This window comes from Hyla sarda, chromosome 6 (assembly GCF_029499605.1).
Source record: "Hyla sarda isolate aHylSar1 chromosome 6, aHylSar1.hap1, whole genome shotgun sequence".
Taxonomy (NCBI): Eukaryota; Metazoa; Chordata; class Amphibia; order Anura; family Hylidae; genus Hyla; species Hyla sarda.
In genome coordinates this window covers 24,257,766-24,329,854 of record NC_079194.1, presented here as the reverse complement: position 1 = coordinate 24,329,854, position 72,089 = coordinate 24,257,766, and the positions used below count along the sequence as shown (strand labels likewise).

The following is a 72,089-nucleotide window of genomic DNA, read 5'->3' as shown; positions in this document are numbered from 1 at the left end:
CGCGGAAGACATAGCCATCTGGCCGTATTCGGAATCTCTAGACAGAATTTTTCCATCTGGAGATTCTGCAGTGTAAACCTAGCCTTGGGGTCTATTCACACGGAGTCATGTCTGCTTGAGGAATTCCCCCTCAAATTAAAGCCCATAGACTTCTATGGGATTCCGCACTCCCATTGAACCTTCTGAAATTCCGCTTGCAGAATTTCAGAAGTGTGAATGGGAGTGAGGAATCCCATAGAAGTCTATGGGCTTTAATTTGAGGCGGAATTCCACAAGCGGAAATTTTGCCGTGTGAATAGACCCTTACCATGCGGATGTCCAAGTGGTCCATAACCCAAAAGGTTGTTATAGCTCTCAGCAGGCAGGATAATACAAAGGGGAAAGCATTTAAGCAACATTTCCACCCAGACATGGGTCTATGCCAAGCAAAAAGTGTGTGCCTCCTGCTCATTGTGTAGTTTCCATTGCTCCTCGTGGCAAAGAGCACATGTAAATTAGGCTGACTGGCAGGGACTCCTGCATTTTCGACAGAAGTCCCTGCTCTTCTACAGTAAGCAGTGATGAGCTATGCATTGCGGCTTACTGTTCTTACAAGGAGATAAGTGGTGATGCTATGCTTCCCCACTTTATTCTTTACACTGAGCAGGAGGCAATATAATGTATGCCTCCTGATTTATTCTAGTTTTTATGGCAGCCAGCAAGGATCCTATGTAAGGTGCAATGATTATTGTGCGTGTAATGTCTGCTCTGGTTAGTGGTGTCTTCAAGGTGGGGCCAGAGAGTGCCACGCCCCCTCACCCCTACCACGAGCTGTGCCGCCTCTGGTCAGTTTGTGCATGCTGCACTCTGGTCAGTTAAGTGTTAATATTGCTAGCCAAAAGCAGCATAGGTGGGGTAATTTCTAACTTCTCCAGCCTTTGTGGCTTGCTGTTGATTTGAATTCCCTCTGCACTTTGTCATGCCATGGCTTTTCGTCCTGTTCAGCTTTTAGCTCTATTCTGATATTCCTGTTATTTTGTGTACTCGGTCAGGTTTAGTCTATCCCCTCTGTATCTTGTTTATTTTCTCTGTTGATGTGTGTTCACACCTGCTTCTGTGAGTCTTGAATCTTAACCCCTGTTCAGACCTGTTTGTGCTTAGTGCGTTCTTGTGTCCCTCCATGAATTGGAGTTTGGCTTTGTAGTTTATCCGGGTTCCTCCTAGTGTTAGATCCATTTCATGAGCTTCGCCTTGTCCCTAACATAGGAGTCAGTTTGCTTTGTTTCTAGGTTGTATTAGATTCGTGCATCCTGTTCTAGGTTCTTGTTGAGACCAGTTGGTCTTAGAACGTTTGTTCTTGTCATTCTAGTATTTGCATATCCTTGAGTTATACAGTGCTTGTCTTCAGTCTAACCTTGTTCATCCCCTGCATCCCTGGATATTTCTCACTGTATATAATTTCTAGTTTACTTGTCTTGTTCTTATTATCATATCTGCTATTTATCTTGTTTATTGTTCTTAGGCTGTTGTCTGTACATTATATTCCTGTTATCAGGTTTCTTTGATATCTGTTTTGTGCTACTTTGTATTCCTGCTGTAATTCTGTATTCTTGTTTATTGACTGTGTCTCTGATCAGTACAGTACTTGTTTAATGTTTTGACTATGACGCCTCTGCACCTTAGTTAGTGAAGGGACTGGCATCCAGTTGTGAGCCGCCATTAGGACGGTTAAGCACAGAAAGAGGTTCAAAGTCAGCATAGGGCTCACTCTTTCCTGCCCTACGTGACGATTCATGACGCAATATCATGATAGAATCAACAGCCCAACACTTGTACTGGTACCACTTCTCGCTTTGGATTTTCCTGTATCTCAAGTGGACCTGATGCAATGACCTCCTCGGCTAGTCCAGGATGCTGCAGTGGTTATGGCGTTCTTCTGTTTTGGAATCAAGCGTCTGCGTCCAGGTGGCATCATAGATGCATTTTTTTGTAAAAAAAAAAATTATCATATTATGTTTTTGCATGCATGTGTTTTTAGAGGGTCCATTAGCCCCTTTTTAAAGAGTGTGGGGTACTGTAATATGTGCTTTGGTCAGTTTGTTCATGCTATATTCTGTCCAGCTTAGTATTAAAGGGGTACTCCAGTGGAAAATAAAAAAATTTCAAATTATGGTGCCAGAAAGTTAAACAGATTTGTAAATTACTTGCGTCCCCACGAGTGTAAGGAGTCAAGTGGTGATGCACCCATGGGCCTATGCTGCTATTGGCTATCAACATTAAAGGGGTACTCCAGTGCAAAAAAAAATTCTAATTTAGTTAAACAGATTTGTAAATTACTTCTATTTAAAAATCTTAATCCTTCCAGTACTTATCAGCTGCAGTATGCTTCAGAGGAAGTTCTTTTCTTTTTTTGAATTTATTTTCTGTCTGACCACAGTGCTCTCTGCTGACACCTCTGTCCATGTCAGGAACTGTGCGGAGCAGAATAGGTTTGCTATGGAGATTTTCTCCTGCTCTGGGCAGTTCCTGAAATAGACTGTTACGCCGAGCGCTCCGGGTCCCCGCTCCTCCCCGGAGCGCTCGCCACACTCTCCTCACTGCAGCGCTCCGGTCGGATCCACTGACCCGGGGCGCTGCGATACCGCCTCCAGCCGGGATGCGATTCGCGATGCGGGTAGCGCCCGCTCGCGATGCGCACCCCGGCTCCCGTACCTGACTCGCTCCCCGTCAGTCCTGTCCCGGCGCGCGCGGCCCCGCTCCCTAGGGCGCGCGCGCGCCGGGTCTTTGCGATTTAAAGGGCCACTGCGCCGCTGATTGGCGCAGTGGTTCCAATTAGTGTTATCCCCTGCACTTCCTTGCCGGATCTTGTTGCCATCGTGCCAGTGAAAGCGTTTCCTTGTGTGTTCCTAGCCTGTGTTCCAGACCTCCTGCCGTTGCCCCTGACTACGATCCTTGCTGCCTGCCCCGACCTTCTGCTACGTCCGACCTTGCTTCTGTCTACTCCCTTGTACCGCGCCTATCTTCAGCAGCCAGAGAGGTTGAGCCGTTGCTAGTGGATACGACCTGGTCACTACCGCCGCAGCAAGACCATCCCGCTTTGCGGCGGGCTCTGGTGAAAACCAGTAGTGACTTAGAACCGATCCACTAGCACGGTCCACGCCAATCCCTCTCTGGCACAGAGGATCCACTACCTGCCAGCCGGCATCGTGACAGTAGATCCGGCCATGGATCCCGCTGAAGTTCCTCTGCCAGTTGTCGCTGACCTCACCACGGTGGTCGCCCAGCAGTCACAACAGATAGCGCAACAAGGCCAACAGCTGTCTCAACTGACCGTGATGCTACAGCAGTTACTACCACAGCTTCAGCAATCATCTCCTCCGCCAGCTCCTGCACCTCCTCCGCAGCGAGTGGCCGCTTCTGGACTACGACTATCCTTGCCGGATAAATTTGATGGGGACTCTAAGTTTTGCCGAGGCTTTCTTTCCCAATGTTCATTGCACTTGGAGATGATGTCGGACCAGTTTCCCACTGAAAGGTCTAAGGTGGCTTTCGTAGTCAGCCTTCTGTCTGGAAAAGCCCTGTCTTGGGCCACACCGCTCTGGGACCGCAATGACCCCGTCACTGCCTCTGTACACTCCTTCTTCTCGGAAATCCGAAGTGTCTTTGAGGAACCTGCCCGAGCCTCTTCTGCTGAGACTGCCCTGTTGAACCTGGTCCAGGGTAATTCTTCTGTTGGCGAGTATGCCGTACAATTCCGTACTCTTGCTTCAGAATTATCCTGGAATAATGAGGCACTCTGCGCGACCTTTAAAAAAGGCCTATCCAGCAACATTAAAGATGTTCTGGCCGCACGAGAAATCCCTGCTAATCTACATGAACTCATTCACCTAGCCACTCGCATTGACATGCGTTTTTCCGAAAGGTGTCAGGAGCTCCGCCAGGATATGGACTCTGTTCGCACGAGGCGTTTCTTCTCCCCGGCTCCTCTCTCCTCTGGTCCCCTGCAATCTGTTCCTGTGCCTCCCGCCGTGGAGGCTATGCAGGTCGACCGGTCTCGCCTGACACCTCAAGAGAGGACACGACGCCGCATGGAGAACCTCTGCCTCTACTGTGCTAGTACCGAACACTTCCTGAAGGATTGTCCTATCCGTCCTCCCCGCCTGGAAAGACGTACGCTGACTCCGCACAAAGGTGAGACAGTCCTTGATCTCTACTCTGCTTCTCCACGTCTTACTGTGCCTGTGCGGATGTCTGCCTCTGCCTTCTCCTTCTCTGCTGTGGCCTTCTTGGACTCCGGATCTGCAGGAAATTTTATTTTGGCCTCTCTCGTCAACAGGTTCAACATCCCGGTGACCAGTCTCGCCAGACCCCTCTACATCAATTGTGTAAACAATGAAAGATTGGACTGTACCATACGTTTCCGCACGGAGCCCCTTCTAATGTGCATCGGATCTCATCACGAGAGGATTGAACTTTTGGTCCTCCCCAATTGCACTTCTGAGATTCTCCTTGGACTTCCCTGGCTTCAACTTCATTCCCCAACCCTGGATTGGTCCACTGGGGAGATCAAGAGTTGGGGGCCCTCTTGTTCCAAGGACTGCCTAAAACCGGTTCCCAGTAACCCTTGCCGTGACTCTGTGGTTCCTCCTGTAACCGGTCTCCCTAAGGCCTATATGGACTTTGCGGATGTTTTTTGCAAAAAACAAGCTGAGACTCTACCTCCTCACAGGCCTTATGATTGTCCTATCGACCTCCTCCCGGGCACTACCCCACCCCGGGGCAGAATCTATCCTCTGTCCGTCCCAGAGACTCTTGCCATGTCTGAATATGTCCAGGAAAATTTAAAAAAGGGCTTTATCCGAAAATCCTCCTCTCCTGCCGGAGCCGGATTTTTCTTTGTGTCCAAAAAAGATGGCTCCCTACGTCCTTGCATTGACTACCGCGGTCTTAATAAAATCACGGTTAAGAACCGCTACCCCCTACCCCTCATCTCTGAACTCTTTGATCGCCTCCAAGGTGCCCATATCTTTACCAAACTGGACTTAAGAGGTGCTTATAATCTCATCCGCATCAGAGAGGGGGATGAATGGAAAACGGCATTTAACACCAGAGGACACTTTGAGTATCTGGTCATGCCCTTTGGCCTGTGCAACGCCCCTGCCGTCTTCCAAGACTTTGTTAATGAAATTTTTCGTGATCTCCTATACTCCTGTGTTGTTGTATATCTGGACGATATCCTGATTTTTTCTGCCAATCTAGAAGAACACCGCCAGCATGTCCGTATGGTTCTTCAGAGACTTCGTGACAATCAACTCTATGCCAAAATAGAGAAATGTCTGTTTGAATGCCAATCTCTTCCTTTCCTAGGATACTTGGTCTCTGGCCAGGGACTACAAATGGATCCAGACAAACTCTCTGCCGTCTTAGATTGGCCACGCCCCTCCGGACTCCGTGCCATCCAACGTTTTTTGGGGTTCGCCAATTATTACAGGCAATTTATTCCACATTTTTCTACCATTGTGGCTCCTATCGTGGCTTTAACCAAAAAAAATGCCGATCCCAAGTCTTGGCCTCCTCAAGCGGAAGACGCCTTTAAACGGCTCAAGTCTGCCTTTTCTTCGGCTCCCGTGCTCTCCAGACCTGACCCATCTAGACCCTTCCTATTGGAGGTTGATGCCTCCTCAGTGGGAGCTGGAGCTGTCCTTCTACAAAAAAATTCTTCCGGGCATGCTGTTACTTGTGGTTTTTTTTCTAGGACCTTCTCTCCGGCGGAGAGGAACTACTCCATCGGGGATCGAGAGCTTCTAGCCATTAAATTAGCACTTGAGGAATGGAGGCATCTGCTGGAGGGATCAAGATTTCCAGTTATTATTTACACCGATCACAAAAACCTCTCCTACCTCCAGTCTGCCCAACGGCTGAATCCTCGCCAGGCCAGGTGGTCTCTGTTCTTTGCCCGATTTAATTTTGAAATTCACTTTCGGCCTGCCGATAAGAACATTAGGGACGATGCTCTCTCTCGTTCCTCAGATGCTTCTGAAGTTGAACTCTCTCCTCAACACATCATTCCTCCTGACTGCCTGATTTCCACTTCTCCAGCCTCCATCAGGCAAACTCCTCCAGGAAAGACCTTTGTTTCTCCACGCCAACGCCTCGGAATCCTCAAATGGGGTCACTCCTCCCATCTCGCAGGTCATGCGGGCATCAAGAAATCTGTGCAACTCATCTCTCGCTTCTATTGGTGGCCGACTCTAGAGACAGATGTGGTGGACTTTGTGCGAGCCTGCACTATCTGTGCCCGGGATAAGACTCCTCGCCAGAAGCCCGCTGGTTTTCTTCATCCTCTGCCTGTCCCCGAACAGCCTTGGTCTCTGATTGGTATGGATTTTATTACTGACTTACCCCCATCCCGTGGCAACACTGTTATTTGGGTGGTCGTTGATCGATTCTCCAAAATGGCACATTTCATCCCTCTTCCTGGTCTTCCTTCAGCGCCTCAGTTGGCTAAACAATTTTTTGTACACATTTTTCGTCTTCACGGGTTGCCTACGCAGATCGTCTCGGATAGAGGCGTCCAATTCGTGTCTAAATTCTGGAGGGCTCTCTGTAAACAACTCAAGATTAAATTAAATTTTTCTTCTGCATATCATCCTCAATCCAATGGACAAGTAGAAAGAATTAACCAGGTCTTGGGTGATTATTTACGACATTTTGTTTCCTCCCGCCAGGATGACTGGGCAGATCTTCTACCATGGGCCGAATTCTCGTATAACTTCAGAGTCTCTGAATCCTCCTCCAAATCCCCATTTTTCGTGGTGTACGGCCGTCACCCTCTTCCCCCCCTCCCTACCCCCTTGCCCTCTGGTCTGCCCGCTGTGGATGAAATTTCTCGTGATCTTTCCATCATATGGAGAGAGACCCAAAATTCTCTCTTAAAGGCTTCTTCACGCATGAAGAGATTCGCGGATAAGAAAAGAAGAGCTCCTCCCATTTTTTCCCCTGGAGACAAGGTATGGCTCTCCGCTAAATATGTCCGCTTCCGTGTCCCTAGCTATAAGTTGGGACCACGCTATCTTGGTCCTTTCAAAATTTTGTGCCAGATTAATCCTATCTCTTACAAACTTCTTCTTCCTCCTTCTCTTCGTATTCCTAATGCCTTTCACGTTTCTCTCCTTAAACCACTTATCATTAACCGTTTTTCTCCCAAATCTGTTCCTCCCACTCCTGTTTCCGGCTCCTCAGACATCTTCTCCGTCAAAGAGATTTTGGCATCCAAAAAGGTCAGAGGGAAAACCTTTTTTTAGTGGATTGGGAGGGTTGTGGTCCAGAAGAGAGATCCTGGGAACCTGAGGACAATATCCTAGACAAAAGTCTGCTCCTCAGGTTCTCAGGCTCTAAGAAGAGGGGGAGACCCAAGGGGGGGGGTACTGTTACGCCGAGCGCTCCGGGTCCCCGCTCCTCCCCGGAGCGCTCGCCACACTCTCCTCACTGCAGCGCTCCGGTCGGATCCACTGACCCGGGGCGCTGCGATACCGCCTCCAGCCGGGATGCGATTCGCGATGCGGGTAGCGCCCGCTCGCGATGCGCACCCCGGCTCCCGTACCTGACTCGCTCCCCGTCAGTCCTGTCCCGGCGCGCGCGGCCCCGCTCCCTAGGGCGCGCGCGCGCCGGGTCTTTGCGATTTAAAGGGCCACTGCGCCGCTGATTGGCGCAGTGGTTCCAATTAGTGTTATCCCCTGCACTTCCTTGCCGGATCTTGTTGCCATCGTGCCAGTGAAAGCGTTTCCTTGTGTGTTCCTAGCCTGTGTTCCAGACCTCCTGCCGTTGCCCCTGACTACGATCCTTGCTGCCTGCCCCGACCTTCTGCTACGTCCGACCTTGCTTCTGTCTACTCCCTTGTACCGCGCCTATCTTCAGCAGCCAGAGAGGTTGAGCCGTTGCTAGTGGATACGACCTGGTCACTACCGCCGCAGCAAGACCATCCCGCTTTGCGGCGGGCTCTGGTGAAAACCAGTAGTGACTTAGAACCGATCCACTAGCACGGTCCACGCCAATCCCTCTCTGGCACAGAGGATCCACTACCTGCCAGCCGGCATCGTGACATAGACAGAGGTGTCAGCAGAGAGCACTGTGGTCAGACAGAAAAGAAATTAAAAAAGAAAAGAACTTCCAGCAGCTAATAAGTACTGGAAGGATTAAGATTTTTTAATAGAAGTAATTTATAAATCTGTCTAACTTAATTAGAAATTTTTTTTTTGCACTGGAGTACCCCTTTAATGTTTATAGCCAATATCAGCATAGGCCCATGGGTGCATCACCACTTGACTCCTTACACTAGTGGGGCTGGACACTCTGCATCTGGCCCAGAGGGTGGAGGGCCAAATCGAAACATCCCGAAATGATTTTTCTTTGTTTTTACTTACCGTATATCATAATATCGCATTGTTAATTTTTTTTTTTTAATGCTCATGGCACTTTAGTAGCATTATTGTGTAAATTGTTATATTCTCACATTCTGAATGTTTTTTTATTTTATTTATTTTATATCAAATTCATACATTTAATTTGTGCTGAATACTGTAATTAGTAATGGAGTATAGTTGATAAATTGTAAATTCTTTTGAAATCTTTGTGCTTATTTTAGTATTTTTCTATTAAAGGATTTTTTTTTTCCTTATTAGGATCTTTTGCCAATAAATGTCATTCTTTTCATATGACTATTCATACTTATTCGTCTACATCTTACACTTGACCCCTCTCTCTTTACGGGACCATTGTTCTAATGGAACCCTGGTGTGTATCTGATTTTGTTTAGTATTATTATATTTCTGTGTGTGCGCATCTATTTTACCGTACGTGTTGGTTTGTTGTGACATCTACAGCATTCACATATTTGGAGAACCCCTGGGTTTTCTATATTAACCCCTACCAGTATGCTTCCTGTTGCGGTAATGGTGTGATGACATTCGTGCTTCCATTGTAACACATGGAAATGAAGAAAACTTCAGTCCGGGTCATTAAACCCCTTAGATGCCACAGTCAATAGCGATCACGACATCTAATGGCAAAATTATTGTTTTTTGTCCATTGGTAATTCCTACCACACTGTTCAAAGTGTAAATTTTAGACTGTCTTTCTTGTTGTTTGTTTATGTTATGTTTTTGATTTTTGCATTCCCCCCAAAAAATAAAAAAAAAAGTTAATAAATTATTAATAGGACTTAGGGTATGTTCACACTGAGGAATTGGAGAGGAATTTCCACAAGTAATTCTGCTCGCTTATTCCTCTCCAATTCATTCAGCAGCGCCATACCCCATAGTATTTAGTTGACTTTCCTCTCCTCAGTTCACACTGAGGAAATTCCGCTAGCGGAATTCTGTCACAGAATTTCGTTCCGCATGACGAATGAACATGTTCTTTCTTCATGCGGAAATCGCGTCCTAACCCCATTGAAGTGAATGTAAAAATTTTTGCCAGTCTGCCACGCTTCCGCACGGAATTCCCACGGATTTCCCATGGAATTCCCACAGAATTCCTGCATTTTACTGTGTGTCCTATCCTCTTTCATTTCCACGCGGAATTCCGAGCGTTTTTGAGCGGATTTTTTAAAGGGTACCTCTCATCAAATAAACTTTTGATATATTTTAGATGAATGAATGTTGAATAACTTTCCAATAGCATGTTAATGAAAAATATGCTTCTTTCTATTGTATTTTTCCCAATCAGTCCTGTCAGCAAGCATTTCTGACTCGTGCTGGAGTCCTAAACACTCAGAGCTGCCAGCCTGCTTTGTTCACAGCCAAACAGGCTGTGAACAAAGCAGGCTGGCAGCTCTGAGTGTTCTCCTTTGTGAACAAAGCAGACTGGCAGCTCGTAGTGTTTAGGACTCCAGCATGAGTCTGAAATGCTTGCTGCCAGGTCTGGTAGGGAGACCCCTAGTGGTCATTTCTTCAAAGTGGAAAATTAAATAGAAAGAAGCATATTTTTTAATAACATGCAATTGTAAAGTTATTCTGCATACATTAATCTATAATATATCAAAAGTTTTTTTTGATGAGAGGTACCCTTTAACCTCTTCAGGACATAGGGCGTATGGATACGCCCTGCATCCCGAGTCCTTAAGGACCGAGGGCGTATCCATACGCCCGTGGGAATTCCGGCCCCCACCGCTAGCCGGTTGGGGACCGGAGCCGGATGCCTGCTGAAATCGTTCAGCAGGCATCCCGGCATATCGCCCAGGGGGGTCATTATGCCCCCCCATGTCGGCGATCGCCGCAGATCGCTGGACAATTCAGTCCAGCGATCTGCGGCGATTCCGGGTCAATCGGGTCTCCAGTGACCCGATGACCCGGAATTACTAGCTGTTCGGGGCCGTCTCTGACGGCCCCGAACAGCCAGAGCCTGCAGGGGTGAGGTGGCACTGGTGCCACCTCACGATCGCCCTGATTCGTCAGCCGGATTACCGGCCGACCAATCAGGGCGCCTGCTGCGGGTGTCACTCCCGCACCCACTCCGCCCCTCTTCCGGAGGACGTGAGCGGGTGCGGGACGTGCACCCCGGGTGCTGGGGGCCCCGATCCCCGGCGTTAATGTTGGGATCGGGGCCCCAGGAGCAGCGGCGGCGGCGGGACTGACCTCATGCGTCTGGATCATTGGAGGTGAGTGACAGCCTCCTGCTGTTGCTTAGCAACAGCTCCCAGCATGCAAAAAGGGCATGCTGGGAGCTGTAGTTATGCAACAGCAGGAGGCAGACCACCACAACTCCCAGCATTCCCTTATGGGCATGCTGGGACTTATGGTTTTGCAACAGCTGGAGGCACATTCTTTCTATGGAAAAGTGTACCTTCAGCTGTTGTATAACTACAACTCCCAGCTTGCACAAATAGCTAAAGTGCATGCTGGGAGTTGTAGTGGTGCATCTGCTGTTTGCATAACTACAACTCCCAGCATGCTCGTTGGCTGTCGGTGACTGCTGAGAGTTGTAGTTTTGCAACAGCTGAAGGCACACTGGTTGTGAAACTCAGAGTTTTTTTTAACCTAACTCAGTGTTTCACGACCGGTGTGCCTCCAGCTGTTGCAAACTACAACTCTCAGCAGTCACCGTACACCATGCACCGTACATGCTGGGAGTTGTAATTTTGCAACAGCTGGAGGCACACTGGTTGTGAACACTGAGTTAGGTCACAAACTCAGTGATACATAACCAGTGTGCCTACAGTTGTTGCAAAACTACAACTTTCAGCAGTCACCGACAGCCAATGGGCATGCTGGGAGTTGTAGTTATGCAACAGCTGGATGTCCCCCCCAATGTGAATGTACAGGGTACACTCACATGGGCGGAGGATTACAGTAAGTATCTGGCTGCAAGTTTGAGCTGCCGCAAACTTTCTGCTGCAGCTCAAATTGCCAGCAGGAAACTACTGTGAACCCCCGCCCATGCGACTGTACCCTAAAAACACTACACTACACTAACACAAAAAATAAAATAAAAAGTAAAAAACACTACATATACACATACCCCTACACAGCCCCCCTCCCCTCCCCAATAAAAATTAAAAACGTCTGGTACGCCACTGTTTCCAGAACGGAGCCTCCCGCTGTTGCAAAACAACTCCCAGTATTGTCGGACAGCCGTTGACTGTCCAGGCATGCTGGGAGTTTTGCAACAGCTGGAGGCACCCTGTTTGGGAATCACTGGCGTAGAATTCCCCTATGTCCACCCCTATGCAAGTCCCTAATTTAGGCCTCAAATGCGCATGGCGCTCTCACTTTGGAGCCCTGTCGTATTTCAAGGCAACAGTTTAGGGCCACATATGGGGTATCGCCGTACTCGGGAGAAATTGTGTTACAAATTTTGGGGGGTATTTTCTGCTTTTACCCTTTTTAAAAATGTAAAATTTTTGCGAAAACAAGCATTTTAGGTAAAATTTTTACATATGCAAAAGTCGTGAAACACCTGTGGGGTATAAAGGTTCACTTAACCCCTTGTTACGTTCCCCGAGGGGTCTAGTTTCCAAAATGATATGCCATGTGTTTTTTTTTTTGCTATCCTGGCACCATAGGGGCTTCCTAAATGCGGCATGCCCCCAGAGCAAAATTTGCTTTCAAAAAGCCAAATGTGACTTCTTCTCTTCCGAGACCTGTAGTGCGCCAGCAGAGCACTTTTCACCCCCATATGGGGTGTTTTCTGAATCGGGAGAAATTGGGCTTCAAATTTTTAGGGGTATTTTCTGCTATTACCCTTTTTAAAAATAAAAAATTTTTGGGAAAACAAGCATTTTAGGTAAAACATTTTTTATTTTTTTTACATTTGCAAAAGTCGTGAAACACCTGTGGGGTATTAAGGCTCACTTTATCCCATGTTACATTCCCCGAGGGGTCTAGTTTCCAAAATGGTATGCCATGTGTTTTTTTTTTTTTTTTTGCTGTTCTGGCACCATAAGGGCTTCCTAAAGGTAACATGCCCCCCAAAAACCATTTCAGAAAAACTTACTCTCCAAAATCCCCTTGTCGCTCCTTCCCTTCTGAGCCCTCTACTGCGCCCGCCGAACACTTTACATAGACATATAAAGTATGTGCTTACTCGAGAGAAATTGGGCTACAAATACAAGTAAAAATGTTGTCCTTTTACCCCTTGTAAAAATTCAAAAATTGGGTCTACAAGAACATGTAAGTGTAAAAAATGAAGATTGTGAATTTTCTCCTTCACTTTGCTGCTATTCGTGTGAAACACCTAAAGGGTTAAAACGCTGACTGAATGTTATTTTGAATACTTTGGGGGGTGTAGTTTTTATAATGGGGTCTTTTATGGGGTATTTCTAATATGAAGACCCTTCAAATCCACTTCAAACCTGAACTGGTCCATGAAAAATAACGAGTTTGAAAATTTTGTGAAAAATTTCAAAATTGCTGCTGACCGTTGAAGCCCTCTGGTGTCTTCCAAAAGTAAAAACTCATAAATTTTATGATGCAAACATAAAGTAGACATATTGTATATGTGAACCCAAAAAAAAAATTATTTTGAATATCCATTTTCCTTACAAGCAGAGAGTTTCAAAGTTAGAAAAATGCTAAATTTTCATTTTTTTCATCAAATTTTGGGATTTTTCACCAAGAAAGGATGCAAGTTACCATAAAATTTTACCACTAAGTTAAAGTAGAATATGTCACGAAAAAACAATCTCGGAATCAGAATGATAACTAAAAGCATTCCAGAGTTATTAATGTTTAAAGTGACAGTGGTCAGAATTGCAAAAAACGCTCCGGTCCTTAAGGTGAAAAAGGGCTCGGTCCTTAAGGGGTTAAGCACCATTCCGCTCACACTTTAACCAGTGCGTACATACCCTTATGGAAGAATAAAACATTACCTCTCTTAGGATGCAACAATCAAAAACTGCTTGGTCATTAGTGTCCGTAATACACTGGTCACTAAGTAGTTAAGCCATTGTTTCCCAATCGGGGTGCCGCCTGCTGTTGCAAAACTACAACTCCCACCATGCCCGGACAGCCGTTGGCTGTCCGGGCATGCTGGGAGTTTTAGTTTTGTAACCGCAGGAGGAACCCTGATTGGGAAACACAGGGTTAAGCAGTGGCATATTACCCAATCTCCCTTCTTCTTTCTTACAGCCGCATACAACAATAGTATCACATATCCAGCTAAACAATGCTCCATAAATACACAATGGTTAAGGTGCGGTCTGTTATTATGGGATTCACATTGACAACAACAAGGTTGTTATTTTGGCTATTGTAACATCTACTGTGACATACTGAAGCAGGACATGGTCCCTTCCCTTTATAGACTGGGTTCCAGGGCAGTATTCACTCATGATAAGGACCCCAAACACCTCTAAGGTCCCTACTGCCTCACTAAAGAAGTTGAGGGTAAAGGTGATGGTTCGGCCAAGCATGTCTCCATACCTAATCCCAATTGAGCCTCTGTGGGGCGTCCTCAAATGGAAGGTGGGGAAGCGCAAGGTCTCCAACATCCACCAGCTCCGTGATGTCCTCATGGAGGAGGGAAGAGGAATCCATGGAGATCTGTGAACTCCATGTCCAAGAAGCTTAATCCCTTAACATCCAAGGATGTAAATTTATGTCCTGGTGCTGTGGTACTTAGCGCACCAAGACGTATATTTACGTCATGTACATGACGACGAGCATCGGAGCGATGCTCGGATCATGCGCGGGTGGTCCCAGCTGCTGATCGAAGCTAGGGACCAGCCGGGAATGGCCGACATCTGCGATCGCGCGGATGTCTGCCACTAATCCCTCAGATGCCGTGATCAATACAGATCACGGCATCTGCGGGAGTGCGGTCATGTTATGGTAAAATGAGTGATGTCATTATGCAGGAAAACTGGTCACGCAAAAAACAAGCCCTCACACAAATAGTATTTTTTTTGGTTGCGCCATACATTTTATGGTAAAGTGAGTGATGTATTTATGCCTCTGTTCATGTCCAATGATCTATAGTGTCCTCTGTTCATGTCCGCTTATAGTGTCCTCTGTGCTGCTCACTGATCTGTGTCCTCTGAACTTAATAAATTATAGAGTTGTATGTTCCTATTATGTTTCTGGCTTGTGACCGACTATTTAGTAGTATGTGTTTTTATTAGGCCCAGCACTTTAGTTCAGGAAGGGTCCGGCGGCCAGTTGTCGATTCACCGGTTAGGGTGGATGGGCAAGTAGGCAGGGAGAGATGGTTTTAGGGTCAGTTTAGGGATCACTCTCCCTGTCCCCCGGGCGGTCCCTGAATATAGTGTCTGTACCTGTGTGTGACAGTGGTCTCGTAATTCCTCTGTGATTTTCACCCCAATATATTTTTTAACAGCATACAAAATTACTCAGGTCTCTGGTATTCCCAAATTACAGTGCGTCGAGAAGTGACATCACTAGTCAAGTGATCAGAGGGAGACAGTCCTGCTTCAATGGATAAAGCGACCGCAGGTTAGGAGAGAGCTCATTTTACAACAGCTGTAGGCACCCTGGTTAGAAAACATTGGTCTTTTGAATGGAATGCAGCACATTTGTGTTTCAGTGGGTGGGGTGGCTGATGTGTGGGAGGGAGGAAAGTGACCTCACACTTACAAGCATGTAACTATGGGAATTGAAGCTTGAGAATGAAATGCAGACATGCAAGAAATACCCAGACAGTAGCCGTCGCCCCCCAGTGACATCATAGCCCCGCCCCCTCATGACGTCACGCAAAACGTAATACGCGTCACGCCCCCTCCAATAGACTTGCATTGAGGGGGCAGGTTGTGACATCATGAGGGGCGGGGCTATGACATCACAAGCTCCTGGCGCCAGCTCTAAGCGTTCGGAAAATTTGGTTACAGCGGAGTACCCTTTAAAGGGGTTATCCACCATAAGGTGATTTTACCTGCCAGACAGTAATGGACATGCTTAGGAAGGATCCGTGTTTTTTTTAAATCAAATAGGTTTTTATTATAAAAGGAAGCATCCGTGTTTGTGAGACCTGGGGGCCTTTATTTAGGGCCATCAGCCCTATGTGATTGTGTTCCCTGGGTGCCAATGGGGTGATACATGGAGCTCCCTCCCTCTGTATAATTGCTTGGATTGACTGTGGCATATAAGGGGTAAACAGCCAGAATCAGAGTTATCTTCAATCCCCATTACTACAACAGAGGGTCGGTATGTTGTACACAGCTATCACCTACTGTAAGCCGTGCAGTGATATTTTGAGAATCACAATCGTTTCATTTTGGCAATCAGCTCACCAGCCATTACGGCATTACAAGATTCTTAAATATCTACTGTGGGAGTTTAGCTCAGCTTAAAATACCAGTCAAATGCAGGGCTTCTCATGCAGTTTATTGTCCAAAATAACATACAGCTGTATTTATAGTGGCACAAAATAAAACAAAACTTGCTTGTCTGGCACTAACTCAACACTTTAACTGGCCCTCAGTATACAAGTTGGCTTACTACTGGCCACTTGACAAAACAAACATTAGAGGTGTTACCGCAGACCGCTAGATTAGATTTCAGCTAGTTTTAACACTCAGTGATCAGCTGTAGTCAGCACCTGTGCTGATCTGGGCTTGTCTGAAAAGGAAGTGGAATGAAAGGCTCCACTGCCAATCCTGCCTTTCATTCCATAAAAATCCCATAAAACTCTTTTCTTGTATTCTTTTTTACTCAGTGAAAAAAAAAGTATTTAATCCCTTATCATGGGCATCTCTTTGGTCTTGGCCATGGTGGAAAGTTTGATTGATTAATTGCTTCTGTGGACAGGTCTCTTTTATACAGAAGCTGAGATTAGGAGCACTTCCTTTAAGCTAGTGCTCCTAATCTCAGCTCATTACCTGTATAAAAGACACCTGGGAGCCATTAAACACTATGCCATGAAGGAATAAAATCCTGCAGAGCCCACAAGGTGCCCCTTCTCAGGAAATCACATGTACAGGCCTGTCTGAAGATTGAAAATGTACATCTAAATAATTAAAGGGGAACTAGGTAAACGAGTTGTGGTCAGATGAGACCAAAATCAACCTCTTTGTTATCAACTTAACTTGTTGTGTTTAGAGGAAGAGGAATTGTGCCTATGACCTCAAGAACACCAACCTCAACATTTTTCTGTTATGGGGACGGACAGGGGAACTTTACTTGATCAAAGGGATGATAGATGGGGTCATGTACTGTAAAATCTTGGGTCAGAACCTTCTTCCTTTCGCCAGGGCATTGAAAATAGGTCATCGATGGGTATTCCAGAATGACAATGACCCAAAATACACAGCGAAGACAACAAAGAAGTAGCTCACGAAGAAGCACATTAAGGTCCTGGAGTAGCCTAGTCAGTCTCCATAGAAAATCTGTGGAGGGTGCTGAAGGTTCAGTTGCCAAATATCAGCCTTGAAACTTTAAAGGGGTACTCCGGTGAGAAACAAAAGTTTTCTGATCAACTGGTGCCAAAAAGTTATACAGATTTGTAAATTACTTCTATAAAAAAAAATGTATTCCTTCCCGTACCTATCAGCTGCTGTATGCTCCAGAGGAAGTTGTGTAGTTCTTACTAGTCTAACCACAGTGCTCTCTGCTGCCACCTCTGTCCGTATCAGGAACTGTCCAGAGTAGAAGCAAATCCCCATAGCAATCCTCTCCTGCTCTGGACAGTTCCTGACATGGACAGAGGTGGCAGCAGAGAGCACTGTGGCCAGACCGAAAAGAACTACACAACTTCCTCTGGGACATACAGCAGCTGATAAGTACTGGAAGGATTAAGATTTCTATATAGAAGTCATTTACAAATCTGTTTAACTTTCTGGCACCAGTTGATTTGAAAACATTTGTTTTCCACTGGAGTACCCCCTTTAATGACTTGGAGAGGATCTGTAAAGAGGAGTGGGACAAAATTCTTTGTGAGATGTCTGCAAACCTGGTGGCCAATAAGGAAACCTCTGACCTCTGTGATCATCAACAAGTATTAAGTCCTGTTTTCCAAAGGGTCAAATACTTATTTTTTGAGTAAAATCCAGATCAATTCATAACTTGTGTGTGTTTTTCTAGATTTTTTGTTGTTATTATGTCTCTCACTGTTTAAATAAACCGACCATTAAATAATAAACTGATCATTTGTCACTGGGCAAATGTACAAAATGAGCAGGGGATCAAATAATTTTTTCCCTTCGCTGTACTTGTATCTTGTATAAATATGAGGGTGACGTATAAAGGAATGAGCTCTACGTCGGTCTTTGTACATTGCTAGTGATAAAAATAGTATCATTAAAGGGGTACTCCACTGGAAAACATTTATTTTTTAAATCAACCGGGGACAGAAAGTTAAACAGATTTGTAAATTTCTTCTATTAAAAAAATCTTAATCCTTCCAGTACTTATTAGCTGCTGCTATGATCCACAGGAAGTTCTTTTCTTTTGGAATTTCCTTTCTGTCTGACCACAGTGTTCTCTGCTGACACCTCTGTCCATTTTAGGAACTGTCCAGAGCAGGATAGGTTTTCTATGGGGATTTGCTCCTACTCTGGACAGTTCCTAAAATGGACAGTGGTGTCAACAGAGAGCATTGTGGTCAGACAGAAAGGAAATTCAAAAAGAAAAGAATTTCCTGTGAATCATAACAGCAGCTGATAAGTACTGGAAGGATTAAGATTTTTTTAATAGAAGTAATTTACAAATATGTTTACCTTTATGGCACCAGTTGATAAAATGTTTTCCAGTGGAGTACCCCTTTAAGCAAGGTGCTTAATAGTTCTATATACATGTTGTAGTATTCTTCTTATATATTTTATTTATTTAGGATGTTTATATCACATCTAAGCACAAGTTTCTTTCTTTTAGACGTATATAATATTGTCAAAAGTGCATCAATTATTCTCAGAATGCCAGACGTCATGGGTCGCATCTCTCAAGATTTATTAAGTCTCAGAATGTCATCAGACCAGAAGAGAAGCCACCATGAGACCACACAATAAGAACGATCCTCCATGGCTCCAAGTCTGCAAATAAAACATCACAAAGAATAATATATAAATAAAGTAGCAAAGAAAGATTACAGGGGTTTTATGGGACATTAATATTTATTGATGGCTCAGTAAATCAGCTCATCGGCAGGGGTGCCAGTAGTCAGAACTCCACCAATGAAAAGTTGAAATTCAACTTGCCCGATCCTGTTCTCCCCAGAGCCAGTAGGCCACCATATCTATTAGATTGTTAGCCAGTCCCATTGAGATGTTTGGCCAACTTAAAGAGCCACTTCCACATTCTCTCACAAACTGCCCCCAGTACCTTATAGATGTGTTGAAGTGCTTTACAACGAGTATTCATCTGTTCCAATCCATGCCACAAGGTGTATTAAAACAACTTTAATGGACACTTATGCCATTTGCAAATAATCTGCATCAAGTTATAGAGAAATAGACGAGGACACTTCCAGTCACTATGGCTGCACCCTTCTCCCTACCAGACCTGCTTGACGTGCAGGAACATTATACAAAGATTGGCACTTAGGGATGCTCAAAAGATCCTGTGTGCTGATGGGAAAAACTTCTAGAAGGTCAACCATCAATGCCACACTCCGCCAATCTGGGCTTTATGGCAGAGTATCCAGAAAGAGGCCTCTCGTTAGAAAAAGACACATGAAACCGCCTGGCAAAGAACATCTAAAGGACTCTCAGAGTGTGTGAAACAAGATTCACTGGTTTAATGAAACCAATGTCATGTCTGGAAGGATACCAGGTACTGCCCATCACCTGCCCAATACAATCCCTACAGTGATAATGGTGGGGGCAGCATCATGTCTGGGGGAAACCAGGCACTGCCCATCACCTACCCAATACCATCCCTACAGTGATCATGGTGGGGGCAGCATCATGTCTGGGGGAAACCAGGCACTGCCCATCACTTGCCCAATACCATCCCTACAGTGATCATGGTGGGGGCAGCATCATGTCTGGGGGAGACCAGGCACTGCCCATCACCTGCCAAATACCATCCCTACAGTGATCATGGTGGGGGCAGCATCATGTCTGGGGGAAACCAGGTACTGCCCATCACCTGCCCAATACCATCCCTACACTGATCATAGTGGGGGCAGCATCATGTCTGGGGGAAACCAGGCACTGCCCATCACCTGCACTTCAACACATCTAAAAGATCTGGGGGGCAGTTTGTGGGGCAATGTGGAAGTGACAGGTTTCATTTAATGATTGACCATTTATAAAGTATCCAAGAAAACCACATTGCACTCCTCTTGGTGCAGGCATATGTTTGTTAGCAACGTCTTAATTTAAAGAAGGCATACACACATACAACAACTTTGGTAACTCATAATCTACTTGTGCTTCTGCAAAATAATGGATGTAATATGTTAATAACCATAATGCATTGCAGCATGTTTGTGCATGCGGTAATCTTTAACTCAAGTTTAGGATATAAGAAGGTAGGTGGATACTATTTTGCAGATGCTAGATTGTTATGGTCGAGTACTTGAAAGGGGCAGGAAATAAAGTAGACTTACATGTTGGACTCCACTGTTGGCCATACTCATTTTTGAGGCTGTTGGTTTGGGATCCGTTGGATTGGAGCTTGTTGATTTGGGATCTGTTGGATTGGAACTTGTTGGTTTGGAGGCTGTTGGATTGGAATTTGTTGGTTTGGAAGCTGTTGGATTGGGGCTTGTTGGTTTGGAAGCTGTTGGATTGGAGCTTGTTGGTTTGGGGTCTGTTGGATTGGAGCTTGTTGGTTTGGGGTCTGTTGGATTGGAACTTGTTGGTTTGGGGTCTGTTGGATTGGGACTTGTTGGTTTGGGGTTTGTTGGATTGGAGCTTGTTGGTTTGGGGTCTGTTGGATTGGAGCTTGTTGGTTTGGAGGCTGTTGGATTGGAGCTTGTTGGTTTGGGGTCTGTTGGATTGGAACTTGTTGGTTTGGAAGCTGTTGGATTGGAGCTTGTTGGTTTGTAGGCTGTTGGATTGGAGCTTGTTGGTTTGGGGTCTGTTGGATTGGAATTTGTTGGTTTGGAAGCTGTTGGATTGGGGCTTGTTGGTTTGGAAGCTGTTGGATTGGAGCTTGTTGGTTTGGGGTCTGTTGGATTGGAGCTTGTTGGTTTGGGGTCTGTTGGATTGGAGCTTGTTGGTTTAGAGGCTGTTGGATTGGAACTTGTTGGTTTGGAGGCTGTTGGATTGGAGCTTGTTGGTTTGGACGTAGGTGGGATTGTTCCTGTTGAAGCTTTCGTTTTGCTGGTTGAAGTGTTACTTGTAGACACATATGCAATGTTTGCACTTATAACATTTGTCCAGAACACCCTTTCAGTTTGGACAACGGTTGCCCTATAACATACACAAAACGTGTTTTACAACTTTTTGATTCCATATTGGACCATTCATATTATTTATTAGATATTGATTTTTCATTGATATTTTACCTGATTTGAATATCTGCACTGCTGGAGGCCGGAGCGACCCAAGTAACATCTATGCTGGACTTTCCACTACTTGATGTGTGACTCACGGAGCTCTGTAATTATAACATGTGGGTGAGATTGAGTGAGCGATTGTATAAATTACATATTGTGTGCTTACATACAGTGAAACATCTTTTAGATGACCACCCAAAACTGCATTGAAAAATTGAAAATTTGGTATAAATAGGTAGTTTTTTTGGAGAGGTTTACTGTTTTGTGTAAAAATTTGCAACTAGTCTTCATTTTGTCTTTCATGAAGTAACCAGGAAGCACTCACCTAACAGAAAATACTCTTTTATTCCACAGTTAGCAAAACATCACAAAATTAGGCTAGAAAACCCGAACGCCACAGACAAGGGTGAAGCTACAGGAGTTTCACGCCAAAATGGCACTTTGTCAGACTTGCCAGATGAGGCGCCATGGTGGGCATGAAAAGGCTGTACATCACCCTTGTCTGTGTCATCCAGGTCTTGTTCCCATAAATCAATTATGTTCACATTATAATGTCAGATAATTTATGTGTATATATGTTTTTCCATGTTACTGTATCTTTAATTGAGAGCAGTGAACCTCATGAGACCCTGCCTGCCAATGGGAACCCCTAAAGTCTCCCCTGTATAGTGTAGGGGGGGAGTTTTTCAGCAACAGCTTAGCTCAGGTGTGCTGTGTGTTGTGTGCTCTGAGGAGAGGCCTAGCTCAAATCTAATCTCAACTGGTCATCTTGCAAGGATTACTCGCATGGTGGAAGTTCATGCCCCTGTGGAGAAGGCTTCAGTACCTTGACAGGACGCTAGCTACCAGGATTCATCCTTCTGTCTCACACGTCAGTATTAGGGTGGGTTCACACTACGTTTTCTCCCATATGGGAGCGCATACGGCAGGGGGGAGCTAAAACGTCGCGCTCCCGTATGTCACCGTATGCGCTCCCGTATGTCATTCATTTCAATGAGCCGGCCGGACTGAAACGTTCGGTCCGGTCGGCTCATTTTTGCGCCGTATGCGCTTTTACAACCGGACCTAAAACTGTGGTCAACCACGGTTTTAGGTCCGGTTGTAAAAGCGCATACGGCGCAAAAATGAGCCGACCGAACGTTTCACTCCGGCCGGCTCATTGAAATGAATGACATACGGGAGCGCATACGGTGACATACGGGAGCGCGAGGTTTTAGCTCCCCCCTGCCGTATGCGCTCCCATATGGGAGAAAACGTAGTGTGAACCCAGCCTTAATCTGTTTGGTGTAAGCACCACAAGTCCCAGCAAGGCAACAGGGCTCCCAAGGGGTTACGCTACACTCTCTCACCTAAACCCAACTGTATGTGTATTACCATCTGCAGCCAGCTCAGTAATGACAGCTAACCGTAACCCGACGTCGGTGTGTTCATTTACTCCTGTGTCTGGCCCAGGAGAAGCTGTCTCATACCTTGGACCGTGTACAGGCTAACGGTGCCCTGGCATCACTAAGTGGTCAGGTATTCTTACTTACACCCTATACACCACATACACATGCACTGTGAGGCTCTGTCTCGCATTTTTCTGTTTTTTTTCTTTTCTGGTTTTACAAGTTCCTTTGTACCTTCTCTTCTGAAATATTATGCTACCCTGATAAATTCAATAAAAAATGTTTAAAAAAAAAACCAATGGAAGCTAAGCTGCAGTTACCTGGCATCACCACTATATGACATACAGCGCAGGGGTGTGTACCCCCACTTCTGATCAGTGATTAATTGCCATAAATCATAATGTCCCGGAAAACCCCTTTAAAGGGGTACTTTCCTGGAAAACATTTTTTTAAGTACATGGTGCCAGAAAGTTAAACAGATTTGTAAATTACTTCTATTTAAAAAACGTAACCCTTCGAGTACCTATCAGCTGCTGTATGCTCCACTGGAAGTTCTTTTCTTTTTGAATTTCCTTTATGTCTGACCACAGTGCTCTCTGCTGAGAGGTTTACTATGGGGATTTGATCCTACTCTGGACAGTTCCTAAAATGGACAGAGGTGTCAGCAGAGAGCACTGTGGTCAGACAGAAAGGAAATTCAAAATTGAAAAGACTTCCTCTGGAACATAAAGCAGCTGATAAGTACTGGAAGGATTAAGATTTTTAAACAGAAGTAATTTACAAATCTGTTTAACTTTCTGGCACCAGTTGATCTAAAAGACAAATGTTTTCCAGTGGAGTACCCCTTTAATGCTTTATCAATATACTTTCTGAAAATTTGTAGAATTTTGTACTACTAAACACTTGTTATTTACCCAGAATTTTTTAATATACGTAAATGACTCTATTGTGTCACATATTAGAAGGTGATACCATTTTTACGTCAAAAACAAGTAAGAATTGCGTGGGAGTGAATCTATTGTAATCCAGTGCTTAAGTATCTCTTTGTTAATCTTACACGTCATGTCTGGTCAGTAGTCACTTTTCTAAAACATGTTGTGCAGTGACTCCTTTCTAGACGTGTTGTAATCTGTACCTACATGTAAACATTCTTGGAAATTCCTTCATACTTAAAAAGTAGAACTACAAAAAAATTACTTTAGTCCAATACCAATGGGATTTAAAGGGGTTATCCAGCGGGATGGGGGGTTTAAAAGAATGCCCAATTACATTAAAAATAAACCATTACTTACCTCCAGTGCTCCCATAGTGCCCCCTATGTCCTGCTCCAGTCTCTAGTCTCTTCCTGTGATGCTTGGGCCAGAAGTGGCATCGGGGCCCAGAGTGTTAAGGTGCCACTCTTCCAATCACTGGCCAAGCCGGGACATCGCCGCCACCAGTGATTGGCTGAGCGGCAGTATGCCACTCTTGTCGGATAACACCTTTAGGGTATCAACAGCGCGTATTTCGCTGCGTATCCGCCACTGTATGCTGCCTTTACATGTGCCTGCTCAGAGCAGCAATAAGCCGCTACGAGCAGACACACTGCGATGTGCGAGTCGCTGCGCGCATGCGCAGTATACTCGCACATTGCGGCAGCGGTCGGACTAGCTCACAGAGCAGTGGGAGCGGCCGCGATGTGTTCACCGCGCATCGCTTCAGTGTGTCTGCACGTAGCGGCGTATTGCCGTTCCGAGCAGGCACATGTAAAGGCAGCATACAGAGGTCCTTCAGCGGCGGATCCACAGCATAAAATCCGCTGAAAATCTGCTCGTCTGAACGTACCCATAAAAGGCTATTCCAGTCCTGCTAGCTTAATGGAGATCTGATCGCTGGGACCCTCACTAGTTGCCAAAATGCACAACCTGGTCCTCTATTCCTCCAGCCTTGAGACTGTGGCTAGGGGGAGTTTAAATTGACCTTTTTGTTCATTGACCATCAGTGAGGGGCCCAGCAGTCGGACCCCAATTATAGAACATTTATTACTTATTCATAATAAAGATTGGATCAATCATGTTAGCAATACTGTAGTAAGTGTTAACTCAAAATTCCCTAACAGGGAACCCCTTTAAACCATCATTTTGGAGATAATGGGGGAGATTTATCTAAACCTGTCCAGAGGAAAAGTTGCTGTGTTGCCCATAGCAACCAATCAGATCACTTCTTTCATTTTTAACATGGCCTCTGCAAAATGAAAGCAGCGATCTGATTGGTTGCTATGGGCAACACAGCAACTTTTTCTCTGGACAGGTTTTGATAAATCTCCCCCAATGTGAGCCATTATAGGGGTACTCCGCCCCTAGACATCTTATCAGATCTTATCAGAAAAAACACTAGAGTTTATGATTCTATACAAATATTAATTGAATTCCAATAAAAATATTAACAACACATTGTTTAAAATATTACAGGCAGGAATTCCCATATAATGCGAGGCCAGAAGACACTTAAAGGGTTATTCCAGGAAAAAACTTTCTTTTATATATCAACTGGCACCAGAATGTTAAACAGATTTGTAAATCACTTCTATTAAAAAATCTTAATCCTTCCAGTGCTTATCAGCTGCTGAAATTGAGTTGTTCTTTTCTGTCTAAGTGCTCTCTGATGACACCTGTCTCGGGAACTGTCCAGAGTAGAAGCAAATCCCCATAGCAAACCTCTTGTACCTCTTGTGCTGGGGACCCCCCGCGATCTCGGCTGCGGCACCCCAGACATCCAGTGCACGGAGCGAACTTTTCTCTGTGCCGCATGACTGGCGATGCGGGGTGGCGGCTTGTGACATCACGGCCACGTCCCCTCAATGCAAGTCTATGGGAGGGAGTGTGACTGCATTGAGGGGGCGTGGCCGTGACATCACAAGCCTTAGGTGCTGCACCCGACGCTCTAAACGAATGCCAGGTGCAGCAGGGAGATCGCAAGAGTCCCCAGCAGCGGGATCCCCGCGATCAGACATCTTATGCCCTATCCTTTGGATAGGGCATAAGATGTCTAAGGGCGGAGTACCCCTTTAACCCGTTAAGGACCCTTGACATACGCGTACGTCATGACACCCTGGTACTTAAGGAGCCTTGACGTACGCGTATGTCATGGAGAATTCCAGTCCCCGCCGGGCGGGGATCGGACTGGGATGCCTGCTGAAATCATTCAGCAGGCATCCCGTGCAAACGCGCAGGGGGTTCATTAGACCCCCCATGTCGGCGATTGCGGAAAATCGCAAGTGAATTCACACTTGTGATTTGCGCGATTCCGGGTCATTACGGGTCTATGGTGACCCGGAATATAAGGGGGATCGCGGTTGTCGAAGACACCCATGATCCCCCTGAAGGGATAGGAGTGAGGTGGCAGGGGTGCCACCCCTCCTATCCCTGCTATTGGTGGTCTAGACGCGACCACCAATAGCAGAACGGGGGCGGGGGGGGGGGGGGGTTAACTTTAGTTTTCCCCGTCCTGCCCTCCCACAATAGGTGGGGCAGAACGGGGAAACGACAGAGGACCGGCGCCATTATATAGTGGTCTCTAACTGTAGCCCTCCAGATGTTGCAAAACTACAACTCCCAGCATGCCCAGACAGCTGTTTGGGCATGCTGGAATATGTAGTTTTGCAACAGCTGGAGGGCTACAGTTAGAGACCACTATACCGTGATCTCTAAACTGTATTCCTCCAGATCTTGCAAAACTACAACTCCTAGCATGCCCAAACAGCTGTTTGCTGTCTGGGCATGCTGGGATTAGTAGTTTTGCAATAGCTGGAGGACGACAGTTTGGAGATCACTTTGCAGTGTTCTCTAAAACTGTAGCCCTCCAGATGTTGCAAAACTGCAAATCCCAGCATGCCCAAACAGCTGTCTCGGCATGCTGGGAGTTGTAGTTGTGTACCTCCAGCTGTTGCATAACTACATCTCCCAGCATGCCCTTCGGTGATCAGTACATGCTGGGAGTTGCAGTTTTGCATCAGATGGAGGCACACTGGTTGGAAAATACTGAGTTAGGTAACAGAACCTAACTGAAGGTTTTCCAACCAGTGTACCTCCAGCTGTTGCAAAAGTACAACTCCCAGCATGCTTGGTCTGTCAGTACATGCTGGGAGTTGTAGTTTTGAAACAGCTGGAGGTTTGCCCCCCCCAGGTGAACGTACAGGGTACATTCACACAGGCAGGTTTACAGTAAGTTTCCTGCTTTAAGTTTTGGCTGCGGCAAATTTTTTGCCGCAGCGCAAACTCCTACCGGGAAACTCACTGTAACACGTCAGTGCGAATGTACCCTAAAACACTACACTACACTAACACATAATAAAGGGTAAAACCCTACATATACACCCCCTTACACTGTCCCCCCAATAAAAATGAAAAACGTATTGTATGGCAGTGTTTCCAAAACGGAGCCTCCAGCTGTTGCAAAACAACAACTCCCAGCATTTCCGGACAGCCACTGAGTGTCCAGGCATGCTGTGAATTTAGCAACAGCTGGAGGCACTCTGTATGGGAATCACTGGCGTAGAATACCCCTATGTCCACTCCTATGCGATCCCTAATTTAGTCCTCAAATGCGCATGGCGCTCTCTCACTTCGGAGTCCTGTCGTATTTCAAGGAAACAGTTTAGGCCCACATATGGGGTATCGCCGTACTCGGAAGAAATTGCACTACAAATTTGGGGGGATTTTTCTACTTTTACCCCTTATGAAAAGGAAAAGTTGGGGGCTACACCAGCTTGTTAGTGTAAAAAAATAAAAAATGTTACACTAACATGCTGGTGTTGCCCCATACTTTTTATTTTCACAAGCGTTAAAAGGAAAATTTGTAACACAATTTCTCCTGAATACGGAAATACCCCATATGTGGGCGTAAAATTCTCTGTGGGCGCACAACAAGGCTCAGGAGTGAGAGCGCACTATCTACATTTGAGGCCTAAATAGGTGATTTGCACAGGGGTGGCTGATTTTACAGCGGTTCTGACATAAACGTAAAAAAAGAAATACCCACATGTGACCCAATTTTGGAAACTACACCCCTTGCGTAATGTAATAAGGGGTACAGTGAGCATTTACGCCCCACAGGGGTCTGACAAAATGTAATTTTTCATTTGCACAGCCCACTGTTCCAAAGATCTGTCAAACACCAGTGGGGTGTAAATACTCACTGCACCCCTTATTAAATTCTGTGAGGGGTGTAGTTTCCAAAATGGGGTCACATATGGGGGGGTCCACTGTTCTGGCACCACGGGGGGCTTTGTAAACGCACATGACTTCCATTCCAAACAAATTTTTTTCCCAAAAGCTCAATGGCGCTCCTTCTCTTCTGAGCATTGTAGTGCGCCAGCAGAGCACTTGACGTCCACACATGGGGTATTTCCATACTCAGAAGAGATGGGGTTACAAATTTTGGCGGGCATTTTATCCTATTACCCCTTGTAAAAATTTTAAATTTGAGGGAAAACTAGCATTTTAGTGAAAAAATAAAAATCATTTACACATCCAACTTTAACGAAAAGTCGTCAAACACCTGTGGGGTGTTAAGGCTCACTGGACCCCATGTTACGTGCCTTGAGGGGTCTAGTTTCCAAAATGGTATGCCATGTGTTTTTTTTTTTTTTTTTTTTTGCTGTTCTGGCACCATAGGGGCTTCCTAAATGTGACATGCCCCCCAAAAACTATTTCAGAAAAACTCACTCTCCAAAATTCCACTGTCGCTCCTTCCATTTTGAGCCCTCTACTGCGCCCGCCGAACACTTGACATGCACATATGAGGTATTTTCTTACTCGAGAGAAATTGGGTTACACATTTTAGGAAGATTTCTCTCCTTTTACCCCTTGTTAAAATTCAATAACTGGGTCTACAAGAACATGCGAGTGTAAAAAAAGAAGATTTTGAATTCTCTCCCTCAATTTGCTGCTATTCCTGTGAAACACCTAAAGGGTTAACAAACCTTTTGAATGTCATTTTGAATACTTTGAGGGGTGCAGTTTTTATAATGGGGTCATTTGTGGGGTATTTCTAATAAAAAGGCCCTTCAAATCCACTTCAAAACAGAACTGGTCCCTGAAAAATTTCGATTTTGAAAATTTTGTGAAAAATTGGGAAATTGCTGCTATACTTTGAAGCCCTCTGGTGTCTTCCAAAAGTAAAAACCCGTCAATTTTATGATGGAAACATAAAGTAGACATATTGTGTATGTGAATCAATATATAGTTTATTTGGAATATTCGTTTTCCTTGTAAGCAGAGAGCTTCAAAGTTTAAAAACATGCAAAATGTTAAATTTTTTCATAAAATTTTGGAATTTTTCACCAAGAAATGATACAAGTATCGACAAAATTTTACCACTAACATAAAGTAGAATATGTCACAAAAAAACTATCTTGGAATCAGAATGAAAGGTAAAAGCATCCCAGAGTTATTAATGCTTAAAGTGAGTTAAAGAGGTTAAAGGGGTTATCCAGGAAAAAAAAAACTTGTTTTTATACATCAACTTAAACAGATTTGTAAATTACTTCTATTTAAAAATCTTAATCCTTTCAGTAATTATGAGCTGCTGAAGTTGAGTTGTTCTTTTCTGTCTAAGTGCTCTCTGATGACGCCTGTCTCGGGAACTAGAGATGAGCGAACTTACAGTAAATTCGATTCGTCACGAACTTCTCGGCTCGGCAGTTGATGGCTTTTCCTGCATAAATTAGTTCAGCTTTCAGGTGCTACGGTGGGCTGGAAAAGGTGGATACAGTCCTAGGAGACTCTTTCCTAGGACTGTATCCACCTTTTCCAGCCCACCGGAGCACCGGAAAGCTGAACTAATTTATGCAGGAAAAGTCATCAAATGCCGAGCCGAGAAGTTCGTGACGAATCAAATTTACTGTAAGTTCGCTCATCTCTATCGGGAACTGTCCAGAGTAAAAGCAAATCCCCATAGCAAACCTCTTCTACACTGTGCAGTTCCCGAGACAAGCAGAGATGTCAGCAGAGAGCACTGTTGCCAGACAGAAAAGAACAACTCAACTTCAGCAGCTGATAATTATTGGAAGGATTAAGACTTTTTTAATAGAAGTAATTTACAAAACTGTTTAACTTTCTGGAGCCAGTTGATATATATATATATATATATATATATATATATATATATATATATATATATATAAAAGTTTTTTTTCCTGGAATACCCCTTTAAGGAAATAGACATAGAGGACACTTCTCTATACAGCTTCTGTGTATTATTTATTTAGCATTAATTGAAGGTATAAAACATTTCGAAACAATAAACTAGTCATTTACTTACCGCAGCAGACGTACACGTCAGGGTTTGGGTGTTAGAATTGTTGGTCACAAAGGAACCAACAGGAGTAGTGGAGCTCCCCGAGCGGGCCTGGATCAGAAAACCTTTGAATAGTGTCGCACCGCCACCGCTGCTGAGAGTGACTACAAAGTGTATAAAATGTACAAAGTCACATAGGGGGAGATTTATCAAAACCTGTGCAGAGGAAAACTTGCCCAGTTGCCCATAGCAACCAATCAGATCGCTTCTTTCATTTTGCAGAGGCCTTGTTAAAAATGAAAGTAGCGATCTGATTGGTTGCTATGGGCAACTCAGCAACTTTTCCTCTGGACAGGTTTTGATAAATCTCCCCCATAGACGTTGATAAAATACAATAATGCAGTATATTATTGAAGGAACCAAACACGCAAAACTAAGATTTAGTCAGAACTTTAGGAAACGTTTGCTTTGGCAAAGCGGAACATTGGCGGGTTCGCTTCGTCCAAAGCTGCTTAGTGCTTACATACAGTTACTGTAATGGAGTTGTGGGATGATCCATCTTATTGTAATAGATTCTTAGGATTAGGCACATAGGGGGGAGATTGATCAAAATCTGTGCAGAGGAAAAGATGCCCAGTTGCCCATAGCAACCAATCAGATCGCTTCTTTCATTTTTAACAAGGCCTCTGAAAAATGAAAGAAACAAGCTGATTGGTTGCTATGGGCAACTGGGTTTTAATAAATCTCCCCCACTGTGTCTGATCCTGGAAATCCCAAAAAAAGCTTTCCTGCTTGTGCACCAGAAACTTTCTGCTTGCAGAGGGCACTGGAAGGGTACCGTATTTTTCGCCGTATAAGACGCACTTTTTTTTTCTGGGAGGGAAAAGTTGGTGCGTCTTATACGGCGAATACACCCCTATCGCAGCGGTCCCTGCGGCCATCAACGGCCGGGACCCGCAGCTAATACTCGCGGTGATGCCCTGTATTAACCTTTCAGACGCGGCGATCAAAGCTGACTGCCGCGTCTGAAGGGAAAGTGACACTAACCCGGCTGTTCAGTCGGGCTGTTCGGGACCGCCGCGATTTCACCGCTAACAGCCCAACTGAATAGCCGGGTTAGTGCTTACAGGACACCGGGAGGGACCTTACCTGCCTCCTCGGTGTCTTTTCCGTTCAGGGATCCCCTGTATGGCCGGCGCTCTCCTTCCTCGTCATCACGTCGTCGTGTACGTGCGTCGGCGTGCGTAACGACGTGGTGACAGCGACGGAGAGCGAGGATACCCGGCCGGCAGCAGAGACGTTCCGGAGCGACTGGGACATGGCGACAGCGATGGAGCGACATCCAGGGCAGCGGTGACGGGTCCGGAGCGGCGGGGACACGTGAGTATTACCTCCTATGCAGTGGTCTTCAATCTGCGGACCTCCAGATGTTGCAAAACTACAACTCCCTGCATGCCCGGACAGCCAACGGCTGTCCGGGCATGCTGGAAGTTGTAGTTTTGCAACATCTGGAGGTCCGCAGGTTGAAGACCACTATTGGGTTCAAAATCTTTAATATTTTTGATTTTGCGTCCTATAGGGCGAAAAATACGGTAAGTATTGTCGGTCTTTATTGTATTTGTTTACAAGAAGAAGACCAGGACTACTACAGAAGATTATTATTTTTTTATTACTTAAAGGGGTACTCCGGTAAAAAACAATTTTTTTTTTTACTGGTGCCAGAAATTTATACAGATTTGTGAATGACTTCTATTTAAAAATCTTAATCCTTCCAGTACTTATCTCTCTGCTCTCTGCTGACACCTCTGACTGTCTCGGGAACTGTCCAGAGCAGGAGAGGTTTGCTATGGGGATTTGCTCCTGCTCTGGACAGTTCCTGACATGGACAGAGGTGTCAGCAGAGAGCAGTGTGGTCAGACAGAAAGGAAATTTAAAAAGAAAAGAACTTCCTGTGGAGTACTGATCTAAGGGTACGTTCACACTGCGGAATCTCTGCTCGAAGAATTCTGCGAGCAGAGATTCCGTCTGGTGGGCTGCCGCCAAAAATACTTTGGCAGTAGGAGCGTGTGGCACTGCGCTGTCACCATTGACGCCTATTCAGTGCTTGCGGAATTTCGCGGAACATGTTCATTCTCTGTGCGGAACAATTTGAAATTCTGAAATTCCTCAGTGTGAATGGGTCTTGCGAAGAAATTCCCCAGAGGGAACATACCCTAAGGGTTTGCACAAATCAATATATGAGTGCCTATAAGTTCTCATTTTTTCCTCTTTACCAATGTACTTACCTTTTATGTTGTCCCCAGCACTATAGGTGGATTTATCCAGTGATAAGGTGTAAGGTGGGCTGGAAGTTTGGGAGGAAACCCTATGATTCGGAGTCATTGAGTCACATGACGCTGTAACTTGCCCATTGGAATAGGTGTATATACAGATGGGGAAACTTGCCATAAGTAGAACTAGAATATTTTCTAGCAAATAATCCATCTGTTGGGAGAGAATTACTTAATGGTTTTAGTAAAACTGAATGTAGAATATAGTCAAAATACTTTATTCTGGCATCAATGGGATCTGGCAGCAAAACCCTGAGGGACAAATACTGCAAAACTGTAGACAGGTGTCCGGCCTTGCTAATACCCCTAGTCAGGTTATTACTTCCCATAGGGCATATGATGCTGCAGGTTATTACTCCTCCCTAGGACATATGATGATGCAGGTTATTACTCCTCCCTAGGACATATGATGCTGCAGGTTATTACTCCTCCCTAGGACATATGATGATGAAGGTTTTTACTCCCTCTAGGACATAAAATGCTGTAGGTTATTACCACTCCCTAGAACATATGATGCTGCAGTGCTGATCTACAAGATTGGCACTCATTTAAATCTTGCATTCGGCCATGTAATAGTGCCCCAACTGTCCTCAGACTACAGTACTAACATACATAAGCAGCCAAGGCGACTATGTGCTGCTGACTGAGGTGACAGTGTGGCAGCCACGGGGGTGTTAGGAGAAATACCTTATCACTTCGTGACGCCAGGGCACAGTTATCCTATACACATTCCGAGGTTGGAGAAAGCTTCTCCTGGGCCAGACACGTGGAGTAAATGAACACTACAATTTCAGATTACGGATAACTGTGTTTACTGAGCTGGGTGCAGAGAGTATCACACAGACAGTTGGTATTAGGTGAGAAAATGCAGTGTAACCCCTTGGGAGCCCTGTTGCCTTGTTGGGACTTGTGGTGCTTCCACCAAATGGATTGATACTGACTTGTAAGACTGGTAGATGAATCTTGGTAGGTAGGGTCCTGTCAAGGTCTTGTAGCCTTCTCTGCCGGGGCATGAATTTCCTTGTATATCATTGAAGAATGACCAGATGAAGTAGATTTGCTCTGGGCCTTCCCTTGAGGCTTCAACACAGCACACCTTAAAGGCGTACTCCGCTGCTCAGCGTTTAGAACAAACTGTTCCGAACACTGGAGCTGGCGCCAGGAGCTCGTGACTTCATAGACCCGCCCCCTCATGACGTTACGCCCCACCCCCCTAATGCAAGTCTATGGGAGGGGCGTGACGGCTGTCATGCCCTCTCTCATAGACTTGCATTGAGGGGGCGGGGAGTTATGTCATGAGGGGGCGGGGTTATGACGTCACAAGCTCCCAGGGCCGGCTCCAGCATTCGGAACAGTTTCTTCCAAATGCTGAGCAGCGGAGTACCCCTTTAACCACACTGCTGCTCAGACTGGGCCCTCACAGAAACTGGGGCAACTCCTCTCCCACTACACTATATAGGGATGAATTTAGGGGTTCCCATTGGCAGGGTCACATGGGGCTCACTGCTCTCTCTTAAGGGTACAGTAACACATGAATAACATATATCTGAGTCTGGGGTCTGTATTGTGTGTATGTATAGGGGGTCTGAGTCTGGGGTCTGTATTGAGCAGGGGCCTAAGTCTAGGGCCTTAATTAACGTGGACTGAGTGTGCAGCTGTCATGTGACTGTATTAAAAAGAAGAATACTTTAACAGGCAGGTGCACTTGTGGTGTCCCAGCACCATAGGCTGTCCTGTGGCTTCAGCCTGTTTCGGGCAGACCTGTGGCACAGGTGTTGGGCCCACTGGGGGACTTATTATTGTACTAATTATGTTTTAGCACTTTACCCAGAGTTAATATATTTTTTATAATTATTTAGTTGTTATTCTGATTAGAGATGAGTGAAATTACAGTAAATTCGATTCGTCACGAACTTCTCGGCTCGGCAGTTGATGACTTATCCTGCGTAAATTAGTTCAGCCTTCAGGTGCTCCGGTGGGCTGGAAAAGGTGGATACAGTCCTAGGAAAGAGTCTCCAGCCCACCGGAGCACCTGAAGGCTGAACTAATTTACGCAGGATAAGTCATCAACTGCCGAGCCGAGAAGTTCGTGACAAAATCGAATTTACTGTAAATTCGCTCATCTCTAATTCTGATGTATGATCAGGGCCGCCATCAGGAATTTCAGGGCCCCATACAGCCATAGTGTCTTGCCCCCCCCTTTCAATTTTGGGTCATATCTTTGGCCGTTTATAGCACAAGGGGGAAATTCATCAAGACCTGTGCTGAGGAAAAGTAGAGCAGTTGCCCATAGCAACCAATCAGATCGCTTCATTTAATGTATCTTTTAGAGGCCTTTTCAAAAGTGAAAGAAGCGATTTGATTGGTTGCTATGGGCAACTGGTCAACTTTTTCACTGCAGTAGTTTTGATGATTATCTCTCAAAATACGTGCAGCATTACAAGTCAAAATATGGCCAGATTTTAGCATGTAAATGGACATGTATATGTCTGGTGAAGCAGCCATATTGAAGACATTAAGTACCAGATGTCACACTAGTATTCTGCCATTCAGGAGTCTTATAAAGCTGGCGAAGTACTAGTGGGACATCTGTTACTTCACTCCATGTCTCCTCTCCAATGTGGCTGCTTCACCAGACTAATATTCCCTTTAGGAGACTGGGAAAGCTGGGTGACAGACAGTACATAAAGCTGAGGAAGTAGTGTGAGCCCTGCACTGTGCACCACTACCTGTCACCCAGCTTTCCCAGTCTCCTGTGGACATTCTATTATTCTCTACCTCCCTATCGCTCTTGGGAAGGGTGGTGATAGGATAAGCATTACTGAGGAGCCCTCACCCTGGTGTCACGAATAGCAAGCGTTAACAAGCACCCTTTAACTACCGCACAGCTACACTCCCCATACCCTACATCCCCCAGGCTATCACATAGCTTTTTGGCGTCCTACGGACAGGATATGGGTGTGTGCCTCCAGCTGTTGCCACCAAGTAAAGTGTACTCCCCCAGTATAAAAGACTGTACCCATGTGTTACGGAGCACCATATAACTGTATGGAATATTGCGTATGGTGCCGTGTGCAGAGAGCACATGCGAAAAGTAAGGGGGGCGAGACGAAATTTTATTGCTGCAAAAATGTGTAAAGTTAGATGTGAAGGTATGCTACGACCCTCTGGTCCGGTCAGCAATGCAAGAGTTAACCCGCTTCATGCCCGCAAGCACGTTCATCTGCCTCCTGAGGAGAGGGTCCGTTATCAAGAGAACACCAAAGAGATGGAGGTGTCTTCCTTCGCAAATTAGATCATCCCCTAGAAGGGGAGAAGCCCTTGGAACGTCGCAGAGCAACAGTGGCCAAGTTCGACAAGGTCAGAGGTTATGGTACCCTCATTGATTGCCACACCGGCTATACCATCCTTGTAAACCGGCGAGCTGTACAGAGGTCATATCTTCACAAAAAGTTCCATTCCCTGGAGGTGGGTGAGATAGTGGAATACACCACCTCCGGGGCCTGCGAGGAGAGTGGTCAGCCGCAGTCACCAGGCCAGCCGCACCAAGCCAGTTGCCCTTCAAGTATTTCCCTTCTGATGATTGGAAAGCGGACCCCTTCCTGGTGAGGCCGAAATGGCCTGCTCCTGATTTCTCCACCTACGTACCCAAGGAGGAGGAGTCTCTACAGAAGCAGCCACTTTCTTCTACCTGCATCAAAGTACCCTGGCCTACTCCTGTCCAGGAGGTTTGGCCTCGACCGCGGGTACCAACAAAAGTACTTAGGCCTACTCCCGGCACGGAGGTTTGGCATACACAACAGGTACCAACGGATGTGCTTCGGCCCACTCCCAACGAGGAGGTGGGGCCGAATCAACCAGCACCAGCAGTTAACCTCAGTCCTACAGTGTCACACGCTACCCTTACTAATGTGGTATGGGAGAGCCACATTAACTCTTTGCCTGCTCTTGGTTCTGAGAGGGGTAGAGGCTCTAGGTGAGGAGCAGGACGACATTGCAAGAGTTTCATCTGAGCTGTGACACCCATATTGCTTTAAAGTTTTTTTGTTGTTGTTGTCTTCACAGACTTTTCTCTGCAACAGTTCAAGAAATGTGCCTAGCAGGACTATGCTAAGACTGTTCAAGTTGTAACGTAACCATCAAGCTTTTGTGCCTGGTCTTCAGACCAAGAGACTCCTAGAGGTAGGAGATTTGTAAGTGTGTGCCCGGCTAGAGCTGGTAGCCGTGAAGTTTAGACTCTTAGTGCAGGTGGACTGCTGATCCTTGCATGCTTGTTTACATGTATATACCTCAATAGTAACGTGACATTCTTCGCGAAAGTTGCACTTATCAGATGCATGCACCTGAACCCTGTTGGAGTGTCTAATAAATGTTTGTGCTAGTGCAACCAAATGTAATGGTTATTGTACATGTGTACATAAAAAAATTTAAATAATAGGTGTTGTAGTAGTTGCTAGTAGGTGGCTTCCTTGGCTCCTCTGAGGAATAACAGTTCTGTCACCCATCACTAACACCGATCTCAAAGGTCCACACAGGGAAAACTAACCCTAAGGTATCAAGACTGACTTCTCACATATTATTACACATATAGTACCTAAAAAAAATAATCACTTAAGTGTACTCACCTCACTTAAACTTAGTACACCAAATAAACAACCAAAAATATCTCACACTCAAGTAAATGCTTTGGGAATTGTAGCTAATGTTATTTTCCAATTCCTGCCACTGTTATGTACACAACTGTTGTCTCCTACGTGTGTGAGATGCCCTGCCTGGCCAGTAGGTGCTCTTCCGAGCTAAACATGAAACACGTAATCAAAAGGTAACCTAGGTAGGTTTATCTGTTGTGTTCTAGGGATAGGAGCGTGTAGCCAATAGACCCTAGTAGCCAGTCTTATTGGTAGAAAGCCTCAGGCAAGCCAATATACTTCCAGTGTACTAAACAGGTAGCTAGCATGGCAAACATGTATAGTGAGATTTATGTTGTTTAGTGAGCTTAGGAAAAAAAATGTTAAGAAGAATGTATCTCATGTGCATAATATCATCCTGTTACTAAATTCATGAACCAACAATCCTGTTCGTGAGTTTACCCAAACAAATGTATGTACCTCAATGAAAATGTTAAGTAGCTTTATAATATTGTTACCCGACCTTCACTTCGTCCCTCTGTCTTAGGGGACAGACGTCGAGGCGGACTTTTTTTAAGTAAGGGGGTTTGTGGTGGCCCGGTACCGTATTGCATACCGTACCTAGTGTAAAGGTTCCCAAAGTCAGAGCAACTACACTCAGGTAGGGTCCCTCAGGTGGGACTGCCTTTAGTCGCCTCTTCTTAAGTCTAATTATCTAAATGTTAATATATGTATATATTTCATCATAGTATATATATAGGATAATGTATAGTACTTACCTTGTTTAGCGTCGCAGGACCTTCGGTCATGTGACCATGATAATCTCCTCTATGGTTTGTTGCAGGACCTTAGGAGGTCCTTGGGTCACCCCATAAATTCCATAAACACCCATAAATCTTTGTAATGGTGATTAACATCAGTAATGGACCAATTAGCACTAGTCCAGCCCCTGCCCATATAAGGGAGCTGTAGCCAATTATCTCTCTCTTCGGTTGCTGCTCTCGTGGATGCCGGACTAGCAGGACGGATCTACGCAACTTTGTGGACATTCTATTATTCTCTACCTTCCTATCGCTCTTGGCAAGGGTGGCGATGAGACACGCATTACTGAGGAGCCCTCACCCTGGCGTCACGAATAGCAAGGGTTAACAAGCACCCTTTAACTACCGCACAGCTACACTCCCCATACCCTACATCCCCCAGGCTATCACATACACAATCAGGCACATCACATATACACAATCAGGCACAGCGCATGTACACACATACACAAAAGCACACTTACTTTTTAGGCAGGATTGAATAGCTCCATGGGGTCCACATTTTGTGTAGCCCCCTGCTCCCAGCTGTAGCACTGTGCAGCCTGCAGCCTCCCCCTCTCTCCTCCTATTCCCCGACTGCTGAGCTGTGTATATTAGGAGATCGGGGAACTTACTGAGAAGAGAGGCCCGTACATCTTCTTGCCCATGTGTGAGGAACTGTTGAGCCTAGGAGCAGGTAGGCCCTGCAAAGTCCAGGCAGGGAGGGAACGGGCCCCATTATTTTAGCTCAGTAAAAAGAACAAGCCCTACTGCTTTTCAAGGGGCTTGTTATTTTTTGTAAAATGCAGTGTGGGAGGAGAGCGGGCAGCAGCCGGCCCCCAGTACACAGTGCTCCTGGTCAGGGCCCCTGATGACAGTACTGCCTGTATTGTCCTAAAGGCGGCCCTGTGTATGATATTTATATGTTACTGTGCCTTTAAGTAGAGAGCAGTGTAAACCCCATGTGACCCTGCCTGCCAATGGGAACCTCTAAATTCTTGCCCATATAGTGTAGTGGGGGAGGAGTTGCCTCAGTCTAGCTCTAGTGCTAAGTGTGAGCTCCAGTGTGGTAAAGGTGTGAGGTGTGTGGAGAAGCTCTAAAGGAAGGCCCAGATCAAATCTATCTTATCCGGTCATTCTGCAAGGTCACCCGCACGGTGGAAGTTCATGCCCTGGCGGAGAAAACTACAGGACCATGACAGAGCCCTACCTACCAGGATCAATCTTCACTTCTCTCAAGTCAGCATTAATTCATTGGGTGAAAGCACCACAAGTCCCAGGAAGGCAACAGGGCTCCCAAGGGGTTACACTGGATCCTCTCACTCTGCACCATACTGTCTGTAATACCATCTGCACCCTGCTCAGTAAAGGCAGTTATCCATAACCTGACATCAGTGTGTTCCTTTACTCACCGTGTCTGGCCCAGGAGAAGCTGTCTCCAACCTCAGACCGTGTATAGGATAACGGTGTCCTGGCATCACGAAGTGATAAGGTATTTTCCTACACCACCCATGGTACTACACACTGAGGATCTCCTACAGTAGATTTATATGCAGAAAATCCACACCATGTCACAGTAGAAGCAAAATTGAGGGGATTTGTAGAAATCCTGACTCCAATAGGGAAGTCATAATCCTTAAAAATAAAAATTGGATTTTGTTGTGGAAACAGTTCAAATCCACTGAGTCACAAACTGCAGCTTTTAGTTTAAGCACATCTGGGACGTCGGATTAGTCGGCAATCGCAAAGGGAGCAGCCAGCAGTGGATCACGATGATTTACGTTCCCATGTGCGTTCAGTGTCGCAGAACATTCCTGCTCAGACAACCACTAATAACCTCATTAATAGCATGCAAATGCCCTCATACTCAATACTGAAGAATCCAGATGTTTTGAATATTTTGTTTCCTATTTTTTTTTTATAATTTGCAAATCATTAACATGTCCACAACATTTCCATAATTACACAATGTTTCCTTCTGGGTGTTACCAGTACTTAGTATGACTGGCAATATATATTCCCTTAGGGAATAAAAGGGCCTCAAAGTAATAGGAATGATTTCAAAATGTTTCAGAATTTCAAACATTCAATTTTCCAAATCTTCTTTTCAATCTTTACATTTCAATAATAAAATGTAATTACATTTAAAAATGGGCAATTTATTCTCTTCCAGGGAAAGGCTTAAAGGGGTACTCCGCTGGAAAACATTTATTTTTAAATCAACTGGTGGCAGAAAGTTAAACAGATTTGTAAATGACTTCTATTTAAAAATCTTAATCCTTCCAGTACTTATCAGCTGCTGTATACTCCAGAGGAAGTTATTTTCTTTTTGATGTTCCTTTCTGTCTAACCACAGGTGCTCTCTTCTGACACCTCTGTCCATGTCAGGAACTGTCCAGAGCAGGAGAGGTTGGCTATGGGGATTTGCTCCTACTCTGGACAGTTCCTGACATGGACAGAGGTGGCAGCAGAGAGCACTGTGGTCAGACAGAAATTAAATTAAAAAAAAAAGAACTTCATGTGGACCTTATAGCAGCTGATAAGTACTGGAAGGATTAGTATTTTTAAATAGAAATAATTTACAAATCTGTTTAACTTTCTGCCACCAGTTGATTTAAAAAAAATGTTTTCCAGTGCAGTACCCCTTTAAACTTGATGTGAATAGAGACTAAATAAGGATGTCTCTGCAGCACATGCACCTTTCTTTAAATATTCTATGCAGAAATATTAGAAACAAACCTGCCACACTGGAGCATACTCTTATATACATACGTACCGTTATATACAACCCACTAGTACAGTACTCGTGTTGTTCAGACTTCCTACCTTATGGAAGAGAAAAAGCAACAATAACTTTCTGATCGTCATATCCCAACGTCCTATCCTGACCTCATATATCGTTCCCAAATCCCGACCTCATATCTTATCCTCATATCTCCTCATATCCTGACCTCATATCTTATTCTGATATCCCAACATCATAACCAGTCCTCATATTCCATTCATATAACTCATATCTCCTCATATCCTGACCTCATATCTTGTCTTTATATCTCATCCTCATATCTCATCCTCATATCTCTTCCTCATATACAACCTTCACATCTCAACCTCATCCTGATCTCATATCCCGTCCACATATCACCACTTCATATCACCTCTTCATATCACCTCTTCATATCACCTCTTCATATCACCTCCTCATATCACCTCTTCATATCACCTCTTCATATCCCCTCTTCATATCACCTCTTCATATCACCTCCTCATATCACCTCTTCATATCACCTCTTCATATCCCCTCTTCATATCACCTCTTCATATCACCTCTTCATACCACCTCTTCATATCACCTCTTCGTATCACCTCTTCGTATCACCTCTTCATATCACCTCTTCATATCACCTCCTCATATCACCTCTTCATATCACCTCTTCATATCACCTCTTCATATCACCTCTTCATATCACCTCTTCATACCACCTCTTCATATCACCTCTTCATATCACCTCTTCGTATCACCTCTTCATATCACCTCTTCATATCACCTCCTCATATCACCTCTTCATATCACCTCTTCATATCACCTCTTCATATCACCTCTTCATATCACCTCTTCATATCACCTCCTCATATCACCTCTTCATATCACCTCTTCATATCACCTCTTCATATCACCTCTTCGTATCACCTCTTCATATCACCTCTTCATATCACCTCTTCATATCACCTCTTCGTATCACCTCTTCATATCACCTCTTCATATCCCCTCTTCATATCACCTCTTCATATCACCTCTTCATACCACCTCTTCATATCACCTCTTCATATCCCCTCTTCATATCCCCTCTTCATATCACCTCTTCATATCACCTCTTCATACCACCTCTTCATATCACCTCTTCATATCCCCTCTTCATATCACCTCTTCATATCACCTCTTCATATCACCTCTTCGTATCACCTCTTCATATCACCTCTTCATATCACCTCCTCATATCACCTCTTCATATCACCTCTTCATATCACCTCTTCATATCACCTCTTCATATCACCTCTTCATATCAACTCTGCATATCACCTCTTCATATCACCTCTTCATATCACCTCTTCATATCCCCTCTTCATATCACCTCTTCATATCACCTCTTCATATCCCGACCTCATATCCCATTCTAATGTCTCATCCCCCACACCAACTATCCATTTCACCTCCCTACCGCACAGTCCGCAAGATCTTTAAAACTCCCGGGCAATCTCTGCAACCCCAGAGTAACGTGATCAGCAGATGTACTGGAAGTCCCATAGACTTGCATGGGACTTCAGACAAAAAAAAAAATCCACCCTTGCAGATGGGGGTAGATTAGGGTTAATTTAACCAATCACTGAAAAAACTGGACGCTAATGTCCACTCTAGCTAAATTCTATCTAAAGTATCCACAAAAAAATTAGCTAAAAATTTCTTTATTGAATAACCAAATTACAAAAAGTCCAAAATATTAAAATCAACAAACCATTCAGGTTAAAGAGTCTCAAATATCAGAGTACTCTAATGGGTCGATGCCCAAAAGTTTTGGGGATCGACCCGTTAGAGTACTCTGATATTTGAGACTCTTTAACCTGAATGGTTTGTTGATTTTAATATTTTGGACTTTTAATAATTTTGTTCTTCAATAAAGATATTTTTAGCTAATTTTTTGTTGATACTTAGGGTTAATTTAACTCTACTAAAGTTTAAGTTGATGTGTACCAATTTTCATCGAAATATTTCCAGCCATTTGGAAGTTATGCTGGAACTAACCTAGATACATGCAGTATTTCCCATAGTCCACTCCTCCCATTTTTGTTCTTTTCTTCTACCTTTTTATGTAACAACACTGAGGAAATGACACTCTGCTAATCATAATAATAATAATAATAATAATAATAATAATAATAATGGACATGCTCACTGTTAAACAGCCTTTAGGAATTCCGGAGGTTGTTTCATCCAATGTGTGCACTGACGGCCATTTTTCTGTAGACTTTCATACAACAGAAAAATACAAAAAATAAAATAAAAATAGTAATAATAATAAATAATAAAATAATTTTAGTTACATTTTATGGCTATATTTTATTTGCAAATAAACAAATAAGGTTAGTTTTACATGAATCTTGGGATAACCCCTTTGCAAAAGAACATATTTGTATATATACGTTTACATGATATATAAAAAAGCATTAACAAACAACATAAAGAATCCACCTCTTAAAGTAAAAAACCCAATCCCCAACCTTACAAGCACAATGCGTCTCCCAAATACAAGTTCATCTTTGTTACTTACACTGATGTTTCTTGTATTTCCTAAAAGGATTCCCCTTCTATGTCATCACTGGGAAAGACACACAAGACCCTGCAGCCATCCGATGACTTCTGCACATCCTCGAGAAGCTTCTAGTAAACACGTTTCATCATTGAAGTTGTTTGACTTATGGAAGCCCCAGAGAATACAGAGCTCGGTAGTTATCTATGGTTTCCATGGCAATATACCAATGGAAATGATAATGACTGTTGTCAAGACGGAAAGTCATATGAGTGTTTTGTACCAGAGTGCCCCCTATCAAAGACCCCCACCATCCATATTGCGTAATTGCTAAACTCCAAGCTCTTCTGCCTAGACTAGTTGTCTCAAACTGTGGCCCTCCACTGGGACATGCTCAGGTTGACTAGAAAGGGGGCTTGAGCCCTTGCTCTTTTGATGTTACTGGTAAAAGTGCAGTCTGGCATTATTAAAGGAGTACTCCGGTGCACACTTTTTTCATGTTATCCCCTCCGGGCTGCAAAATAAAAGAAAACGCACTTTATCTTACCTGCCAACGAGCCCCCGGAGCTCCGGTACAGGTGTTCGGTCCCCGGGCTGTATTCTTCTTACTTCCGGTTAGCCCGGCACGTCACACGGAGCTTCAGCCTATCACTGGCCGAGGCGGGACATCGCTGCGGCCAGTGATAGGATGAAGCTCCGTGTGACGTGCCGGGCTAACAGGAAGTAAGAAGAATACAGCCCGGGGACTGAACACCTGTACCGGAGTGTACCGGAGCTCCGGGGGCTCGTTGGCAGGTAAGAGAAAGTGTGTTGTCTTTTATTTTGCAGCCCAGACGGGATAACATGAAAAAAGTGTGCACCGGAGTCCTCCTTTAATAGTGTTGAGCGGCATAGGCCATATTCGAATTCGCAATATTTCATGTATTCATCTCATATATTCGCTAAACTCGCATATTCGTAATATTCGAGTTATTTTCGCATATGTGAAAATTCGCATACGTGAAAATTAGCACACACAAAAATTGGCGCATGCGAAAATTTGGATATGCGAAAATTTGCATATGCAAATTTTCGCATGTGCGAAAATGCGCACGCCAGTCTCACACAGTAGTATTAGAGCCTTCTATACACCACACAAGCTGGAAGCAGAGAGGGATGATCACTGTGATGTGTACTGTGAGAAAAAAAAAGAAAAACAACGAATATTCGTAATTGCGAATATATAGTGCTATATTCGCGAATAGTCGCAAATTCGCGAATATGCGATATTCGTGAATAAAATTCGCATTGCGAATATTCACGAGCAACACTAATTATTATGTGGACATTTATATAAATAATTATGTCCATAAATAATTTCAGCCCCTGCCCCCCAAAATGTCTGTGCACATCTCACCCCTCCAGATTTTGCAAAACTTCAACTCCCAGCATGCCCGGACAGCCGTTGGCTGTCCGGGCATGCTGGGAGTTGAAGTTTTACAACATTTGAAGGGCCACAGTTTGAGACCACTGGTCTAGAGACTGACCCGATTAGTGATGTCATGTCTCGGCCACACTGCAACCTGGGAAAACCTGAGACCTGAGTAATTTTGTATGCTGTCTAATTTTGCAATAATCTTTGTACACAAAGCCATCGTGTCTTTCTTCAATGACAGATCACGTCACATTGGAGATTGTCCAGGGGCCCTATAATTCCCTACAGGTCTGTATTTAGACATTGTGAGACATTGACAGGAATGATGGTCGGGGATCGCTATATTTCCCCAAGGTACCTGTCATACGAAGGAACTAGGTGGAGCTTCAGGAGGAGCATATTTCATTCATGGAAAGCTGGGGAAGAAATGGGAATATCTAGTAAAGTAAAATTTCTAGCAGATCATAGCTGCTAGGGACTTTTGGAAAGTCCTGTGCTCCGGATTTTACGGAATGAAAGGCACACAACATATTTAGGTACCCCATGCTGGTGTATGGTGACTCCACGAGACACCATAGATGCTCCTGAAAGCCATACCTGAACTATACAAAAGTATATCACAATTGTTTACCCCACACATGAAGGTATGGTATGGGCTAACATATGTATATACAACAATGGGAGATCTGGGAGGGGGGGGGGGGTAGTGGTGTCAATGGTAGATTCAATTCCACATCAGGATTTAGGACATCCCTGTTTCCCGAAAGGTCTTTTCAGGACACAAGGATGTCCCAGTCACTCCTCTGTGGGCGCGTGGCCTGGTTAAAAATGCAGTGGCTGCTGGGAGGTACTGCACATAGGGATGTCATTGCCATCCCTATCCGTACACCCAAAGTAGCAAAGTAGCAGAGTGGAGCAGCGAGCAGGAGGACACACACGCTGGCATGTTAGCTTTGGTGCTCTGGCCACTGCTCCTCCAGACGCAGAACTAACTGCTATGGCCTATGGGCCTGACCCCGGACTGAAGGAGCAGTGGTCTGAGCATCAAAGTGGGGCAGTGCACAGACATACAGCCTCCAGCCATATACCGTATATGCTGTATATCTGTTGGGGCCACTGCCTACCTAATGTTGGGGACTTCTGCTGCCTACCTAATGTGGGGGATTTCTGCTGCCTACATAATGTGGTGGATTTCTGCTGCCTACCTAATGTGGTGGGCCTCTTCTGCCTAGCTAATGTGGGGGACTTCTGCTGCTTAACTAAAGTGGGGGACTTCTGCTGCTTAGCTAATGTGGGGGACTATCTACTAATCTCCTGTATAGCTAATAGTGGGCTGACATACTGCATTCATGCCTAGCTAATAGGTGGGCTACCTACGTCGCTTGTATGGGGGTTTTCATAAAGGGGACAGCTATATGGAGGACTTGCCTACAAGGGACATGACTACCTACCTGGAGCCATGAACTACTAGGGGCCACTACCTACTGGGAGCATTACCTACATAGGACACTATCTACCAAGGGGCATTACCTATCTGTAAGTGTGGTGACACGGGGGAGGTGTAAGATATACTTGTCAATTCGTGACGCCAGCGCACCGTTAGCCTATACACGGTCCAAGGTGGAGACAGCTTCTCCTGGACCAGGCACAGGGCAATAATCACACCGATGACGGGTTACGGATTACTGTGTTTTACCGAGGCAGGAGCAGATGGTACAACACACAGTACGGAGCAGAGTAGAAGGGATGCAGTGTAATCCCTGGGAGTCCTATTGCCTAGCTGGGATTTATGGTGCTTTTCACCCACTTGGATTAGATATGCTTGAGACTTGTAGATTAGGAGATATCCCACGCTGACTAGGGTTCTGCTGCGGTCCAATTTCACTAACACCGCCAGTATATGACTCACTGATACCTGGACAGGAGAACACCTGCAGAATGGCTGGGCTGTTTGATTGAGAGATTGTCTTTTAGGCTCCCTCCAGGATTGGGTGCCACCGGGACGTTTTAGGGCTAGGTGGCACGGACTGTGGGAAGGGTTTTCTTGTGCAGCCCAGAGTTAGATCAACCCCCGGATTTATCCAGCAGGAGTTCCCACACACCCGCCCCCTTTTTTGTTTATTTGGTTTCCTTTTGTTTTTGTAACCCCGTTTTACAAAAAAATAAATAAATATTAACATATAAAAAAAAAAAATAATAATAATAATAAAAAAGAAAAAAACATGAGAAAGAAAATGGAGATTGATTTCTATATACTTTTAATTTCTTTGTAATTTATTTTGATGTTTGCTGGTATTTGGGGTTGTTTGTCGTGGCAGGTTCGCTTGCCCGGAGGCTGGTTGCAGTTCGCCTGCAGTTGCTTGTCCTTTTCCAGTTTTTGGATTTCGAAGTCACAGCTGGTGGTACAAGAGTGAATTTATATCAATAATGGAGGTGGATGGCTGAGTTGCCCGTCGGCCAATGCCGTCAGCTGGCAGTGCGCCTCCTTACTGGTCACCAACCTACAGATTTTTTACATCTGTGTTAAGATGATTCAATAAAGCTGTGGCCGACCCCCATGTCCACTTAAGAAGGTTACCACTAGTTATGTCATTATTATGGGAGAAAAGGGGGAATGTATGGTCAGTCTGTAAGTGGGGGGGGGGGGGGGGGGGATTACTCTGCATCTCCTTCTTATAGGAACAGTGCAAGGTACAGTGCATATACAATACAATAATACAGCAAATACAGTAAATATAATAAAGTGCATAACCATAGTAAACAATATAACCCTGAGCCAAACATAGGAGCAGCAGGCATGCCCGAGGAGATCCGCAGCCCACAGGACAGCCTTTGGTGCTCCCATAGACTTGCATTGTAGGGGCGGGGCATGACATCATGAGAGGGCGGGACTATGAGGTCACGAGCTCCCGGCGCCGGCTCCAGTGTTCGGAACGGTTTGTTCCAAACGCTGAGCAGCGGAGTACCCCTTTAAGGGTACTCTTGGTGCTTTGCATTTACCAGATGCTTAAGTTTATCTTTCTTGCTGCTCCGTTGTGCAATCCCTTGGGAGTCGGGAGAGGGCGGTGCCTCTTATGTGTCATGTGCGCAACTTAGTTTGGGGGTGGAACGGTGAGCTGGAGGAGGCTGAGGAATGGATGGGATCCCTGGGCGGTTAGCTTTCAGTTTAGTTCTGGTCGCCAGTTTCTGCACCGCAGGGTTTGTTGGAGTCGGGGGTCCCCCCTTGCTGTCTATGCTCCTTGCTGAATCTTGTTTTCTTTGATTTCCTGTTTTGCTGGCAGGACATTATCATTGTATTATTCCATCGGCATCTATCGGCCCTTGTAACGCAACATCTTTCATTGCCGCGCTAATGTAATGCTTTGTTTTCTGATTCTTTTGTGTTATATGTTGAAAATTGTTTAATAAAAAATATATTTGAAAAAAATAAATAAAAAAAAGGCCTCTGAAAAAATGAAAGAAGCGATCTGATTGGTTTCTATAGGCAACTGATCAACTTGAACTCTGCACAGGTTGTGATAAATCTCTCCCATTGTTCTTCTGTTATTTGGGTCTACATTGTTCTGACCCTTTGGATGTTTCCCTGGTTTCTTGCCTCTGGTTCTGGTTCTGGTACTGACATTCCTTGGTTTTAAAGGGGTACTCCGGTGGAAACCTTTTTTTTTTTTTTTTTTTTTTAAATCAACTGGTGCCAGAAAGTTTAACAGATTTGTAAATTACTTCTATAAAAAAATCTTAATCCTTTCAGTACTTATTAGCTGCTGAATACTACAGAGGAAATAATTTTCTTTTTGGAACACAGTGCTCTCTGCTGACATCATGACCACAGTGCTCTCTGCTGATATCTTTGTCCATATTAGGAACTAAAATAAAACAAAAGACAGACAGCGCTCCATAGTGTGACACCGTTGTTGCACTAAGGGTTTAGAATAAATAGATATTGCTCTTACCCCAAAGGGTTACACTCCTCCAAGTGCAACAATGGATCAAGGTGTAGAATATAAATAAGGCGTCAGCAGCCACTCCTCGTCTCGTCAAATATAGCAAAAATGTGGGCGCTCGACAACCAGGTAGCAGGATAAAATGTTTAATCACCCCTATAATGCAACGCGTTTCACAGCACAGCTGCTTCATCAGGCATGATGAAGCAGCTGTGCTGTGAAACGGGTTGCATTATGGGTGATTAAACATTTTATCCTGCTACCTGGTTGTCGAGCGCCCGTGCATCCCGTTCACACTTTGGAGTTCTATCGTTATTTTTGCCATTTTAGGAACTGTTCAGAGCAGCATATGTTTGCAATGGGGATTTTCTCCTACTCTGAACAGTTCGTAAAATGGACAGAGATGTCAGTAGAGAGCACTGTGCTCATGATGTCAGCAGAGAGCTCTGTGTTCCAAAAAGAAAATAATTTCCTCTTTAGTATTCAGCAGCTAATAAGTACTGGAAGGATTAAGATTTTTTTTAATAGAAGTCATTTACAAATCTGTTTAACTTTCTGGCACCAGTTGATAAAAAAAAAATAAAAAAAAGTTTTCCACCGGAGTACCCCTTTAACTCTGGTTCTGTTACTGAAGTTCCCTGGTTCTTTCTCTGGTTCCAGTATTGATGTTTCCTGGTTCTGACACGGTTTCTGGTTTCTGACTCACTATCATTACCAACTTTATCCCTGATGTACCCAACTGATTCTGTCCTTGGCCTTGGCTATTGACTCTGATTTTGATTCTGATTCCCCTTTGAAAGAAAGGGGCTATTAATGAAATTATTTTTGTATTTCTATGTTCCAGTCTATATGCCTTTTTGTGGTGTATAATACAGTAAAAGTGAAGTGCATAGTGCTTTTATAGTGTGAAAGGAGCCTAAGTATTCTATAATCTCGTTGGCTAGGTGATTTTAGTACAGTACTTATCTGCCAGACAGTAATGGACATGCTTAGGAAGGATCTGCGCTTGTCTTGAGGCTAAATGGCTATGTTGTGAGATTACCATAACACTGTGGCTATCTTTTTGTGACCTGGGTTGGAGTTCCTTCTCTCAAACTACAAATCCCATAAATCCTTGTTTGTAAGTGTGAGGTCCCTTTCCTCTCTTCCACACATCAGCCACCCCACCCATTAAAACACAAATGAGCTTTAATTCCATTTAACCTGGGTGCCTCCAGCTGTTGTGAAAATACAATTAGTTGCAGAATGATCTCTCTCCCGCCCTTGCTGCACCTTCTAAAGCAGGACAGGCTCCCTCTGCACACTTGACTAGTGATGTCAGGTCTCGGCCACACTGCAACCTGGGAAAACCTGAGACCTAAGTAATTTTGCAAGCTTTTAATAAAAATATATTGGGGTGAAAATCACAAAAGAATTGTGAGAAAACCGTCACACACAGGTACAGACACTATATTATGAGCGACACTAACTTTACAGCCCCTGTAGCAAAATTTCTAAATCTTGTTTAAACATGAGGGCAACATATACAGGAATAGAATCATGGCACCCTCAGTCTTCTTATATTGCCTTAGATTAAAATTGTACTTTAAAGCACCGTGTTTAAGAGACCTTGTTGTATTTTTCCAATATAATTCATTTATTTACATTGTTTTTCTCATTAAATTTTTTTCTCATTGTTTTTACTTAAACAAAAAAGAACAGTAACATAATCAGCTGATCGCCGTCTCCAATTTTTGTAGAAGTGATGGGGTGAGCGAAAACAGGAAGGTCAATTATAGGCAAATATGAGCAAATGACATAACATCATCTGTAAGACATATATGGTACACTGTATATATGGCATAATATGTATGGACATGCATTAAAGGGGTACTTCACCCCTAGGCATCTTATGTCTGATCGCGGGGGTTCTGGTGCTGGGGACTCCCCACGATCTCCCTGCGGCATCCGGAATTCATTTAGAGCATTGTGGGCAGCGCCAGAGGCTGGTTATGTTACGGGCGCGCCATGCTCGTGACGTCATGACCACGCCCCCTCAATGCAAGTCTATGGGAGGGGCGTGACGGCTGTCACGCCCCTCCCAGAGACTGGCATTGAGGGGGCGGTCGTGACGTCACAAGCTGGGCGTGACCGTGATGTCACAAGCCTCCGCAACGCATCGCCAAGTTCGCTCCGTGCACTGGACGTCTTGGGTGCCGCAGCCGCGATCAGACATCTAATCCCCTATCCAAAGGATTGGGGATAAGATGTCTAGGGCCGGAGTACCCCTTTAATACCCAAATAAATATTGCAGACATACAAAACCGATGGTGACCTTCCATGAGTTGCTCCAATACAGCAGGTCCTTCTGGCTTCCCATGGCATTATTTATGCTCCTCGTTTTACATCTAAGGACAATCATTGTTCGGTCAGACATGTCCATATTGTCTTCATTTACAGGCAATGTAGATATCCAAAGTGCATTTCGTTTTCAGAATTTAGATAAGTATTGGACAGTATCGCTGCTCCAAAGATTTATTCCAATGGAGAATGTCATCAAGCCATAAACGAAGCCATCACTATGATACAAGACAAGAGCAATCCTTGGAGGGTCCAAGTCTGCAAGCAAATAAAGGGTTAAGATCACAATGGAGTATCGATAAGTACAGTACTATGGATTAAAGGACTTTCTGGGACATTGATGGCTCTGTGGCCCCTTCAACCAGAGAAATGGGGGATCGGTGGAGTTGGGCCTCCACCGATCAACATATTGATGGCCTGACCTGAAGCTGGCTGTAGACTGTAGTGACTGTAGCAGCTTATCTCACCAAGAACAAAATTATTGGGCAATTAAAATCCAACATGCATCTGCGGGGAGTCATCAAAATCAGCAGGTTCAGCTGATACATATCTAGCATGTATGGCTATCTAAAGGGGTACTCTGTCCCTAGACATCTTATCCCCTATCCATAGTATAGGGGATAAGATGTCAGATCGCGGTGGACCACTGCAATCTCGACTGCGGTACCCCAGATATCCGGTGCACGGAGCGAACTTCACTCCGTGCCGGATGACTGGCGATGCGGGGCGGAGGCTTGGGACGTCGTGGTCACGCCCCGCTCGTGATTTCACGGCCATGCCCCCTCAATGAAAGTCTATGGGAGGGGGCATGACGGCCGTCATGCCCCCTCCCATAGACTTGCATTGGGGGGGCATGGCCGTGACGTCAAAAGCGGGGCGCGGCCGTGACCTCACGAGTCTCCAGCGCTGCACCTGACACTCTAAACAAGCGCCTGGTGCAGCAGGGAGATCGTAGGGGTCCCGCTCTTTTGGATAGGGGATAAGATGTCAAGGGGGCGGAGTACCCCTTTAAAGCATATTTGTCAGCAGGTTTTTAGAGCATAAATAAAGGGCATGGCTGTATAGCACTTTTGACCCTGAATCCGTACACACCTCTCATTAGTTAAGAGATCCCTCAAGTGCTGAGATGTTAGAGTTTGAAAGATATGCAAATTAGGCTTTGGACCCACTGGGTATTCCCCTCTTCTGGTAGGGCCCAGCACAGTTTGGCCCATTTGCCAGTTAGTCACTACCTTTTGTATGCCAGTCACCTCCTCTACCCCCTTGATTGACAGGGAATAACTAAATGGTAAAGCTGTTGAAATTTGCTGGTTTCCAGTGGCCGAGGTGAACTCCTAGTGGGCTCCAAAGCCTAATTTGCATATATTTTTTAACTCTGATATCTTGGCACTGGTGGGGTCAGTTAACTAATGAAATGGATTAAGGGTCAAAAGCCCTTTACAGCCATGGCCCTAATTTATCCCCTAGACATCTTATCCCCTATCCTAAGGATAGGGGATAAGATGTCTGACTGGGGGGTCCTGCCGCTGGGGACCCCCACAATCTCGTCTGCGGTACCCCAGACATCCAGTGCAAAGAGCGAACTTCGCCTCGTGCCGGATGACTGGCGATGTGGGGCGGAGGCTCTTGACGTCACGGTCATGCCCCGCTCCTGAAGACATGGTCACGCCCCCTTAATGCAAGTCTATGGGACTGTCCTCACGCCCCCTTTCATAGACTTTCTATGAGGGGGCATGGCCGTGATGTCATGAGCCTCCGGCGTGGCACCCGATGCTCTAAACTAATCACAGGTGCAGCAGGGAGATCGCAGGGGTCCCCAGCGGCGGGACCCCGCAATCAGACATTTTATACCCTATCCTTTGGATAGGGGATAAGATGTCTAGAGGCTGAGTACCCCTTTAAGGAAAGGCCACCAATGCAAATGTTCCCAAAAACACCTAAAACATTGCATTTCTACGGTTATGGGGATGAATTTGTTATCAATGTATAAATCTGAAGAAGGCAGATGCAATCATATATAACAGCTATTGTACGAAATCCGAAATGAGATTGGGATATAGAAAAAAGGCGGATGCCATATAGAAGCTGCTCCATGGTTAGTGTCAGGTACTCCAAAGAGATGGTAAATAAAGCAGACTTACACGTTGGGCTCCACTGTTGGATCCAGTTGTCTGGGAGGTGGTTCCTCCGGTATTTCCTGGGGTATTGGATGTGCTGTTTGAGGACACAAATGTAATCTTCGCACTTGCCACATTTGTCCAGAAAACCTTTTCAGTTTGGACTACAGATGCGCTATAACATACATAAAATTCGTTTTAGTTTTTTTTTTGTCAATGGAAAAACAGAGAATGGAGAAAGGTGAATTAATGTTAGTTTTTTTTTTTACATTTTTGCAGCCTGGGCCCAATAGGAGCATAAAAAGTGCCAACACACTACTCCTTTAAGGTTTGCAACTTCTCATGAAATCCATTCAACACAACATCATGGCAAGCTGTTCAATGACTCAACTTTATCCTACATAATAATCACTAGGAGTCCACACATCGACAAACAAAGTGTATACATATAGATGAAGCCAATTTTATCCTTGGCACATTACAATTGTAACAAAGCGTGCCATGCTATCAGTGTAGCGTGCTTCTAAAGGAGCAGGGACACCTGTCGTTAACAGAAGTCCTTGATTCTTTGCATAATTTCCATGACTTCATATACTATTAGTGTAAGGTACCATGGAAACAGTCCCTGCTTCTACAGTGTATGCTGCCTGAATGAATGAATCACTGCTCCAGGTGCAGAGACTTTGGTCAAGAAGAGTTATGAGATCCCAAGATGTCCTCCGACTTTACCAGGGCTTCCTCCCACAGCTGCTGCAGCCATCATCTTCAGAGCTCCATTGGGACTCATCGCTGGGTTACTGTAGTCTACTCCGAACAGGCAGATTCACTGGTCTGGGTGTACAGTCTAGTGATGAGCGGCATTGCCCATATTCGAATTCGCGATATTTCACAAATATTTAGACAAAGATTCGTCCTATATTCGTGAATTTTGCATATTCATTATATTCGCATATGCGAATATTCACATAATCGCGTATTTGATGAAGACACCAGTGAGAGGGTGGGGGGGCAACTTTACTATTGGTTGCTAGGGATGTTGTTGATAACCTCTGACAAGTGTATTTGCATCATTCTAATTGGCCCACAAGGGAATGTGCGAACATGCGCATATGCGGGAAAAGAGCGAATATTCGCAATTTCGAATATATAGCGAATATATTCGCAATATTTGCAAATTTGCAATATTCGCGATAAAAATTCGAAATGTGAATATTCGCGCCCAACTCTAGTGTAGAGTACAGTAAACTTGCTGTACAAGGCTACAAAGAGCAGGGACTCCTGTAAGGCTTGAGAGGAGAACCTGCTTCACTGATGGAGTTTCTGTGGTGTTCTACACTGTTTGTGCAGAGCAGTGACAGTATCACCATATCATGTTGCTGTGAAAAGCTGGTAATCTTACCCCATAAATGTCAAAATAGACATGAGATAGAGTCCAGAGATAAGAAGCGAGGCATTGCCCGGTATTCCTACCTAAACCTTGTGGGAGAGAAAAACCAACAATGATTCTCTTGTCCTCTATCTAATATCTCCTCATATCCCGACCTCATATGCCATCCCCTTATCTCGTCCCCTTATCTCGTCCCTATATCCCGTCCCCATATCCCAACCTCATATCCTGTCCCCATATCCCGTCCTCATATCCCGACCTCATATGCCATCCCCTTATCTCGTCCCCATATCCCGTCCCCATATCCTGTCCTCATATCCCGTCCTCATATCCCATCCTCATATGCCATCCCCTTATCTCGTCCCCATATCCCGTCCCCATATCCTGTCCTCATATCCCGTCCTCATATCCCATCCTCATATGCCATCCCCTTATCCCATCCCCATATCCCATCCCCATATCCTGTCCCCATATCCCGTCCTCACATCCCAACTTCATATCCCAACCTAATATCCCGTCCATCTCTATATGTATATACAAGCACTACTGATAGTAATGCCTACAACAGCTATAAAATATGGGTGGAATCCCCTCATAATCCCACCACTCCAATTGTACAAAGAATAAATATAGTGTATTTTAGCGCTTAGTAGGACTTGAGCAATATACAGCCTCGATATATGTTACATGAATGTAAATATGAGAAACAACAGTGCTTCAGCTCACCCCAGGTGCGCACGGACAGGGCGCGGACCTCGCCCAAATGAACAACAGAAGAAAGAGGAGTCCAGCGTCCAGAAACTCGGAGGATAATATTTATTCACCAGATGGTCATAGCAGGAACACAGGGTACAGTGACGCGTTTCGGCTTTACAACAAAGCCTTAGTCATACACCAAAAAGGACAAAAATCTGACGCGTTTCGAAAACTTCACGGCTTCCTTCGTCAGGGATGTTGCTCCTTTGCCCTGTCATCCTTTATATCTCCAGGTACGTTTTATTTTTATTGGTTTCACAAAAATCCGAACAACTCGAACTCCCGATTTAACCCTTGCGGGGCTAATGTATTCAGTTCGAATATCCATTTGCTTTCTGCCCTAGACATTTGGGAAACAAAACTTCCCCCATTCCTGGACAAGACAGTTCCCTCCATGGGTGCTCGATGGTTGTCAATAAAGTGTTTTGACAGAGGGTATCCCTCAAAATTCCAGCAAATATTATAGAGGTGTTCACTGATCCTTTTTGACAAGAGACGGCTCGTACGACCCACATAAAGTTTGTTACAGGGGCATCTAATACCATATATCACCCCTTTTCATTTTTTGATCCTGGGAGGGGAAAGTAAAAATCGGAGTTTTACTTTTTGTTACTGTACACGCTTTGCATTGGCGGCATGGAAATAATCCAGGTTTTGTATGTAGCAGAGTGTCCGCCATCTTCATAGAGGGTTTTGGATTTTACACCGTGGCTGCTATTTTGTTTCCAATGTTTTGGCTCTTCCTGAAGATAAATGTTTTTTTTTTTTTTTGGTAATAGTTCCCCATAATTTTATCATTGCGGAGAATGTCCCAATGTCTATTAACAATTTTCTTTAACAAATGGCAGAGAATGTAGTAATACAGTGGTCCCTCAACATAGGATGGTAATCCGTTCCAAATGGACCATCGTTTGTTGAAACCATCGTATGTTGAGGGATCCGTGCAATGTAAAGTATAGGACAGTGGTCTACAACCTGCGGACCTCCAGATGTTGCAAAACTACAACACCCAGCATGCCCGGACAGCCGTTGGCTGTCCGGGCATTCTGGGAGTTGTAGTTTTGCAACATCTGGAGGTCCGCAGATTGAAGACCACTGGCATAGGAAGTTGTACTCACCTGTCCCCACCGCTCCGGACCGTCCCGCTCGTCACTGCTGCCCTGGATGTCGCCTTCCATCGCTGTCGCCGCGTCCCCGGGGTGTCCCCAACGCTCTGGCAAGGCCTCTGCTTCCCCGGCATCCTCGCTCTCTGTCGCTGCCATCACGTCGCTACGCACGCCGATCCTATTGAATGACGGGACAGCGTGCGCAGCAATGTGATGACGACGATGGAGAGCGCCGACGATGCAGAGGATCCCGAAAAGGACGCGCCGGAGCCCCGAGGACAGGTAAGTGATGGTCAGCAGACCATCGTAAGCAGGGGCACCGTAAATGGCTATTCGGTGGCAGCTGAAGCAGTCTGCGCTGCCGGATAGCCGTTTATGCGATGGCCCCGACATGCAAAAGCATCGTATGGTGATGCTGCCTCTGAGAGTGATCGTATGTTGTAATGATTGTTTTCCCGGAATGGTACCTCAGTTTTCCTTTTATTTCTATTAAAAGGAAAACTGAGGTACCATCCTGGGAAAAAGAAGATACAGTATTGCAATTCCCCAATATTACTACATTCTCTGCCATTTGTTAAAGAAAAGTGTTAATAGACATTGGGACATTCTCCGCAATGATAAAATTGTGGGGGAACTATTACCAAAAAAAAAACAAAAAAACACATTTATCTTCAGGAAGAGCCAAAACATTGGAAACAAAATAGCAGCCACGGTGTAAAATCCAAAATCATCTATGAAGATGGCGGACACTCTGCTACATACAAAACCTGGATTATTTCCATGCCGCCAATGCAAAGGGTGTACAGTAACAAAAAGTAAAACTCCGATTTTTACTTTCCCCTCCCAGGATCAACAACATATAAACTGCAAAACTAAAGGGGTGATATATGGTATTAGATGCCCCTGTAACAAACTTTATGTGGGTCGTACGAGCCGTCTCTTGTCAAAAAGGATCAGTGAACACCTCTATAATATTAGCCGGAATTTTGAGGGACACCCTCTGTCGAAACACTTTATTGACAACCATCGAGCACCCATGGAGGGAACTGTCTCGTCCAGGAATGGAAAAAATTATACCACATTGGAGAGGGGGAAGTTTTGTTTTCCAAATGTCTAGGGCAGAAAGCAAATGGATTTCCATTAGCCCTGCAAGGGTTAAATCAGTAGTTCGAGTTGTTCGAATTTTTGTGAAACCAATAAAAAAAAAAAACTTACCTGGAGATATAAAGGATGACAGGGCAAAGGAGCAACATACCTGATGAAGGAAGCCGTGAAGCTTTCGAAACAAATCTGAGTTTTTTGTCCTTTTTGGTTCCCTGTAGTGACGTCACTCGACCTTTTCGAACCACATCCGTATACTCCAGGCAAGGTAGGTGAGGTTGAGACGCTACCGGCTGGGGCGGTCTCCCTCCTGACCCGAACTTCATATCAACTGGATCTGAATTTTAGGCAGGACCTCACCTGGATACCACCAGGAGTTTCCATACGATACATCTGAAGGTATTTTTGATATTGGACATATATGGTATAGGGGTTCCGCAGCCTCATATATACCATTAGTTTTCAGGATTGTATTTTTTCAGTGTTTTGCTGATCTATTGGAAGTACAGATCATACTGAACAACGTATTGCAATATAAAAACACAGCGGGGACCGGAGCACCTCTCCCACAATACCAAAAACCGGATTGTGTGAGTGCGCTATGTTGAGAAACCTTTCTAGTTGTCAATAAAAGCAACAAGGAAAAGTACATGAACTCTTATTTATTTACATATATATTGTTTCCAGTAACGCCTACCAGTACGGTACATGAATCTATAGAACTACAGTCACAAAAAACTCATTACAGTTGTAAGTAATATATATGTTACATTCATGTAAAATATATCGAGGCTGTATATTGCTCAAGTCCTACTAAGCGCTAAAATACACTATATTTATTCTTTCAATCTCATATCTTGTTCTAATATCCCATCCTCATATCCCATCCTCATATCCCATCCTCATATGCTGTCCCTTATCTCGTCCCCATATCCCGTCCCCAATTGTTGGAGTGCTGCATGGCTGTTCTACTATATATATATATGTACAGTTTATATATATTTTTTGATTTAGATTGTTTTTCATGGATATTTTACCTGATTTGAATATCTGCGCTGCCGGAGGCCGGAGCGACCCAGGTAACATCTATGCTGGACTTTCCACTGCCCGATGTTTGGCTAACCGAGCTCTGTAATGATAACATGAGAATGCGTTTAGAGAGACCGCAATTGTATACACAATATATACACATCTTAGAGATGACTACCCAAACCACCGTTGTTCATGCCAGAAAATTCTTGCTTTTTTTTTTTTGCAAATTTATATATAAATATTTTATGTATATTTTTTTAATTAACTGGTGCCAGAAAGTTAAACGGATTTGTAAATTACTTATATTTGAAATCTTAATCCTTCCAATACTTATCAGCTGTTGTATGCTCCACAGGAAGTTGTGTAGTTCTTTCCAGTCTGTCCACAGTGCTCTCTGCTGACACCTCTGTTCATGTCAGGAACTATCCGGAGCAGGAGAGGTTTTCTATGGGGATTTGCTCCTGCTCTGGACAGTTCCTATCATGGACAGAGGTATCAGCAGAGAGAGACTGGAAAGAACTACACAACTTCCTCTACAACAACTACAGTAAAATTCTTTAACCCAAGTCTGTGCAGCTCACACTTAGGGTACATTCACACGAGCGGATCCCCAGCGTATTTACGCTGCGGATCCACAGCTGAAGGACCGCTCTATGCTGCCTTTACAGGTGCCTGCTCGGAGCGGCAATACGCCGCTAAAAGCAGACACACTGAAGTGATGTGTGATTCGACGAGCATGCGCGGTTCACTCGCACACATCGTGGCTGCTCCACCTGCTCTATGAGCTATGCCGAGAGCTGCCGCGATGTGCGAGTATTGCCGCTCTGAGCAGGCACCTGTAAAGGCAGCATACAGCGGTCTTCCAGCGGCGGATCCGTAGCGTAATACGCCCTGGGGATCAACTCATGTGAACGTACTCTAAGACTAAGAAGAAAAATCTACTGAGGTACCTGTGTTGCATTTTACCCTAGGTGCCTAATAATACATAGAATACAATAGAAGTGACTAGGTGTATCTAATCTACACCCAACTAATGGTGCCCAAGTACGTATGATACGATAAAATAAAATAAAATGCTGTGATGTTCTTTAGTTAGTATAGGATTAACTAACAGAGGGGAAACAGGCTGTAAAAAAAAAGGTTTTGAGATAAGGAGATGGTAATCCAGATAGATATTAAAATGTATTATAATATTTAATCTAAATATAATAATATAAATCAGGGATGTCCCAACAGTGATACTGGAATTAATATCGGGACCAATACTGTACATTTGCATGAGTACTTGTATTTGTGCCAATGTCCCTGATAGCCAATCCAATACGTGCCAGCGGGACTCCCACCGGCAGATATCGCGGAGGTGCAGTAGACCCCCTACAGTCTTTGCATAGATCGACTCCTAGAGGACGCAGGGCAAAAATTCACACCCTGAGCCCCCTCCCGAACTGTACAGTGCATTCAACAGCTGAATTTGCATCATAGCCGGGAAACACTTTAGACGCTGCGATCAAAGTTGATTGCGGCATTTTAAAGTCTTGAGATTAAATGCTGGTCAGCTCAGGGATGCTGATCGGGATCCACACGTGAAATCGCGGTGTCCTGATCAGCTGAGAGGACACCAGGAGGTCCCTTACTGTCCTCTGTGCTTTCCGATCGTCGCTCCTTTTATTGCAGCCAGCCATGGCAGGCAGTAGTAAAGGAGCACCAACAACACTGATCAATGCTGTGCTATAGCATAGCATTGATCAGTGTATGCAATCTACAGATTGCATGTAATATTCCCCTATGGGGACAAAAAAATTGTGAAAAAAATTTGTTAAATATAATAATTAATTAACCCTTTCCTAATAAAAATTGTAAACACTCCCCTTTAAAAAAAAGTTTAAATGAAATAAAAAAGCCTTTTTTCTTATAAAAACTATAAAAAAAAACACACCCCTTTTTCCCATCAAATAAAAAAAATAACAAAAAACCCCTGTCAAACGACATTGATAAAAGTATTGGAAATTGGTATCGGCAAGTACTTTTTAGAAAGTATCGGTACATGTACTCGATCTTGAAAAAAATGGTATTGGGACATCCCTAATATAAATCTAAAATATATACAACTAGCTTTTGCCCGCGGCTTCGCTCGCGTTGTATTTGGGGTAACATAGATTTACTTTTTACAATCCTATAGTAATGAGGCCGCTCTGGGTAAAGTCTATGGGCATCCAAACAACCCGAATTCTTTCAACTTTGATCGCCGCGTCCAAAGAGTTGATGCCGGACATCTGCTGGAATGGCTGATAGCAGCTGGGACCGTGCGGGTATGATGCGAGCTCAGCTCCTGGGTATGCCTGGCGTTCTGCGGCAAGGGGTTCATTCATACAAACTTTGAACCCCCGTTTCCCCCTTCAGGGGTGGAATTTTAGAAAACTTTAACACTTGTGTTTCTTTATCTCTAATTGTTAGCCTAAAAACAAAGTTTCATGCTTCTAGCTTCAAAAATGATGGACTTCCATACAAACGTGGAACAAAATGTGTGGACATCCCTGACTATAGGTATTAAACATTTCAAAGCGAACCGGTAATACACTTACTGCAGCAGACGTACACGTCAGGGTTTGGGTGTTAGAATTGCTGGTCACAAAGGATCCGACAGGAGTAGTGGAGCTCCCCGAGCGGGCCTGGATCAGAAAACCTTTGAACTGAGGCGCACCGCTATTGCTGCTGAGGGTGACTGCAAATAGTATATCAATTATAATTTGTATATAAATTATTAATTGTACATACCTTTTTTTTTTTTTTTATTAAATAACAAATTTACAAGAGCATTGACAAAATACAACAAATTGTAATAAATAAGACTAGTGAGACTTCTGCCCTTCCATAGATCTCATTTGTCCCCTCCCTAAATAAATACACTTATATATATATATATATATATTTTTTTTTTTCTTAACCAATGTACTTACCTTTTATGTTGTCCCCAGAACTATAGGTGGTTTTATCCAGTGATAAGGTGTAAGGTGGGCTGGAAGTTTGGGCTGCAGCTCCGTGACTCGGAGTCATTGAGACACAGGAGTCTGTAACTTGCCCATTCGGATAGGCATAAAAACAGATGGGGAAACTTGCCAGAAGCAGAACTAGAAGATTTTGTGGTGAAAGATCCATCTGTGTAAAAAAGAAAAATACTTTAACTGTAACGCCGAGCGCTCCGGGTCCCTCTCCTCCCCCGGTGCGCTCGCGGTGTTCTGCGCCTGTTCGCAGCGAGTATGACCGGGAGCGCTGCTCTGATTTCCCCGGCAGGGATGCGACGTGCCTGCCCGCGGGTCGCATCCTGTTCTGCTCACCTGCCCCGTCCTCCGTCTGCTCAGTCCCGGCGCGCGGTCCCGCTCTCTAGGGCGCACGCACGCCGGGTCTCTCAGATTTAAAGGGCCAGTGCGCCATTAATTGGTGTCTGGCCCAATCAGTTCAAATCACTCCCAACACTTATTAACCCACTTCCCCTTCCTGTCCTCGCCGGACCTTGTTGCCTAGTGCCAGTGAAAGCGTTTCTTGTGAGCCTATTGGCCGTGTATCCAGACCCTTGCTGTTGGCCCTGACTACGAACCGTTGCCGCCTGCCCTGACATTCTGCTACGTCTGATCTTGCCTTGTCCTTATGCACTGCGCCTGTCTCAGCTGCCAGAGAGGTTGAGTTGCTACCGGGTGGAACGACCTGGGGGTTACCTGCCGCAGCAAGTCCATCCTGCTTTGCGGCGGGCTCTGGTGAAAACCAGTAGTCCCTTAGATTCTGTTTCCCTGGTACGGCCCACGTCATCGTCTCTCTGGCACAGAGGATCCACTACCCGTGTCCTCCCCGCATACTAGTCCCAGGGGGCGGACATATCGCCTGTGCAGCCGTTTCAGCTGCACAGGGGCCCAGCGTGTGAGGGGGCCCGCCCTCACACGCTGGGACAGTCCCGCATTTGGAGAATCTGTCCCGGTCACCCTCATTCCAGGATAATGCAGTGTCCTGGAATGATCTGAGCCCTCAGCCCGATGCCCGGGATTTAGCCCTGCTTCGGGCAAGCAGCGCTAGATGCCGGTGTAATGAAGAAAACTGTGCCCTGTAGAGGAATGTGACCCTCCGCACAGGGACACAGTTTTCTGCTTTGCAGGCCGCTCCCTTTCATTACATTCCCACTACCCTCCCTCAACTGTGTCCCTATGCGGAGGGTCACATTCCGCTTCAGGGCACAGTTTTCTTCATTACACCGGAAGCAGTGCTTTAAGTGGGCCAGAACGCGGCGGTACTCAGTACCGCCACTTCCAAAAATGCCTATTGACAGTACCAGCACCTCACCCTGCGCCCAGAACGCGCTTTTAGGGTACCGGAACGGTAATTTGCACTTTTTTTAAAATGTATTTCCCGCCTGGCCTTAGCGCGAGCCACAGGCGGGGGAAGTATCTGTGCGCTTTGCTGTGCGTGCACACACAGCATCCCCCTGCATATCCCTTCGTCTTCCCTTCATGTCCACCCCTCCACCCCCCACTCCTGTCATCCATGTCCACCCCCTGTTACCCCTTCTTAACCCTCTCCAGCCCCCACTGCTGTCATCCATGTTCACCCCTCTGTTACCCCTTCTTAACCCTGTCCACCCCCCACTCCTGTCATCCATGCCCACCCCTCTGTTACCCCTTCTTAACTCTCTCCACCCCCCACTCCTGTCATCCATGCCCACCCCTCTGTTACCCCTTCTTAACCCTCTCCACCCCCCCACTCCTGTCATCCATGTCCACCCCCTGTTACCCCTTCTTAACCCTCTCCACCCCCCACTCCTGTCATCCATGTCCACCCCCTGTTACCCCTTCTTAACCCTCTCCACCCCCCACTGCTGGCATCCATGTCCACCCCCTGTTACCCCTTCTTAACCCTCTCCACCCCCCACTCCTGTCATCCATGTCCACCCCCTGTTACCCCTTCTTAACCCTCTCCACCCCCCACTCCTGTCATCCATGCCCACCCCTCTGTTACCCCTTCTTAACCCTCTCCACCCCCCCACTCCTGTCATCCATGTCCACCCCCTGTTACCCCTTCTTAACCCTCTCCACCCCCCACTCCTGTCATCCATGTCCACCCCCTGTTACCCCTTCTTAACCCTCTCCACCCCCCACTGCTGGCATCCATGTCCACCCTCTGTTACCCCTTCTTAACCCTCTCCACCCCCCACTCCTGTCATCCATGTTCACCCCTCTGTTACCCCTTCTTAACCCTCTCCACCCCCCACTCCTGTCATCCATGGCCACCCCCTGTCCACCCCCTGTCCATCCCTGTCACCCATGTTAACCCCCCCAGTCTACCCCCTGTCACACATATCTACCCCCCCAGTCTACCCCGTCACCCATGTCCACCCCCTATTCACCCCTCTGTCACCCCTCTTTTAATCCCCCTTGTCCACCCTTCTGTCATCCATGTCCACCTTGGCCACCCGTCTGTCACCCCTGTCCATTCCCGTCACACATGTTCACCCCTCTGACCACCCCCCAGTCTACACCTGTCACCCATGTCCACCCCCTATTCACCCCTTTGTCACTCCTGTCCACCCCTCTTTTAACCGCTTGTCCACCCTCCTGTCATCCATGTCCACCTTGGCCATCCCCCTATCCACCCCTCTGTCACCCATGTTCATCCCCCGTTGTCCACCCCTCTGACCACATCCTGGTCACCCATGTTCACCCCTTTGTCACCCCTGTCTCCACCTTGTCACTCCTGTCCACTCCTGTCACCCATCTACACTCCTCTGTCACCCATCTACACCCCTCTGTCACCCATGTACACCCCCCTATGCCCCCTGTCACCCAGGTACCCTCTTCTACACCCCTCTGTCACCCATGTACACCCCCTATGCCCTCTGTCACCCATGTACACTCCTCTACACCCCTCTGTCACCCATGTACACCCCCCTATGCCCCCTGTCACCCATGTACACTCTTCTACACCCCTCTGTCACCCATGTACACCTCTCTGCCACCCATGTACACTCCTCGACACACCTGTCACCCATGTACACTCCTCCACACCCCTCTGTCACCCATGTACACTTCTCTACACCCCTCTGTCACCCATGTACACTCCTCTACACCCCTCTGTCACCCATGTACACTTTTCTACACCCCTTTACACCTATACACCCCTGTATTCCTCTCCACTTGTAAAAGGGAAATCTGGAGACTAATGCTGATGTGAAGTCTAATAGATTTGTTTTGCAGGTTTAACGGTGAAGAATTGTGGCTGGAAGAAATTGTGATGATGGCCCGGACCAGATGGAGAAGAGAAGAGAACAACACTGATTAGAGAAGACGTCATTTGTGAGTTCCTGCATAATGTAGCACTGTAAACTACATACCCACTGATAAATAGATATTGGAGGAGATTTATCAAAACCTGTCCAGAGGAAAAGTTGCCCACAGCAACCAATCAGATTGCCTCTTCCATTTTTAACAAGGCCTCTGAAAAATGAAAGAAGCTATCTGATTGGTTGCTATGGGCAACTCAGCAACTTTTCCTCCTGACAAATTTTGATAAATCTCCCGCGTTGTGCCTTGTGTAATCCTTTATTTTTTTTTTGCTCATCAACTTCGATTGGGGTTGACCAGCAAAATTTTTTTTTTCTGCGGTGTGCCTCGTCGAACCAAAAGTACAGTACCGGCACCTCTTTTGGGCCACTTAAAGCACTGACCAGAAGGCTTCACTTACCCCGCCCTCCTCTGCGTCTCCGGTTGGCTGGCGAGCATGTGACGTCCCTCCGCAGACCCGAACAGGACGTTAGTGTTGTCACTCGTCAGGCCGCCGCCAGAGAGAAGAGAAGCGCAGGTCAGGTAAGGTTGTCTATGTGTATGTGTGAGTGTCTCTCTGTGTGGTTGCCTGTCTGTCTGTCTGTCTGTGTGTGAGTCGGGGGGGGGGGGGGGATGGGGGAACAACAATGCTACCGAATTTGGGGAACCTGCTACTACCTAATGTGGGGAACCTGCTTCTTCCTAATGTGGGGCTATACTGACTGCACCTAATGTGGGGAACTAAACTGCACCTAATGTGGGAGAACTATACTGCACCTGATGTGGGGGAACTATACTGCCAACCTAATGTGGGGGAACTATACTGCACCTAATGTGGGGAACTATACTGCACCTAATGTGGGGGAACTATACCGCACCTAATGTGGGGGAACTATACCGCACCTAATGTGGGGGAACTATACCGCACCTAATGTGGGGAATCTATGCTACCTAATGTGGGGGAACTGCTGCCTACCTAATGCAGATTAATGTGAGTTGCAGTGCAATTTTATGGCATAGTACTTTTTTTTTTTTTTGGGGGGGGGGGGCGACCAGGCACGTCCTTTGCACAGGGGCCCTCTGTTGTCTGTGTCCGCCCCTGACTAGTCCGGATGCTGACATTAACACTTTAGTCAAAACAGAGTGCGGCATTAGAGATTTATTTCAGGTCAATTTGTTGGAATTGGAACATCAGATCCCATTCAGTATGATATAAATTTGATCTGAAATGCGCCTGAATTACCATAAGAAATTTGTATATGTTATGTCTAGGTGTCTTTATTTATCATGTCCAGAGTTGGAATCCCAGTAGCAGAAGCCCAGTATAGAACATGATGGACAGTGCAGGAGATGTGCAGCTGTGTAGGAGTAGTAGTGGTAGTAGTGATAGTAGTAGTAGTGGTAGGAGGAGAAGTAGTAGCATCAGTAGTAGAGGTAGTAAGAGTAGTAGTAGTAATGGTAGTAATAGTAGTAGTAGTAGTAGTAGTAGTAGTAGTAGTCGTAGGAGGAGAAGTAGTAGTAGTACTATTCGGAGTAGGAGTAGTGGTGGTAGTAGTAGTAGTAGGAGAAGTAGTAGTAGTACTAATAGTAGTAGTAGGAGAAGTAGTAGCATCAGTAGTAGTAATAGTAGTAGTAGTGGTAGGAGGAGGAGTAGTAGTACTAATAGTAGTAGGATTAGTGGTAGTAGTAGTAGCACCAGTAGGAGTAGTAATAGTACTAGTGGTAGTAATAGCAGTAGTAGTAGTAGTGGTAGTAATAGTAGTAGTGGTAGTAATAGTAGTATTAGTGGTAGGAGGAGGAGGAGTAGTAGTACTAATAGTAGTAGGAGTAGTGGGAGTAGTAGTAGTATTAGCATCAGTAGTAGTGGTAGTAGTATTAGTACTACTAGGAGTTGTAGTAGCATCAATAGTAGTAGTAGTGGTTGTAATAGTAGTAGTGGAAGTAGTAGTAGTATTAGTGGTAGGAGGAGGAGTAGTAGAAGTACTAATAGTAGTAGGAGTAGTGGTAGTAGTAGTAGTAGCATCAGTAGTAGTAGAAATAGTAGTAGTGGTAGTAATAGTAGTAGTAGTAGGAGGAGTTGTAATAGTAGTAGTAGTAGTAGTAGTAATAGTAGTAGTAGGAGTAGTAGTGGTAGGAGGAGGAGTAGAAGTAGTACTAATAGTAGTAGTAGGAGTAGTCGTTGTAGTAGCATCAGTAGTAGTGGTAGTAATAGTAGTAGTGGAAGTAGTAGTGGTAGGAGTAGTAGTAGTAGGAGTAGGGGTAGTAGTAGTAGGAGTAGTAGTAGTAGTAGCATCAGTAGTAGTAGAAATAGTAGTAGTGGTAGTAATAGTAGTAGTTGAAGTAGTAGTAGTAGTGGTAGGAGTAGTAGTAGAAGTACTAATAGTAGTAGGAGTAGTGGTAGTAGTAGTAGCATCAGTAGTAGTAGAAATAGTAGTAGTGGTAGTAATAGTAGTAGTAGTAGTAGGAGGAGTTGTAATAGTAGTAGTAGTAGTAATAGTAGTAGTAGGAGTAGTAGTGGTAGGAGGAGGAGTAGAAGTAGTACTAATAGTAGGAGTAGGAGTAGTCGTTGTAGTAGCATCAGTAGTAGTGGTAGTAATAGTAGTAGTGGAAGTAGTAGTAGTACTAATAGTAGTAGGAGAAGTGGTAGTAGGAGTAGTAGTAGTAGTAGCATCAGTAGTAGTAGAAATAGTAGTAGTGGTAGTAATAGTAGTAGTAGTGGGTAGTGGTACTGAACATGATGGACAGTCCAGAAGATGTACCGCTTGTAGGAGTAGAAGTAGTAGTAGGAATAGAAGTGGTGGTAGTAATAGAAGTAGGAGTAGTAGTAATAGTAGCAGTAGTAGTGATAGTAGTATTACTAGTAGTTGTTGTAGTGGTAGTAGTAGGAGAAGTGGTAGTAGTTAGAGATGAGCGAATCGAAGCTGACAAATCCCAATTTGTTACGAGTTTCAGAAAAATCGATTTGCAACGAGTGCGAATATCGCCGCGATTCTATCACACAAATCGCTTCATTAAACTCCATTTAGTGCGTTCCGGGGCATCTAAAATGGCGGATCCACATGTGAGGACATGGAGCAAGGAACTCTGGGAAGGCGGGAACAATGGTAGGTGGGATGAATCACATGCAGGAAGCAGCCAGTCACCCCTGTGATGTCACAGCCCTATATAATTGGCAGCCATATTGCAGGCAGTCACTTCATTCATTACACTGCAGAGAGATAGGATGGACACCCTGTGTGTGTGTTACACAGAAAAGCTTTTTCCAGCAGCGTTTCACCCCTAGTCACATCAGCATTCTGGTGGACAGAGAGCAGTGCTTTTTTTCACTAAAAAGGATTTTTACTGCAGCCATTAACCTCCCAGTCACTTTCTTCAGCATTGTATTACAGAGAGGGGCAGAGAGCTGTGTGTTGCCTCATACATGTCAACAAGCTGCATCAACTTCATAAACCTTAGCAGAGGAGACAGGAAGAATTATTCAGCGCAATTCTGTGTCTTTGTTCCACAACAAATTATCTGCTGGTTATACTAGTCTGTAGACGGTATAATACACAGCAGTCCATTCCTAATAGTCTTTGACAGAGTGCAATTTTGGGTTTAGTACACAACTTTTGTGTGCTCCAGCACTGTTGTGTACTGCTGGTGTTGTGCAAAAATACATATTTTTAAGCGTAATGAAGCGTATTGTACTCCCCTCATATATGCAATAAGTATGTCAGGCAGAGAAGTGCCAGGACATGCCCAGAGGAGTGGCAGAGGCCTAAATTAATCAGGCACAGGCAAAGGTCGCAGCAGAGTAGGGGCGTGTGGCACCAGGAGTCGCAGCGAGAGGTCTGAGCTCCCGGTGTTAGCTAGCAGTCGTGTTTCGACCAGCAACCCAGCAGCCGTGATTGATCAGTTCACTCGGTCATCCACTTCATCCCAAGTGACATCCGACAACCCCAGTCAACAGTTGGTGGGTTCCTCAGAGTCAACTCTCAGTTTGCATTGCCCTCATGCTGCTGCCACCTCCAGGCTCTGTAATTGTGCTGCTCTATGGCTTCCTCATGCTAATGCTACCACCTCCAGGCTCTGTCATTGTGCTGCTCTATGGTCTCGTCATGCTAATGCTACCACCTCCAGGCTCTGTCATTGTGCTGCCATATGGTCTCCTCATGCTAATGCTACCACCTCCACGCTCTGTCATTGCGCCACCATATGGTCTCCTCATACTGATGCTGCCACCTCCAGGCTCTCTAATTGTGCTGCTCTATGGTCTCCTCATGCTGATGTGGTGTCCCGGTACCGTATTGTATACATTACCTATATAGAGGTCCCCATAGTCAGAGTCCCTAGGACGTCGGGGTCCCTCTTTTGTAGTTTTCCCCTTGTCACCTCTAACTTAGTCAATGAATATATAGCAGTTCTTATTAATATAAATATAAGTATAAGTATAAATATGTATATATTTAGTTATCTACCTGTTCGGAGCGTAGCAGGACCTGCGGGTCACGTGATTAGGTTAGAACTCTATGGTTTTGCTACAGGACCTTTGGAGGTTCCTGTGACGTGTTCACCCACAATGCACTGTAACGGTGAGTGACAGTCGTTCCGGACAAATCAAAAACGGCCAGCCCCTGCCCATATAAGGGACCTGCGCCATCTTGATCGGCCTCTTCTCTCTTGGGTTGCTGATTCTGGAAGAGGTAGGACCTCCGCAGCTTACAAGGCGATTTACTAGGCCAAAGCCTTGCAGCCTAGGCCTCTAACCTAGCGGATATACTAAGCAATTCCCCGCTACTCATCGCAAGATCACTGGACCTAAACGCACCCCTAAATCCAGCGGATCTCTGCTATACAATCCCTAAGAAGCTAAATTGGGCCAATCTGATCCCAACCGACTGTCAATCGCTGCTCAAGCTATATGCAAAGAGACTTTGTTATCTGGACTGTTACTATTACTACATGTACAGAAATTCTTCCGTAAAAGTTCCAGCAAGTTTTCAGTTAACACTGGTTGTGGACAATCCTCTATTTCTGCATCACCTATTGCTCTTGGGATGGGTGGTGATAGGCCTATCAAGAAACCCAGCATTTAACCCTCACCCTGGAGTCACGAGTGACAAGGGTTAACAGCGCCCTTAACTATCCTGAACAGCAACACCCTAACTACCCTACACCCCCACAAGACAGTATCCTCTCCTCTGCCACCACACTGATGCTACCAACTCCAGGCTCTCTCATTGTGCTGCCATGAATACTGCAAAACATAATTAAAGGGGTATTCCAGGAATTTTTTTTATTTGACTATGCTACAGGGGCAGTAAAGTTAGTGTAGTCCATGATATAGTGTCTGTACCTGTGTGTGACGGTTTTCTCACAATTCTTATGTGATTTTCATCCCAATATTTATTTTTAACAGCATACAAAATGACTGCTGTCTTGGATTTTTCCCAGCTTGCAATGCGGTCGAGACCTGACTCACTAGTCAGCTGATGACAGGGAGCCTGTCTGCTTCAATGGGTGGAGAGAGCAATCTGCAAGTAATGCAACAGCTGGAGGCACTCTGATTGAAAACCACAGGTCTGCAGCTCATTTATGTTTCAATAGGTGGGGTAGCTGATGTGTGAGAAGGAGGAAAATGGTATCATGGGATTTGTAGGCAAACAATGGGATTTGTAGGCAAACAAGAAAACTTAAAACAGGAAATACAAGTTCAGAAAAAGCTAGCCACAGTGTTATGGTAATCTCACAACATAGCCATTTAGCCCCAAGACAAGTGCAGATCTTCCTAAGCATGTCCATTACTGTCTGCCAGATACATACTAAAATCACCTCATGGTGGAGAACCCCTTTAAGGTGCTGGTCCCCAGTTTCAGAAATTCCTCTGCATTAGACTACAAGTAAGAATTGAGGATATGCATTAGTTTAAACTTAACTTTTGTTAGGATAAAATATATGGACCCAATTTTTTTTTTAATCTAACAAAAGGAAAGGTGTGCAAAGAACCACCATGTGCCACCAATACCACCAAGTATTTATGCAATGCGAAGACCTCTAAAAGGTGGAAGGGAACAACGTATGGTCCATTGTAACCGGTGGGGGTAAAAACTTCCCCTGTAAGGCCCTACTCTCACATTATTAATTCCCTTCTTGGCAAGAGTTACTCGCCCTAAAAAGGGTGGCTCCACACAGGAACCTCTCCCTATTTCTAACTAAAAACCCTGGGAAATGGCAGTGTTTGTAGTGGGAAATAAGGAGAGGTTCCTGTGAGGGGCCGCCCTTTTTAGAACGAGTAACACTTGCCAAGAAGGGAATTAATAATGCGAGAGTAGGGCTTTACAGGGGAAGTTTTTACCCCGACCGGTTACAATGGATATGTTGTTCCCTTCCACCTTTTAGAGGTCTTTGCATCGCATAAATACTTGGTGGTATTGGTGGCACATGGTGCTTTTTGCACACCTTTCCTTTTGTTAGATAAAAAAAAAAAAATTGGGTCCATATATTTTATCCTAACAAAAGTTAAGTTTTAGCTAATGCATATCCTCAATACTTACTTGTGCACACCAATACTTTGACAAAGGAGACCGTTTTCTTCTGCCTACCTTCCTCAGCTACTATTTTGATCCTTCCACCCACCTGATGCCACACATCTGATACCAAGTTCTCCTTCTTTCACCCACCTTCGTCACCGGGTACTGGTATTAACACCCACCACCCCACTCTACCAAAGTGTACCAAAGTGCACGGCAGCACCCACGTGTGGAGCTGTAAATATGGTCAGGGACAATACATGTCCTTTACCATCCACTGGGTGAATGTGGTTCCTGCACAGCCACATCAGCAACTTGGACAATTCACGCCGCTTCCACCTCCATGCTCTCAGTCCTGCGACGGTGTACGACTCTGCCTCCTCATCCTCCACCATGTCCCATAGTAACTTCAAGGAAAACTCATCTGTCCCCGAAAAATGTGGAGAGACTGACCTTTGTGAAGATTAATCAGGCTTGGATCAGCCAGGATTTCCACCCACATGCATCAGAGTAGATTGACCATGGTGCTACACCAACACTTCACAAATATGGATAGTGCCAAACAGATTTAAGGTGCTGCTCCCCAGTTACAAACATTCCCCCGCATCAGACTCTTTTTCACCCACCTTCGTCACCTGGTACGTGCCACCCACCGCACCACTCTGTCACCAGGTCACTTTCAGGACTTTTGATGCCAACTCCAGGCTGTGCCATTCAGCCACTATATGGTCTCCTCTTGCTTCTGCCAACTCCGGGCTGGGCCATTCAGCCACTATATGTTCTACTCATGCTGCCGCCAGCTCCATGCTGTGCCATTCAGCCACTATATGGTTTACTGATGCTGCTGGGCCTGGGACATTACCTAAAAATATTTTATGGTAGCACTAGCTACCATAAATCTTCAATTTAAATGTTAAAATTCATCTTTTAATCTTAAGGATTGTGAAGCCCTATTGTTTTCTCATGCTTCCGCCAAATCCAGGCTGTGCCATTCAGCCACTATATGGTTTACTGATGCTGCTGGGACTGGGACATTACGTAAAAATATTTTATGGTAGCACTAGCTACCATAAATCTTCAATTTCAATTTTAAAATTCATCTTTTAATCTTAGGGATTGTGAAGCCCTATCGTTTACTCATGCTTCTGCCACCTCCAGGTTGTGTCATTCAGCCAATATATGGTTTACTGATGCTGCTGGGCCTGGGACATTACCTAAAAATATTTAATGGTAGCACTAGCTACCATAAATCTTCAATTTAAATCCCCCATCCCATAGGCTTGCATTGAGGGGCGGAGCATGATGTCACACGGGGGCGGAGGCATGACATCACACACCGTCAGCCCTGTGGTCGCCGGTAATCAGACCCGGAGCGAACACACTGATTATAAACGGGGTGCCGCGTGCAAGATCACAGGGGTCTCACGATCAGGCATCTTATCCCCTATCCTTTGTATAGGGGATAAGATGTCTAAGCACC

At 45.1% G+C, this 72,089-nt stretch overlaps 2 protein-coding genes across 4 annotated transcripts in view; both read right to left on the bottom strand.

Annotated features, from left to right (window-relative positions):
- Positions 1-18,163: 18,163 nt before the first annotated feature.
- Positions 18,164-42,746, bottom strand: LOC130275408 (salivary glue protein Sgs-3-like). Of its 3 annotated transcripts, XM_056523325.1 has the most exons (8): positions 42,623-42,746; positions 42,248-42,319; positions 40,072-40,121; positions 31,823-32,021; positions 29,562-29,701; positions 20,881-20,972; positions 19,978-20,785; positions 18,166-18,457 (listed from the first exon to the last, which is right to left on the bottom strand). In XM_056523325.1, exons 4-8 carry the CDS (start codon positions 32,019-32,021, stop codon positions 18,395-18,397), a joined length of 1,302 nt encoding a protein of 433 aa, XP_056379300.1. In that variant the 5' UTR covers positions 40,072-40,121; positions 42,248-42,319; positions 42,623-42,746; the 3' UTR covers positions 18,166-18,394. The 3 variants fall into 3 exon arrangements, with proteins under 3 accessions (XP_056379299.1, XP_056379300.1, XP_056379302.1); XM_056523327.1 differs by lacking the exon at positions 40,072-40,121; XM_056523324.1 differs by lacking the exons at positions 40,072-40,121; positions 42,248-42,319; positions 42,623-42,746 and adding an exon at positions 32,809-33,004 and having other exon boundaries at positions 18,164-18,457.
- A 7,427-nt stretch (positions 42,747-50,173) lies between these two features.
- LOC130275411 (putative ferric-chelate reductase 1) overlaps positions 50,174-72,089 on the bottom strand; it is an 89,104-nt gene continuing 67,188 nt past the window's right edge. The window contains exons 2-6 of the mRNA XM_056523332.1: positions 60,753-60,951; positions 60,378-60,517; positions 57,801-57,892; positions 52,438-52,588; positions 50,174-50,554 (exon numbers count right to left, since the gene is read on the bottom strand). Of these exons, the coding sequence (XP_056379307.1) occupies positions 50,492-50,554; positions 52,438-52,588; positions 57,801-57,892; positions 60,378-60,517; positions 60,753-60,951 (645 nt within the window). The 3' untranslated portion in view covers positions 50,174-50,491. The remainder of the gene's footprint in view (positions 50,555-52,437; positions 52,589-57,800; positions 57,893-60,377; positions 60,518-60,752; positions 60,952-72,089) is intronic.

Excerpts from the sequence above, each read along its gene's own strand:
- LOC130275408 (XM_056523324.1), bottom strand. The coding sequence starts at position 32,880 with ATGCCCCGGCAGAGAAGGCTACAAGACCTTGACAGGACCCTACCTACC. Across the intron at positions 32,022-32,808 it reads TTCATCTACCAGTCTTACAA|ATGGATTATTTGCTAGAAAA; the intron begins GTCAGTATCAAT and ends CTCTCCCAACAG. Across the intron at positions 20,786-20,880 it reads AGTGCAGATATTCAAATCAG|GGCAACCGTTGTCCAAACTG; the intron begins GTAAAATATCAA and ends TGTATGTTATAG.